The sequence below is a fragment of the Saccopteryx bilineata genome, chromosome 5 (assembly GCF_036850765.1).
Source record: "Saccopteryx bilineata isolate mSacBil1 chromosome 5, mSacBil1_pri_phased_curated, whole genome shotgun sequence".
Lineage (NCBI taxonomy): Eukaryota > Metazoa > Chordata > Mammalia > Chiroptera > Emballonuridae > Saccopteryx > Saccopteryx bilineata.
In genome coordinates, this window is record NC_089494.1 from 51,603,521 (window position 1) to 51,675,609 (window position 72,089).

Genomic DNA, 72,089 nt, shown 5'->3' on the forward strand with positions numbered 1-72,089 from the left:
CAGCTAAATTAGATCATTATTATAAAATATGTTACACTATTTTTATATGATTACAAGTGGGAAAAATGTTTTCATTGAAAATTATTGTTTAAGCTAATAAATTCTGTTAGAATACAGAAGCAAACTGCTTTATCAGAGAGGGCAGGAAGAGCTGATGTATAAGCAGATAAAGTTATTAGCTACAACTGGTGGGAATACATTCTTCTAAAAAGTTCCTAGACTTTATTTTATTATATGAAGCAAAGAAAAAATAAAGCTATAATTCTAAATATAAAATCACTCTTATCCCAAGGAAGATAAAGAGAAGAGGTACATATATATATATATATATATATATATATATATATATATATATATAGTAGAGCTACTCAGAGGGATTTCCAGGGGACATTGATTTTTTTAAATGGTTGATAACATTATATGAATTTCAGAAATATAGCATTATAATGCAATATTTGTATACACTATAGTCTAGTTTCTATCTATCAACATACATTGGACTACCTTTACCCATTTTGCACTTCCCATGTCCCTTCCTCTTTGGTAACCATTAATCTGATGTCTATATCTTTGAGTTGTTATTTTGCACATTTTTTTAAATTTTATTTTCCACATATAAGTGAAGTCATATCATTTTGGTCTTCTTTCATCTGACTTATTTAACAGCATAATACTCTCAAGTTCCAACCATGTTGTCACAAATGGCAATATTTCACCTCTTTTACGGCTGTGTAGCAATAAGTAGGGTAAAAAGATTCCTCAAAAAATTCAAGAATAGAACCAGCTATTCTACTTCTAGGCATTTATTTTAAGAATATAAAAACAATAATACAAAAAATATATATGGCCTTGGCCAATTGGCTCAGTGGTAGAGCGTCAGCCCAGTGTGTGGAAGTACCAGGTTCGATTACCAGTCAGAGTACACAGGAGAAGCACCCATCTTCTTCTCCACCCTCCACCCTCTCCTTCTTCCCTATTTCTCTCTTCCCCTCCTGAAGCCAAGCCAAGGCTTCGTTGGTACAAAGTTGGCCCAGGTGCTGAGGACAGCTCCATGGCCTTTGCCTCAGGCACTAGAATGGCTCAGGCTGGACGCCCCAGATGGGCAGAGCATCACCCCCTGGTGGGCATTCCAGGTGGATCCCAGTTGGGTGCATGCAGGAGTCTGTCTAACTGCCTCCCACTTCTAACTTCAGAAAAATTAAAAAAAAACACAAAAAATTATACACACACACACACACACACACACACACACTCCACACACTCTTATGATTATTGCAGCAAGATTACAAATGCTAAAATTTGGAAACAACCTAAATGTCCCTCAATGAATGAATGAATAAAGAAGATGTGGGGCCTGACCAGGCAGTAGCTAGATAGTAGGACTGGGACATGGAGGACACAGGTTCGAAACCCCAAGTTCACCCAGCTTGAGCGCAGGCTCATCCGGCTTGAGCACAGGCTCATCAGCTTGAGTGTGGGGTCGCTGGCTTGAGTGTGAGATCACAGACATGACTCCATGGTCGTTGGCTGGAGCCCAAAGGTCACTGGCTTGAGCAAGGGGGCACTAGCTCTGCTGGAGCCTCTGATCAAAGCACATATAAGAAAGCAATCAATGAACAAATAAGGAGCCACAATAAAAAACTGATTCTTCTCATCTCTCTCCCTTCCTGTCTGTCTGTCCTTATCTGTCCCTCTCTATGTCTCTGTAACAAAACAAAACAAAACAAAACAAAATATGGGACATTGATTTTTTTTGACAAATTTTGATAATAGTTCCTTTGTTCAAGGACTACTACAAAAGGCTAGTATGGATTTATAAAAAAATACAGGTATTAAGAAATCTAGATACTAAAGTTTTCTTTGCAAATGAAACAACAAAAAGTGACAAAGGGGAAAATTAATGGCTCTTATGTGAATATCAAAAAGAACAAGAACATTCTGGACTGCTTTTGGAAAACTGGTAAAGATAAGAAACAACTGTTCACTCTAGTTAGAGAGAAAATACAAATAGAACTGGGGATCTTAGAGTTTAGTGAATTTGCTGTCACCAAAAGTGTTCAAAGATGGTATCAAGTAAAATGTTAATTGTTAAGGGATTCTGAATTTCATTTTAATGCTGAGAATCTGTGACTCCAGAATATTGTTGACTTGGTTAATTAGCATGTTACAATCTGCAAAAAAAGAGCATAATTTTGTTACTGGTGGAAAGAGGATTATTTCCTGAAGTCATTAGAAATACATTTCAGGACCCACACATAGGAAGACTTGTGGCATAGTGGTAAGATTTATTAGAGTAAAAACAAAGAACTGCCCCAGGTGCCCACGTCTCATTCACGACAAGGTGGCTCTCAGTTTTGACTTGCTTCAGAAGATAGCTCTTTCCCTATGCCAGCCGCAAATTCTGCCAGCTCACCGTCCACCTCTGGTCCTGCACAGTATTGACCTTTCAAGTGTGAACCCAGAGATCAAATCATATAAACGTTCCTCTGACTTCTGGTGTTACATCTCTTCAGATCAACAGGAAAGACATGTCCTTTTGAAGGCATTTTTTTTTAACCACTATGTGAATTTAGATCTACCCTGGTATCCCCTAGCAAATTTGGATTCCCAGTGGAGCAGAGGTTAGCAAAAGGTTTTGGACCAGATAGTAAATATCTGAGGCATTGTGGAGCCATAAGGGTCTCTTGTGACTAAATGCAGTGATTTTTCTTTGTAAAATTTTTAGGCCTCTGTGCCGTAGGCCTAAACCTATTTCAATTAGGCCCAGAAGAGCTGGGACCAGGGATGGAGAACATCTCTGTGTCTCATTTCCCCATCTGCACATCTGCCACCAGGGCTCAGTGGTGCACTGGTGAGATCAACTGACACGCACAGGCCAGCTGCAGCTATGAAGAAAGAACCCACCCAACGCAGGAATCCTAGGCCTTTGTTATACTTTAATTATATTACCTCTGGCTTGGGAGAGAGTAGGCTTTCTTTCAAACTAAGGAATCTTCTTCCCAATCCTTTGCCAGTGTTTGCTGGGTGCTCCCCCTAACCAATCATTTCCTTAGATATTCCCAGTTTTGTGCCCCATTTTCTTCTCAGATTTTCCCAAGTTAGACTCCTCCCCTTTATGTTAACATTTTAGCTTCTACTGTGCATGCCTCAAACCTCTGCTTTGTCATCTGGCTTCTACTGCACATGTGCTCACCTTCCCCTGTGCCATCTTAGCTTCTACTGCCCAGGTGCTCAGCAAGAGCATTTCTCCTACTGTTTTATATCCCTCAGCCATCCACACATAATCTTGGCTAATGGGAAATCAGTCCTTCCTGCCTGTTTGGGGATTAGCATCCACTAGGAGAGGATGCAGCTGTCCCCTGGGAAGTGTGTGAAGTTGCCCCTTCCTATTCAATTAGTCTTAATGCTTGATTGCATTTGTTCCCTTTGTTTATAACTAAGTACCTACTGTAACAGTTTCAACAAGTAAGCACACATAAATCAAATTGCTCCTAATTAGGAAATTATCAAAATTAAATATATTCACTAAAGTAATTTGGGATCCTTAAAGTCTTGCTTACTAAACAATGGCAAGGAAAATATAACAATCACTAAGGGTCACATATATTATAGTAATAACAGAAACTAGAAAACAAAATATGCCGGAAAATACAAGATAGAGAATCTGAAGGCCTATAGTTCTTCACAACAAATGAGCTATATATTCATTCACATTCTTTTCAGGGTTAGAAGATGTTATTCCAGAAATACTGTCCGTTGTAAGTAAAAGAATATTCATGGCACTCACTGTGTATTGAAAGAGTGGGCATGATAATATAACTAAGGTATAGACACGGTGATAGACTTTTCCCATTAACAGGAATAGGGACAGACATTTAAAACTATTATAGAAATAGGCTGGATCTATAATATGTTTTTGCAATAATTTTTTTTAGTAGTACATGATAGTTTTATCAAATCAATAAACCTAGAGTGCCTGATTCTGTTTCTTAAATCACACCAGTCTGTTTTTACTGAATTCAAGGACTCGAGAACCTAAAAATAGTAGTGCCATATCAGATTTACTTTAACCTGTATTCAACAGCAGAACGCTATTTAGATTTTTGAGAAACATAACTACTGCCAGCTGTTATTTACACTTTTTCCTATTCACACTTTCCCTACACAGAGTAGCTGATCTATTTAAATTAGAATCCTCTGCAAACTTTCTATTTCTGTTCTATTGGTAATTCTGCCAAACATCATCAGCAAAGCCACACCTGGGTAATTATTGTAAACATATCAAATCTTTGTAGTCATAATTGCATTTCATGTGTTTATCCTTTTCAAAAGCACATCATTTGCTGGCCTGCTATCATTCTACTCTTCCTTTTTAATTCCATTCTCCCTATTTTTTAACTTAGCAGTGTTGGTCAAATAAGTTTATAAAATATGATTTTTATTTTTGCTCGCTTATAGTTTGCAATGGGGGCTGGGTAGCGCCAGGTATATTTGGTCTGTGAAATTGCAAATTACCTTCCTGCTTGGGAAGGGCTATTGTTTGCTGATGTTTGCTACAGGAGAGATTTTTGTGCCAGAAAGTTTTGAAAAGAGAGAGAAGAAAGAGAAAGAGAAAGAAGCCATGTTTGCAGAGGGAAAGCAGAGAGAATGCAGAGTGCTGAATTAGAAGCCAATTTGTGCAGAGAGAGGAGAGCAAATGGGGAACCAGGGCTGAGAGGCTTCGCAAGTTTTGTTGAGACTGGTGGGGCCTTTGATTCTAGGAGAAACCAGAGAAGATTCTCCTGGTTGTGCAACCAGAGAATGTGTTGGTGGCTTTGGGAACCCAGAGTGAGAGGGAAGTGTTTTCCCTGCCTCTTTGCTCGTTGGCCTGTGTGAGATTTTAAAAAAGGAATGGACCACCAGTTTTTGGCTCTGTTTCTTAACCATCTGCCTGAATCCAATGAGAACTTGCATATGAATGGCCACAACAGCCGTTACAACTGGCCATACAAGCAGCAAGTTAGAAAATCTACAGCTTACTTTTAGCTATACTTATTTATTTTTAGCTTAACTATAATTCTGATGAGGGCAGAAATTAGGTCTTGTGTATCACTGAATGCCAGAAATTATCATAGTGCTTGGCGTACAGTAGGTAATCAATGTATATATGGTGACTGAAAAACAAATAAATGACTAATCAAATGAATAAATGAAATGCTAAATAAGCATATAAAGTAAAAATAATGGAAGTAGATAGTCTATACTACTTTTTAACATTTCTCATTTGTTATACAATATGAATATTCCTTTGTTGCTGTATAAAACTGTGGCTCTATCTTAAAAGACATTTCCAGCTTATTGTATCTTTTCATTCCCAAGAAACAAAACCTTCAGTGTCATAACTTTCTAATTTTTTTGTGTCCAAAATGTCACCATAATATTTATATAGGTCAATTTCTAGTCAACCCAGTAATTATACTACAGTTCCCCCTTTAATATATGTTGACATTGCATCACCCAAAAAATTACAAAGACAGGAAATATAACAATAAAATTACTTTATCTTGCCGCATCATAGTCAGTACCATTTTTAAAATCATTTATTGAATGCTTATTTGTGTAAAAATTAGTGTACGAGATAACATTTCATTTAGTTCATAAAATAACAGTTCTTAGAATTCTTTTAAATGTTTTTTTTGTGTGTGTGACAGAGACAGAGAGAAAGACAGAGAGAGGGGCAGATAGGGAGAGACAGACAGGAAGGGAGAGATATGAGAAGCATTGTTGCAGCTCCTTAGTTGTTCATTGATTGATTACTTTCTCAAATGTGCCTTGACTGGGGGGCTACAGCAGAGCAAGGGAACCCTTGCTCAAGCCAGTGACCTTTATGCTCGAGCCAGTGACCTTTGGTCTATGGGGTCATGTCTATAATCCCATGCTCAAACCAGCAACCCTGTGCTCAAGCTGGTGAGCCCACACTCAAGCCAGCGCCCTCAAGGTTTTGAACCTGGGTCTTCTGCATCCCAGTCTGATGCTCTAGCCACTGCACCACAGCCTGGTCAGGCAAATTCCTTTAAACTTTTAATAATTATTGAGAATCATGAAGAACTTTTGTTTATGGGAATTATATCTTGCCATAATAGAAATTAAAACTGGTAAATGCTTAAAATATGTAATTCATATAAAACAATAGTAAACAAGTTACAGGTTAACATAATTTAATGATAAAGACTTTAAAAAATAGTAACGACATTGGTCAACATGTTTATAAATATCAATTTCTGGCCAAAAAGAAGACAGCTGGATTCTCACATTTGCTTCTACATTCAGTTTGTTGTGATGTCGTATGTCACAGAGCCTCTGAAGAATTCCACAGTATATTTGTGACAGAATGGGAGCAACAGGGGCAAATATTGTCTTAGTATTATTTTGAAAATTGTTTTGACCTCATAGACCCTGTGAAAGTATCTATGAGATCTGCCAAGGTCCCCAAACCATACTTTGAGAATTCTAGCCTAGAATAATCTTTTGAGTAAATATTAGCACATTTAACCTGTGAGGAAACTAAACCTCAGTGATATTAAATGACTTGCCAAAGATGACAGAGGAAGTAAGTGATGGTTGCAGAATTAAACTTCAATTTCTTGATTCCAGAGCCAGAGTTTTATCCTGGTTAAGACATGTAGCCTCCCAATACTTTTAACCACAACTCATGTTACTATTTATGGTAGTGCTTTTATTAACGAGGGGAGTAGAATTTCAACAGTTAAATTTCAAACAGCTCTAGATAACACTTTGGTAGCAATTAAACTGCATCTGTTGAAGAAAACTGAAAACTCTCATGTTCTATTGAAGGTGCCCCAAGAAAAGCAGTCTGACAGCTGGTTTGTGAAAAGCTCTATAGGTGTTATGAGAGAAAAGGGATAGGGCTCAAGACACAGAGGATAAACAGAAACACGGCCAATGCATGAACGGGAAAAAATCATCCCTTCTCTGGGGGAAATTGACAAATTTTTTTCCACCTGAATCTTGGATTTCTGAGGGTCCCGATAAGACTACTTTGAAGTCAAAGATTGATTCCAGAGGGGCAGAAAAGACTTGTTCTATATTTAGTCATTGATAAAAAATAGAGAGGTCCCTGGGAGATGAGAAACTTGGCAGTATGTAAAATTGAAGGATCTCAGTGTCACCCGGCAAGCACTAAATTAATGATATTTTATGTTAATTAATGTATTAATATAAATCTTTGGTAAGAGTACCTGTCTCTGAGCAGTATTTAATTAGTCTCCCAAGTGCTGTAAAGGACAGTGTATGCAAACTCAGCAATATTCCTTGAAACTAATTACCCAGGAAATTTTTTCTAAGAATGTAGTTACATAGAAATTATAGTCATGTGTGCTAATTTTTTTTAATTTTTGAAGCTGAAGTATTTAAATGAAAGATTTTCTTTTTGAAAAGGCCATGTCTTCCTAGAAGTAATACTGTCTATAGTATCATTTTACATTGATGTGTGTCAGTAATATTAAACTCTGAGAAATCATCATATCTTAGACATTGTAGTTCATCCTCTACCTGAATTGGTTTATTCAGTTCTCAGAACACATCTATGAAGATGGGACTTGAGTTATTCTTAATTTATAGATGATGAAAAAGAAGCTTAGAACAGTTAAGTAATTTGCTTTATATCCCTTATTTAATAAACGATAAGCCTAACATTTGAACCCATAAAAGTTTGTTTTTAACTACTATGCTTTACTCAACTTGATGTCATTGAAACAGAAGAATAAGCTATGATTTGATGAAATCAAGGTTACCTATTTGGCTCCTGTTTAGATATTAGGATCTGTGTTGCTCAAAGACTCCCTTCTTGAGCCATCAAACTGTCTTGGTGGAAATGGCTTTCTGACTTTTTATTTTTAGGTTGTTATATATTACTTTTCCAAGGGTATTGGAATTTTTGGAAAATCTAAAGTCTAAAGGTTTGCTTAGAACTCGAGGTGAGCAAGTGTATGTGTTTTTTACACTTTTAAAGGCAAAAGTAGAACAAGAACCAATAGAAAAAATACAGAATACTTTTGATGTCTGGCATCAAAACACTTTTTTTGAATCTAAGTAGTAGATTCAGTAAGTAGGCTAGTTTCACCTTTTCCTCTTACATTTTTTTTCAAGAGAAACCTAGTTAACCTAATCTACATGTTTGACCACTGGCAGGTCACATTTCTGGCTTACTTGTAAAATATTTGGTTAAACTAAATATAATAAGAGTAATAGACATGATATTGATAATAAAGCTAACAATTCAATAATGTATAAATAAGTGCCAGTTAAGTAGTATCTTTCTTTATTCATATATTTAATTCTTATATTAATTTTATGAAAAAAATACCATTATAATACACCAGTTACAAATTAAAAAACTAAGGAATACAAATGTTAAGAAACTTGTTCAACACCAAACAGTCAGTCAGTGGCTGAGCCAGTGTTGGAATTCACATGCTGACTCTGGAATCCATGACTTTAATGAGTATTCAAAATTGATTTCAATCAACAATCTGCTCTAGTTTAAAAAATAAAAATAAAAATAAAAATTGAGCTACATCTTTGCGAGAATGTTTGTCCATTCTTAAACAGTCTCTAATTTTTCCATTTAAGAAAATGAATAAAGAGTAATTGGCTTAACTATTGAAATTTCAACATGCTAAAATAATGATATACATATTAAAAATTTTACTGAAATAAATAATATTTTGAATTCAGAAAAGAACAAATGATTACATGGAGAAACCACGATAATCACAGTCATAGATAAGAAAGAGGAAACATTAAAAGGCAATGTCTAGCCAACTAACATTTTTGTTGCAAATTTTCATTAAAATGAAAATACCAGCTTTGGTTTGAAAATATGAATCAATGCTAATCTCAAATCTCTGATTCTTAGACACATAGGGGATTGATCCTAGAATAATGGAATTCACTCCCACTGATCTCAGAGTGAAATGCTTTCAAAAATGGATACTATTTTAAAACTTATAAAGTATTCATATTTCACAAAAATGCCAGTAACTAAACAACTGTAAATCAAAATTGGGGATGGAGGATTAGTAACCATGCAGGAAAAATAAATGTTATCTACTAAGAGCTCAGAAACAGAAATAAAAAAGGCGCTTGATTTAATTTGTCTTTACCATAGTCTCCCTATTACAATTACATAAAAATTTCTTGAAATAGTACAGTAAAAATAGGCTCCTTCCTCTCCACTTGCATATCAATAAAACATACATTCACAAGATTTAGCTCTAAATGATCCATGACCAGTTTCACTTTACCTGTTTGGTTTGTTTACTTGTTCAGGTGTTTTTAATTGTTTAGGTGTTGAGTAATGCTCCTATATCTCACAGTTTTCTTTCTGAAACATTTATGAAGTCTCATTACATTACAGTTAAAGGTCCACAGGTTGCTTCAAACAAGAGCATGACCTTAAATTGTAATAAGGAATTTCATTCTGCTTTATAGATATATATTACTATAAACATAAAAATAGATCTAATAGAATTCATAATCTCTATGAACCTACTGTTTTTCATTTCTCTTTCCTAGGACTTTGATATTAGTTAAAGAACACATTTCTTTAGTAGCCATTCACATTTGGTTTTGTTTTTAAAGTGAGAGGAGGGGGAGATAGTGAGACTCTTGCATGGGCCCCAACTGGGATCCACCCAGCAACCCCCATTAGGGGCTGATGCTCAAATCAGCTGAGCTATCCTCAGCGCTGAAGACCAACTCTCTAACCAGTCGAGCCACTGGCTGTCAGAGAGGAAGAGAGAGAGAAGAGGGATAAGGAGGGGGAGAAAAGTAGATGGTTACTTCTCTTGTGTGCCCTGACACAGAATCGAACCTGGGATGTCCATGGGGCCAATGCTCTATCCACTGAGCCTACTGGCCAGGGCAGTTCTCTTTTGTGCCTTGACACATAATTAAACCCAGGACATCCATGGGGCCAATGCTTTATCCACTACGCCAACTGGCCAGGGCCATATTCATGTTTTTATCATAACCAATATTTCTAATAGACCAGGGGTTGGGAACCTATGGCTTGTGAGCCAGATGTGGCTCTTTTGATGGCTGCATCTGGCTCACAGACAAATCTTTAATAAAAAAATAATAACATTAAAAATATAAAACATTGTCATGTATTACAATCCATTCATTTCCTACCGCTCATGTTCATTGTTGCGGGTAGGTAGAGCAAATCACAGCTCTCCTTTGGGACAGCACCAAATTTTTATTGGATAATGTGCAATGTACAAGGGTCGTTGTATGGCTCTCACGGAATTACATTTTAAAATATGTGGCGTTCATGGCTCTCTCAGCCAAAAAGGTTCCCAACCCCTATAACAGATCATTATATACAATACTCCCTTTTACCTCTAATATATGAAAATCTGGCCTGGCCAGGTGGTGGTGCACTGGATACAGCATAGGACTGGGACATGGAGGACCAGGTTCGAAACCCCGTCATCACTGGCTTGAGTGCGGGCTCACCAGCTTGAGCATGGGGTCTCTGGCTTGAGCGTGGGATCATAGACATGGCTCCATGGTTGCTGGCTTGAGCCCAAAGGTCGCTGGCTTGAACCCAAGGTTGCTGGCTTGAGCCAGGGAACACTTCCTTTGCTGTAGCCTTCCAGTCAGGGTACATATGAGAAAGCAGTCAATGAACAACTATGGTGCCACAACAAAGAGTTGATACTTCTCATCTCTCTCCCTTTCAACCTGTCTGTCCCTATCTGTCCCTCTCTCTGTCTCTTTCTCTGCCTCCATCACAAAAAAAAGAAAAAGAAAATCTGAACATTATTTATAAAATGACTATATTACAAAAACATCATTTGCTTTGGTGAAAGTCTCACTAGATAACAGGTCTCTATTGTAATTGAAATTCAATTCAATACTTTGCAAAGTTATTTAATTATTATTTCAGAAATATATTTACTTGTTAAAATAAGACACTTTTGGTTTACTTGTGATTTTAAAAATACTTTTAGTACTATACTTTCTTATAACAATGATAGATTTTTTTCAGAAAAGAAAAGAAAATGGAGAAAAATATTACTAAATCTCACCTGCATAGAAATAATCATTCTAATTATTAATTATTAATTCATATTAAAAATTCTGAGTTTTATTTCAGGATCCTCAACCTAACTATAGCTATTATATTTTAAAGCAATGTTTGATTTTGTCTTGTATTTTTTATTTAGTAAAAATTCCTTTAATATGAGCAATTTTTATGACACAAATTTTAAGGCATTTTGATTAGTGAGTTCTACTTTGGTATTTGATTGCTTATATAATCAAACAACTTTCTTTGACTTGTCATTTGCTTTTCTGATGTTCTTGTTTAATAAAAAAACATCAAATGCTTTTTTTATTGCTTCATATTCATTTTGAAATATCTTCAAATTTTTGTGAGCAGTATATATACAGACACATATATTGTTTTGACCAATTTTTACACTTATGAGTAATAACAACAGTACCTTTGTATTCTTATATATTTTTAAGAGATTTATAATAATTAAAATTATGTAAATTGTGAATATGTGCATACATATTTTCATCTCCTATGCATTTCATATGTTTGTATGCAATGTACATTTCATATATTTTAAATGTATACATATATATATATATGATCTCCAGCGTTTTTTGACTCTTGAGTGGTTAGGTTGCATTCAGATTATTGCCATAAAAACATTATTAAAATAAATATCTTTATAAAAATGTTGTAAATAAGTATTTTGTACTTACAAAAATATCTGAAATTTATTATACTATAAAATTGCTGAGGATACAATCCAACACAAATTACTAATGATATATGCTTTTTACATTTTTTTATAATTTAAAATTGTCTTCCAAGAGGACACACTCTATGAGGGTAATTCCTTGAAGCCTGGGTTTCGTGAGCCACAAATAGGTATGAGGTTATTTTTCTGGGAGAGCTTGTATAATCTTTATTCCTTAATAACAGGTTTATTACCTCTAACTGCATGATGCATATATGTAAATGTGACATTTCTGTCTTGCCACTGGTTACAAATTTGATTTGTTCAGTTATATCTTACTGGGAAAGAGTAAATAACTACATTTCAAGAAAAATAAAGTGACTCAGCAAAGGTGCTTTGTATAATATTTGCCTTAGTCTAGCTTCTTCCAAAAACAGTAGAGCTGGAGACAGAAACTTGCACAACTTCCTCATCAAGTTGTATACAGCTGCCCCTCCATAACATTTTACCTAGTTTTATTAACACTGAAATATCAATGTTTTTCTGAATTATTTTCTGATTTATCTTTTATAACTTTCTTCGATTTATAGCTTAAATGTTCTATATATGTACACTTAGATATCCACAGATAATTAAGCGATATTAAAATATGTTAATCTTATATACAAGATATTGCCTATACTATAGGGAATTAATCATATTAAATTTCTAACATGTTGTTTCATAAATAGACAAAAACCTGTTAACTATTTTGCTGCTATTGGGCCTAGTACACTGGCAGACCTAGAATGCTACTGTCCTCAGACCTCTGGGCCTGAACCCTAGGATTCAGGACTCTTACTCCCATTGAGAGGTACTGGCTTCCCTCTGCTGGGCCCTGCAGAGGTCAGCAATGCTTTCAGAAAACACAGCCCAAGGTCTGATCTGCTCCTGTATTAACTCCAGATTCTATGTAGGATCCAGTCTGAGCTTTTATGCTCGGTGCTTTCCTTTCCCTTCTACCTCATGCATGGATTCCAGATCCCTGAAACATGATGCTCCATGGTTGTCCCTATGGCTCAGTCCTGGTAGTAGATTTCTCGTTGCTGGCCACTGATGGCCACTGCTGAATTTCCTTCAGAGAAGTAAGCAAGATCAGTGCTGACATAAATGATAATAATGTTTGGATGATTCTTATTCACAAGGGACATGAGACAAATTTATTGCTCTGGGAGACATACAGTCCACTGTCAAACCTTGGGTTCAAGCAACGCACATGGAATTAATTCAGTTTTGCTACTATGATACCACCTCTTACCTATGACACACAAAAGCAACAGGGGTGACAGAAGATGACACCATTCTCCCTCATTTTATGGGCACTCAGATTGGCCATTCCATCCCATCCACAGGCTTCTTGCCACATGTACCCACTTTCTGCCAGGACATAAAGACATTTGAGATTGTTCTGCAATGCCATGGACTCTTCCATTTGATTTCTATTCTTGCCTTGATTTGAATGGTAATGTTCTGTTTTCTGAGGTTGGTTTTAAGCCAAACTTGAAGAGGGATAATCATTCTTTGCATGGATAATACGTACTACTCTTCTTGTCCTACCTCTGGCGCGGTGCCTACCTCACTCTCTGGTAATAGTCTGCAGAACAGAGTAGTAGCCAGTGCAGTCAACATTAAAAAGACCACATTCTCATAATGCACTGACTACATCCTGAAGGGTTCAAGAAAAGTCATTATTGGATGATATCTTTACTACATTTATACCATAAAATTCTGAGTGATGAATTTAACATAACCAGAAAATAAATACATTCACATTTTACTCCATATTCTGGCCAACTGTTGCATTTGTGGTGATTATTAATAAAGCACAATGATAATCATAGAGTTTTTAGAAATAGCATTAATGGGGGGGCACAGTGGATAACGGATGATGTAGCACCATGAGTAATGATGTAACCAGATTTAAATAAATGGTATTGGAGAACTGCAGAGGCAAGATCTATGTTATTTTAATACAAGCAGTCTCTTAAAAGCCATGGCCTTGTAAGTAATAAGAATACTGCTAATTTTTCATGTGTGGGAGATAAGAAATTAGCTATAAATGCACAATTAATAATAAAGATCATAAACAGATAATTTCTAGACCTGAAGAGGCAGAATGGTGGTAGAATAATATGAAGAAACTTTACATTCATTGATCTGATTATCAGCAAATATTTAAGTACCTTTTCTCTATTAATCTGTCTTTGTTGAGAAATTACAATATACTATAACTCACAGGGACCTGTGAATTTTGTGATTCTTTTTTTGTGTGTGACAGAGACAGAGAGAGAGAGACAGTGAAAAATAGGGACAGACAGAGACAGACAGGAAGGGAGAGAAATGAGAAGCATCAATTCTTCGTTGCAGCACCTTAGTTGTTCATTGATTCCTTTCTCATCTGTGCCTTGACCAGGGGGCTACATCAGAGTGAGTGATCCCTCGCTAAAGCCAGTAATCTTGAGTTCAAGCTGGTGAGCTGTGCTCAAACCAGATAAGCCCGCACTCAAGCCGGTGATCTTGGGGTTTCAAACCTGGGTCCTCTGTATCCCATTCTGGTGCTTTATCTACTGCACCACTGCCTGGTCAGGCTGTAATTCATTTTTAAAATTGTTTATATACTTAGGAGCCTCACAAAAATATATATGCTCAGGGTCCAGTCACCCTAAAGGTGACCTTGCCATATGAACAAACTACACAATCACTTCTATGTTTCTTAAAATAAATTTGTGTGTGATTTCTCTAAAATTTAGCATCTCTAAACAACATACTTATTATTTCACATAATTTTGGAAGATTAGAAATATGGGAATGGCTCAATTGAATGGTTCTGGCTCAGGGTATCTAAAGAAAATGTAGCCAACTTGTCACTATGGGGGCCCTTCCAGAGGGCTGCTCACATATATCAGCTATCTTTCCCCAGAGTAAATGGTCCTAAAAAAGTGAACATGATCAAGGCAGAGTCACAGCTTCTGCATATCCTAATCTCAGAAGTGACATCTCATTATTTTTGACATATTATATATTTTAGAAGTGAGTCATTAAGTTCATTTTATACTCAAGGGAAAGAGAATAAAGACCTTCGAGAAAAAGTATCACAGCATGTGTGTACTTATTTTCCGCAGCATTATTAAAGTATATTTAACACCTAGATTGAATGTATATATTTAAAGTGAATAAGTAATTATTTGATACAAATTATGAAAGAATTACAACAATCAATTTTTTTTTACACATCCAAAGGAAAAAATTTAATAAACTGACAGAAAAATAAATTTTAAATTTTAAACATACATCTATTAGAGAGAAAATACCACTTAGATGGCCTGGTCAGCAAATTCATCCAAACATAACTTAATGTCACAGCAAACTCTTTCACAGAATATAAGAGCAGAAACACTTCTCAGCTCATTTTGTAGGGCCAGCATCATCTAACAGTGACATTAGACAAAAGGAAAATTACATGACCATATGTTTTACAAGCATAATGCTCAAATCCTAAACAGTATATTAGCTAAGACCTCTTCATAAAAATACTATAAAGCATTTTTATAAAAAATAAAGCAATCTTAAATAAATGAATAAACCATATGAACCAACTGGAAAATTTTCTACTATGAAAATGTGAATTCTCCCACAAATAGGTAATTAGAATCAACAAAATATCAATCAAAACGCCAGAGGATTATTTTTGTGAAAACTGGCAAATTAATTCTAACATTTATATGAAAAATGCAAATAATATCAAATAGCCAAGACAACCTTGAAGAACAAAGTCGGAAGAGTTCCACTACTAAATTCCAAGACTTCCTGGAAAGCTATCATAACTAAGTCAATATGGTCTTGGCACAAGGATAGCTAAATTAAGTGATGTAACTGAATAGAGAATTTGGAAATAGACTCACAACAAATATAACTACTTGATTTATGACAAAGATGAGCCAGAAGTGCAATGGAAGAAATGAGGGGTTTTTTGATAAGTTGGGTCAAATGGATATCCATATGGAAAAGCCATAGCATACACCTGAAACCTCCAAAATTTTATTAACCAATCTCACCACAATTAATTCAATAATTTTTTTAAATGAAAAACCATATATAATTTCTGCCTCACATGATTTTTAAAATTTTTTTTATTAATTCTAATGGGGTGACATTGGTCAATCAGGGACATATGTTTAGAGAAAACATCTCCAGGTTATTTTGACATTTGATTAAGTTGCACACCTATCACCCAAAGTCAAATTGTCTTCTGTCACCTTCTATCTGGTTTTCTTTGTGCCCTTTCCCCCCCGCCCCGTAACCACCACACTGTTGTCCATGTTCCTGAGTCTCATTTTTATGTCCCACTTTTGTATGGAATCATACAGTTCTTATTTTTTTTCTGATTTACTTATTTCACTCAGTATAATGTTATCAAGGTCCATCTATGTTGTTGTAAATGATCCGATGTCATAATTTCTTATGGCTGAGTAGTATTCCATAGTATATATGTACCACATTTCTTTATTCAATCATCTATTGAAGGGCTTTTTGGTTGTTTCCATGTCTTGGCCACTGTGAACAATGCTACAATGGCCATATAGTCCCCCCAAACTCAAAAAACACTGGTATGTAAAGACACATGCAGCCCCGTGTACAACAATCAACTTAACACATCCATCACCTCACATAGGATGTGTGTGTGTTAAGAGCACTTCAATAATGTAGTAATGCAATATAAATAGTTAATGTCATAATGACTTATGTATCTCTTATAAATTATTAGGTAATGATTATTTAATAGTGTATAAACTTAAAAATAAATAGAAAACAAGAATATAAGTAGTTAGGCCATCCAGTGTTTTTTAACATTCTCTATAATTCTGAGTTAAAATTTATTCAGAAATTGTGTAAGCAAATTTTATATATTAGTAATCTCAATGAAATATTCTACAGTTTTATATTAGTTAAGAATGTTGAAATTTATGTTAAACTTATCTTTATAGAGAAGCATATCATTATTGACATGATTTTGCTTATAAAATGATGTTGTATTTATTCCATATATTATAAGTAGAATAAATATTTTATAGGGTTTTCTATTCTAAAAGATAATACAAATTTAGTTGAACATATTTTTTAATAATTATGTTATTTTAAACATTTTGGAAAAGATTACAATGCAAAAGAATCATATTCAGTATAAGAACTTAGGAGGTGTTAATAATTTTAATTTTTATGAAAAATCACAAATTTTGTGCAAATTATATTACAGAATATATTTTTACTGTGATAAAAATCAACATGAAATGTAAATTAGCTAACCTGAATAAATTGCTCAAGTATTCACTATGATTAAAAATATTACAAAAAAACTTTTTAAACCTTAAATTTTGTTTAACATTACCAAAGTTTTGTTTTGGTTTTATCAACTAGATATCAATTTTTAAGTTCTTCGCTTCATATGCTGTTTTAGTCTGTTTTTATCTGAAACTTGTTCATTTCTCTAAGCTAACTTTTTTAATTAAAAAATACTTTTACCTGACCTGTGGTGGCGCAGTGAATAATGCATTGACCTGGAATGCTGAGGTTGCTGGTTCAAAACCCCAGGCTTGCCTGGTCAAGGCACATATGAGAGTTAATGCTTCCTGCTCCTCCCCCTGTTCTCTTTCTTTCCTCTCTTTCTCTCTCTCTTTCTCTTTCTCTCTCCAATAAAATAAAATCTAAAAAATACTTTTAAATCATTTGAACATTTTTCTATTTTGAAATTATTGAGTTTTGATTTATATTATTAGTTTTGATTTTTGTGAGTACTTCCTATTTTCTGTAAGTCAATCAAAACAGGAGCTCCAGGCCCTGGCCGGTTGGCTCAGCGGTAGAGCCTCGGCCTGTCGTGTGGGGGACCCGGGTTCGATTCCCGGCCAGGGCACATAGGAGAAGCGCTCATTTGCTTCTCCACCACCACCCCTCCTTCCTCTCTGTCTCTCTCTTCCCCTCCCGCAGCCAAGGCTGGCCCGGGCGCTGGGGATGGCTCCTTGGCCTCTGCCCCAGGCGCTAGAGTAGCTCTGGTCGTGGCAGAGCAACGCCCCGGAGGGGCAGAGCACTGCCCCCTGGTGGGCGTGCCAGGTGGATCCCAGTCGGGCGGATCCCAGTCGGGCGCATGCGGGAGTCTGTCTGACTGTCTCTCCCCGTTTCCAGCTTCAGAAAAATACAAAAACAAACAAACAAAACAAAAAAAAACAGGAGCTCCAAAGGGCTTTATAAACTAATTGATTAATTTATCCAGAGTTAAGCAAAGGGTATCAATACACATGTTTAAAACTCATTTTATAAACATAATAGAAGTCTTTTATCGGATTCTTAGGGAATTTTGGAGATGGAAGCTTTCAGCAGGATTTAAATCCTTTAGCACTGGGTAGCGATTATAGTTCTTCAAAGGCTGTAACACTAGAAAACCTCAGGATGAAGATTTTAAATGCAGTGAAAGTTGCTTCATTGTTTTCTCTAGTTCTTATTCAAAATAGGCTTTCATTGATTCAGACACAGGCTTAACTTTAATGTTTAATGTGTATTAAACATTTATTAATAATTAATATTAAGAAATAAATGTTGATTATACATTTTTTATTAATACATCTTGTTGTTCACATCTTCATTTGTCTCATTTATCTGTTTTTATAGACTTTATTCATTCTTTCAATAGAAAAAAGAAAAATATTTTACCCTTGGCCTAAAATTTCTGGGAAAGTCAGCAATGATCCTTCACATTTAATCTACATTTCAATTATAGCACACAGTCAGCTACATTCATGCAATTGTTTTTAAATCTAACCACAGTTCTCTCAAAACTCAGAGTTCTGCTTTCTAAACCATGTACATATGACTATGTTGTACAAAATACTTAAATAAGAACAATAAAAGAGGTACAGAAAACTAGATTGTTATAAAAAAGAATTTTGAAATATTAATGAAAATATTAAATAATTCCTGACAAAAAAACAATAAAACTGTTATTTAAGATATTTCCAGTGACAGCTTGTCACCCCCTGGTTGTTTGGCACTTTTTCTCTTTACGTTATATGTTTGTTTACTGAAGTAACAAACATGAGAGAATTGAAACGTAGTATTTTATCAAAGGTATAATGAGTTTTATGAAACAAATAAATAAATATTAAATAAATATTACAAGCAGACAGAGGATCCTCGGGTTACAACAAATTCTGTTCCTACTACAGTGATGTAGCCCAAATTTTGGTGTAAGTTGAAACACACTCTAGTCTAAGCCAATTACCTATCCTAACACAGTTGTATAATCATAATCTAGAACATAAAACACAATTAAGCCACAGAAAAAGGAAAAGTACATAAATATACTGTACTGTACACTGTACTGAGTATTCTTCCATGAAACACAACCAAACTAGTTCACCCATGTAGTCCTTAAGTGCGACACTAACGGAGTAAGCCGAAACACGTATCAATTTTTAAAAGTTTTATGGGAGTCTCAAAACATCTTATGTCGAGACTGTCATAACCTGATGACCCCCTGTACTTCCATCAAATATTTTTCACTTATAGATAGAATGAACATTACTACAGGTGCTTAGAATATGCCCAGATGAACATTAAAAAAAAGAATAAGGAATGTAAATTTGTGGTTTCCATAGCTGGCGGCTGCCCACATGTTCAGAGAGAACCCTGATTACAAGTGCTATTTTAACTACCAGTTCACTGAACTCAACCAAAAATTAGACATCTGTTCTGCTAAACCAATGCGAACTGGCAGAATCCCACCACTGGACACAAGTAGTTTTCCAACATTCTAACCAATATAGGTCAATGGTCCTACTAAATCTATGGCCTATAATATCTTATAACCTAGTAGCAAAGATATGAGTATTCCAAAAGAGAAATGATAGAAACAAGAGACTAACGCAAATGACAATATAAAAATATATAAACCGACCCTTTCTGTCATTTGTTACCTGATAAAGACCAGTTAACCAGGTCCTATAATCAAAACTAGGCTTCCAGTGTTTTATCACTAACAGAAGTCAGAAACTGGCAATCGTGTACAAAAGCAAACCAGACCTCACCAAGAACCAGACATACTCCAGAAACAATTTGAAACAGTAAACAGGGTCACCAAAAGGAAAACTTCCATCTTTAAATGGTGTGATTTATCCATGAACTTAGAAAAAGCTGACTTAGATGTGATCCAGTCATGAGCTACACCTCCTGGCAATATTTGTCTGATCAGCACCAGTGGTTAACTCCGAGTCTTTTGGTGGGACTTTGGAAAGAAAACCCATAGGTAATAGCATTAACAAAATGAAAATTATATTTATACCTGCAAATAGTTTGTAAGAGAATGCAAACTTCAGAACTGAGTCTTTGATAAAAGGGTATAACAGATACTTAAAAAACGAAGCCAATAATTTTTTTTTTAGTCATTCAATTCCCAGCGGAGGAAAGCAAAGGGTTTTTTTTCTCCACATGATCATATCCATCTCTTATCTGTAAGGATAGTTGCATATCTGTAGATGTCAGTGTTGCAAAAGTCATAAAGTTGTTTCAGAAAGTTGTCATGTTACAGAAAAGGGCTTAAATCTGCATTTATATAGTTAGTGTTAGAGAGGACTTCACATGTTTTTAGTTTATTTTAGTATTCAATATCTTTTTCTTTCTTTAAAAAATTTTTTTTCTTACTATGGAACAGAATGTGCTTAGTTATAATGGTATCAAGGCAAGGTTCAGTTTTACTGTCTTAAAACAAATACATACATTTAGTAATAAGCCATATTAGGTATTTGAGAAGAAAAGATTACAAGTTAGCCCTTCAAATATAATATTTTTACTCAAGTACAGAATTCTGGATTTGAAGCCTTAAATATAACCTACTCATGCAGTCTATCTTTCCTGCTTTCTCCAATAAATTTAATAATCAGAGTGGAGGTTATTAGACAGCACTAGCCAAGAAAGCCTTTGATTAAACTGTGGTATCACATCCATATTTTAATTTATTTTATCTGTTAAAAAAATGAGAAAGAATATTATGGTAAGGAACAAATACTTGAGTTTTATAAAGTAGATATTTCTTACAGAATAAGAGTAGAAATCACAGCTAAAAAATATCTTTTTTAACTTTAAGATTTTTTAAAAAGACATCTTTAATATCTATGCAGTCAATTTTTATTAGACTTTCACTTTTTGTCTTTCAAGCATCAATAATTTCTCAAAACTATTCTATAAATCAACATTATAGTAAAGTCATACAACTTCAAATATAATGAAAGTTTAATTTTTATCATAAATTATTTTATAGCATGAAAATTAATTTAATACTGACTGGTATAAGTCAAAAACATCTGTAAAATTTAATCCTAAATAAGACAAGATTTATTTTATGTTTTTAGAATATTTTATGTAATATAATTATTAAGGATTTGCTGAGTCTCTTCTAGAAAGTAGAGTTATATATGGCAAATAGGAGAACAATGAATAATTCTTATTTTGACACAATCACTAATTAATCTAGTCCTTTTGTATCTTATCTATTATGAAAATGTTTTCTTTCAAATATTAAACCCAAAAGTACTTTTGATAATAATAAAAGTCTTGTGTACTTTCAGTGCTTTATTTCATAAGGATTCAACTTATTTTATTTTAAAATATATTTAAATGCTTTACAATTATTTTCTTCAATTATTTTAAAATGTTGTTTAATTAGGGTTATATTTTTTGTTTTTTTTAATATGTTAAAAACATGGGACAAGGTTAAGAAAAATACAATAACTATTGGACTTTGTTTTTATAAGCCAAAAGGGATAAAAAGAAAAAACCTAATGTTATTAAATGCTATTAATAGGGGAAATGCTTTATTTAAACTATTGTAGCCAACTTAAAAAAAAAACACACTATAAGAAAAAGTTTGTCAAGTGAGCATGTGCAAACCTTTCATAATATACTATACAATAAACCAATATATATGTCCAGAAATAGAAAATAAAAAAATGTTCCCTAAATAGGACAGCCTTTCCATCACACCTGTATTGTCAGCTTCATACTGCCTCAAAAATAAATGTCACAAACCAAATAAAACTCCTTTTCAACCAAGATGCAATATTAGTTTTATAATCATTTTCTATCAGGCACATATATCTAATCCTGTCTTCTCTGAAAACAACCACTTTATCTGTGACTATCTGCACTAGACTGGAACATATGTTTTCCCACTGCAGCCAGATCTTGCTGTTTAACATTACTACTCATCCCGTTTCACCAAATGCCTCTATTCATTCCACTTCTCAGCACTATTAACTATTCATTTCCACACCAGGACTTATTGCTAGTGACTCAGAAGCTGTAGAATGGGAAAAGATTGATCCCATCAGAGGTTATCAAAAATCACTTCAAAATGATACTCTGTTTAACCGTACCATGTAAATGTAATGCAAATAGTATAAATTCATTAGTAGATTTTTAAACACAAAAGAGGGAAGAAAAATTGAGTAAAGCTAAGTAAAAAATGGTGTAAATGGTGTATAACAAACAAGGAACAAATAGGAAACCCATTATTAGAAATGAGATACAAATTCAGAGTAGAAAAAAGAATTAATGCTACTGAGATGATGGAACTAGTTGTTCAATCTGGGAGCAGCAGCTTACCTGGAGACTTGTTAGAGATACTAAATTTCCAGCCCCTCTACAGACATTCTAAATCCAAATCTGTATGTCACCAAATTCCCCTGCTTCTTTGTATACATAGTACAGTGTGAGAGATACTGAGCGAGGCTGGAAGTTTCTATGTCCTCCTCCCATTTAGGGTCATCTTGCTTTGAATAACTTTATAACTTATATGATAATTCTACTTATATGTTCAACCTTGTTTGTAAAAATGGATTAAAAGCAATAGCAGCATCACATTGCACTTGTTTTTATTTTGCAATAAAGTTATGTTTTGTTATCTAATGCATTTGTAACCAATACTTTATTAACCAAGTGAAAAAACAAATGTAAAAATTATCCATACCCATAAGTTCAATATTTTGTTGTAATATAGTATTATAAATGTATTTGCATTTAAATGTCTTTTGAAGTTAAGTCAAGATCTTCTTTTTTTTAATGTGAATCTGTTGACAAGTTTTTCATCATCATTCTTACTTAAAATACACCCAGAATCTATCTACTATATAATTTTGGGTTTAAGTAGAGAAAGAAATTAAAAGAGTTAAAGTGAATCAATCATGTTTGTAAAATTTTATAATTTTCTTGCAATTTAAAACATACTTTATAATTATTTAACTCACACCTGATTCTGTTACAAAGTTTTCAATGTAAAACAATATTCAGGAAAGATAGTTTTTCACACTCATAACATTTATTGATATATTCTTTAATCAAATTATGTAAATATAAAAACAATTGCAGTAAATAGATTAGGGAAAGCACACCCGACACTTGAAATAAAACATGGTTTACTGGTTGTAATGAATTATATAAGGGTACTTGAGAGTAGTCTGTGGTAAGCCATGAAATTTCAATGTGTTTAGCAAGTTGTATTCCCTGGGAAGCAAACTTGGAGATGGAGGTTGGAATGAAGAGACTGCTCTGGTATTAACACTTATGAAAGGAAAAGAGAAGGACGAAAGCAGGATTGAATAGATGGAGAGTCTGGGCAGTGATTTAGTCTCAAGGGTTGCCTCAGCCAAGCCATAGGGAGCTCTGGAGTAGAATGACATTTCAGAAATGTCTTGAGTTAGGGAGAAGGGAGTTAACCTTTATCCCCCACATCAACGCATCATTGGATGCAAGTTGATCCACAAGATGGTTTTCTTTAGTTAAGGTATTTCTTGAAAGAGCCTTGTGAGCTGGTAGCAAACACAGCTGTTGGGAGATAAGTCATTCATTTTTGTAAAAAGGATCTGGTAGCACATCACAGTTTTCACTGCAATAGGAATGGTCAATAATCTGTTAACTAAATCTCATAGTTGATTTTTCCATTAAATGGAGACATACACTCACAAAATTCAAGAAGTCTACTAAGTTGAGTTGGTTAAGAGCTATTTTACTGTTATTGTAAAGAAAAAGTAAAGTAAAATTCAAAGAGAAAGCCAAGCATAGTATATTTTAGCATTTAAAGTTAATTGAAAGCCATTTATAAGACATAGTTACTTAAAATTTGTTTTCCTAAGTTGTGAAAACCTATTGATTTTTTTTCAAGGAGCATTGTATTTTACTGAAGCAGAGTTCTATCACTTAATTATAACCTAAAACATTAATTTGGTCCTCATTTGTTTATGGGCTGAGATTAAAGTATTATTGTATTAAATCTAAAAATAGCACATTTAGTATAGAAATATGCATATATTAATCAGGAAAACTGCCAGTTTAGTAATTTTTAATTATTATGAATTTAAATTTTAAATAATTTTTAACTTTGTGATCTGAGTATGAACATGTCCAAAATGCTCTGAATATTTTCTGAAAATTGTTGCTTATAGTACATAAAGACAATGTTATGAGAAAAATAAAACAACTTTATATAAAAAATGTTTATTTTAATACTATGTACTATGCCAGGGTTTACCCTTCTTAAAATATTAATGGGATGCTCACATATAGTTTTATTATAAACGTTGCTTTTAACTACAGTGCAAACATATTAGGAAAGAGCACTTGTACATCTTTATAATATAATGGCTCTCCATAGATTCCTCAGAGCTTATATAAGAAAGAGGTAAACAAACATCTCGGGTGTGTGTGTGTTTCTCAAAGATAAACTCTAGTGACAGTTTTCCTCAAAATTACTGTTTTTTCTTATCATGGTAAATAATTTAGAGATTTTAACACCATCACACAAAATCAATGTGTCTCCCTTTTTCTTCTCAGCTTTTTAAACCAAAATTTAATCAATACCAAGAATATAAACACATCACTATGTAAGGTAAAGACAATTTAGAAAGGACCTTTTCCTACAGCTCCTAAACATTTTTAATCAGTGTGAAAAAATATAACCTGAATAAATTCTTCTCTCTGAAATTTAGAAGATCTGTAGCAGTTGAGGTAGGTGAAGGATAATTTGAAATTTAGCAGCCCTACGAATAGCACTCTGCTTTCTCGGGTCACAGTTTCTGTGTCCATATCAACAATTCTATCTACTGTGTGAGGGAGCTGGGGATTTCCAGTGGCTGGAAGTGTGCCTATCAATTAGGAAAGCATCAGTACATCTAAATATCCCTTGGTCCGAAACAAATGAATGATAAGAAATCACTGTGTATATTTCAATCTTAAATTAATGTAGTATACTTCCCATTTATAGCTAGATAATTTTTAATTAGAACTACACAAAACACAAAAATATGAACATAACAAAGAAACTAATTCCATGAAAGTGGTATGAAGTCTGGGTCTCATAAAAGATAAAGAGAACTAAAGTTATTTTATTTTCTTTTTAGAAGAATCTTTTTTAAATTAATTTATTGTGTTTGCATAGATTCTAGTGTCCCCAAGAATACCTCCTCTCTTCCCCTGTGTTCCCAGTACATCCCCCCCTACCATCACCTTCCCCGAAACACCCTCCCCGCTTCCCATCAGGGATTGCTTTTCTGCTCTCATCCCATCCTATCATCCCCTTTCCCTCTGTTCGCTTTCCTTCTGGATCCTTTGATCCCACCTCTGTCTCTATTCCGCTCCTCAGTTCATATTGTTCGTTGGATTCCTCAGGTAAGTGAGGTCATATAATATTTTTCTTTCTCTACCTGGCTTATTTCACTTAACATAATAATTTTCAGGTCCATACATGTTGTCGCAAAAAATTAATATTTTCTTAATTTTCATGGCCCCATTGTATATATGTACCACTGCTTTTTAATCCACTCATCCACTGATGGGAACTTGGGCTGTTTCCAGACTATTGTGAACAATGCTGCCATATACATAGGGGAGCATTTCTCTTTTTGACTCATTGATGTGGTGTTCTTGGGATATAGTCCCAAAAGTGTGATGGCTGGGTCAAAAGGCAGTTCGATTTTTAATTTTTTGAGGAATCTCCATACTGTTTTCCACAGTGGCTGCACCAGTCTGCATTCTTACCAGCAGTGTAGGAGGGTTCCCCTTTCTCCACATCCTCGCCAGCACCTTTTGTGTGTTGTTTTGTTAATGAGCACCATTCTGACTGGGTGTGAGGTGATATCTCATGGTGGTTTTAATTTGCATTTCTCTAATGATTAGTGATGTTGAGCATTTTTTCATATGCCTATTGGCCATCTGTATGTCCTCTTTGGAGAAGTGTCTATTCATTTCTTTTGCCCATTTTTTAATTGGACTGTTTATTTTCCCGGTGTTAAGTTTTACAAGTTCTTTATAAATTTTGGTTATTAACCCCTTATCAGACATAGTGTCGAATATGTTCTCCCATTGTGTGGTTTCCTTTTTATTTTGTTCATATTTTCGTTAGCTGTGCAAAAACTTTTTAGTTTGATGCAATGCCATTTGTGTATCCTGTCCTTTATTTCCCTTGCACATGGAGATACATCAGCAAATATATTGCTGCGAATGATGTCGGAGAGCTTATTGCCTATGTTTTCCTCTAGGATGCTTATGGTTTTATGACTTACATTTAAGTCTTTTATCCATTTTGAGTTTATTTTTGTGAATGGTGTAAGTTTGTGGTCTAGTTTCATTTTTTTGCAGGTAGCTGTCTAATTTTCCCAACACCATTTGTTAAAGAGACTCTTTACTTCATTGTATGCTATTACCACCCTTGTCAAATAATCAATTGTTCATAAAGGTGCAGGTTTATTTCTGGCTTCTCTGTTCTGTTGCATTGATCTATATTCCTGTTCTATTGCCACTACCAAGCTGTTTTGAGAACAATGGCCTCGTAGTATAACTTGATATCAGGAAGTGTGATACCACCCACTTTATTCTTTCTTTTCAAGATTGCTGAGGATATTCGTGTTCTTTTTGGTTCCATATGAATGTTTGGAATATTTATTCTATATCTTTGAAGTATGTCCTTGTTATTTTAATAGGAATTGCATTGAATTTATAAATTGCTTTGGTAATATGGACACTTTAATGATGTTTATTCTTTCTATTCATAAACACGGCATATGCTTCCACTTGTTTGTATCTTCCTTGATTTCTTTTGTCAATGTTTTATAATTTTTTGAGTACAAGTCTTTAACTTCCTTGGTTAAATTTACTCCTAGGTATTTTATTTTTTTGTTGCAATAGTGAAGGGGACTGTTTTCTTAATTTCTCTTTCAGACAGATCATTGTATATAAAAATGTCTATGATTTCTAAGTATTGATATTAATTTTATATCCTGCCATCTTGCTGAATTTATTTATCAAGTCCAATAGTTTTTTTGACTGAGACTTTAGGGTTTTCTATGTACAGTATTACATCATCAGCAAATAATGATAGTTTTAGTTGTTCTTTTTCAATTTGAATGCCTTTTATTTCTTTTTCTTGTCTGATTGCTATGGCTAGGACTTCCAGAACTATATTGAATAAGAGTGGTAAAAGGGCATCCCTGACTTGTTCCTTATCTTATGGGGATTGCTTTTAACTTTTGCCCATTGAGTATGATGTTGGCTGTTGGCCTGTCATAGATGGCCTTTATCATCATGAGGTGTGTTCCATGTATTCCCATTTTGCTGAGAGTTTTGATCATAAAAGGGTGCTGGATTTTATTGAATGTTTTTTCTGCATCTATTAATATTATCATGTGGTTTTTGTCCTTCCTTTTGTTTATGTGATGAATCACATTAATTGATTTACAAATATTGTACCAGCCTTGCCTCCCCAAAATAAATCCTACTTGATCACGAGTTAAAAATTTTTTCATGTATTGCTGAATCTGGTTTGCTAATAGTTTGTTGAGCATTTTAGCATCTAAGTTCATCAGGGATATTGGCTTATAGTTTTCTTTCTTTGTGTATTCTTTGCCTGGCTTTGGAATCAGAATTATGCTCACCTCATAAAAGGAGCTTGGAAGTTTTCCCTCCTCTTGAATTTTTTGAAATAGCTTGAGAAGGATAGGAGTTAGTTTTTCTTTGAATGTTTGGTAAAATTAGCCTGTGAAGCCATCTGGCCCAGGGATTTTATTTGTTGGGAGTTTTTGATAACTGTTTCTCTCTCATTTGTTGTAATTGGCCTATTTAGGTTTTCTGTTTCTTCCAGATTGATTTTTGAAAGATTATGTTTTTCAAGGAATTTGTCCATTTCATCTAGGTTGTCTAATTTTTTGGCATACAGTTCTCATAGTGTTTTTTTACAATCTATTGTATTTCTGCTATGTCAGTTGTTACTTCTCCACTCTCATTTCTAATTTTATTTATTTGAATCCTTTCTCTTTTTTCTTGGTGAGTCTGGCTAAGGGTTCATCAATCTTGTTTACTTTTTCAAGGAACCAGCTCTTGGTGTCATTGGTCCTCTGTATTGTTTAGTCTCTATGTCATTTATTTCTGCTCTGATCTTTATTATTTTCTTTCTTATACTTCCTGTGGGCTTTATTTGCTGTTCTTTTGCTAATTCTTTTAGTTTCAGAATTAAATTGTTTCTTTGAGCTTTTTCTAGCTTCTTAAGGTATGCCTGTAATGCTATGAACTTCCTGCTCAGGACTGCTTTTGCTGTGTTCCACAGATTTTGAATTGTTTTATGCTCATTTTTATTTGTTTCAAGGATATTTTTTATTTCTTTCTTGATCTCATTATTGACCAATTCATTGTTTAATAACATGCTGTTATTTTCCAAGTGTTTGAGTGTTTTTCAGTTTTCCTATTGTAGTTGATTTCTAGTTTCATGCCCTTGTGGTCAGAGAAGGTGCTTGATATGGTTTCAATCTTCTTAAATTTTTGAGACTCGTTTTATGCCCTAATATGTGATCTATCCTAAAAAATGTACCATGCACACTTGAGAAGAATCTATATTCTGCTGCTTTAGTGTGAAAGGTTCTTAAGATATCTATCAAATCCGGTTGATCTAGTGCAGGCATGACCAACAGTTTTTGTTCTTGGGCCAGATTAGAAAGAAAACTTTTTTCACAGTTTGGACAAAATATTAAAATTAAAAAATGTTAAATACAAAAATGATTTAAGTAAACAAAATTTTATTATGCAATTTGTTTATGAATTAATGTAAGTGTGTAAAAAAATTTTAATATCAATATTTTAATAAAAATATAATTACATCCTGTAAAAATATCCAAACTTATCATAATCAATCAAAACAATATTTAATTAATAGAATGAGCTTAAAGGGGTTATATCACAAATAAAACAATTATTTTGTTTTACAAACAGCCTAGACATGTTTTCAGTTATCAACTGCAGCTATTGTCTATGCTACAATGCCACTTGATTCAGCACACTTGATCACAAAAATAATGAATTGTTTGACCTTGGGTGCACACTGACAAACTTCACTTAAAAGAATGTTGGTTTCACAGTGCCGCTAAATGTCAAACAGTTCATATCGAGTACAGATGAGTACAAAAGTTGTAAATCTTTATAATGGAATTTTTTAAAAAATAAAGAAGTATCTCGAATCCATTTGACCAATTATAGGAAGTTAACCATAGATTAGTCACATGCAGAATTCTTTTTCATGTATCACTATCTTCTTTAAAATCTCGATTTCCAATAATCAAAGACATTTCTGCTTCTTAGTCACTGAGATTTTAAAGTAGTGAAGAATATTAAAAATTTAATTGTGGGCCACATAAACTCATTACGTGAGCCAGATCCGGCCCACAGGCCATTTGTTGACCATGTCTGATCAAGTGTGTCCCTTAATACTGCTGTTTCTTTGTTAATTTTCTTTCTTGAGGACCTATCCATTGATGTTACTGAGGTATTGCAATCCCCTACTATTATAGTATTGCTTTGATCTCTCCCTTTATGTCCATCTAAATCTGTTTTATATATTTAGGTACTCCTATATTAGGTGCATAGATATTTATCATGATTATCTCTTTCTGTTGGATTGCTCCCTTTATCATTATATAGTGTCCTTCTTTATCCCTTACTATAGTCTTTGTTTTAAAGTCTATTTTGTCAGATATAAGTATTGCTACCCCAGATTTTTTTTTTTAATTTTTTTATTTTTTATTTTTTATTTTTTGCATTTTTCTGAAGCTGGAAATAGGGAGAGACAGTCAGACAGACTCCCGCATGCACCCGACCGGGATCCACCCGGCACGCCCACCATGGGGCGGCGCTCTGCCCACCAGGGGGCGATGCTCTGCCCATCCTGGGTGTTGCCATGTTGTGACCCTCCTGGGCGTCGCCATGTTGCGACCAGAGCCACTCTAGCGCCTGGGGCAGAGGCCACAGAGCCATCCCCAGCGCCCGGGCCATCTTTGCTCCAATGGAGCCTTGGCTGCGGGAGGGGAAGAGACAGAGAGGAAGGCGCGGTGGAGGGGTGGAGAAGCAAATGGGCGCTTCTCCTATGTGCCCTGGCCAGGAATCGAACCCGGGTCCTCCGCACGCTAGGCCGACGCTCTACCGCTGAGCCAACCGGCCAGGGCCCAGATTTTTTTTTTTCATTTTCATTTACATGAAATATTTTTTTTCATCCTTTTAGTTTCAGTTTATGTGTATCTTTTGTCTTGAGGTGGGTGTCCTGTAGACAGCATATGTATGGGTCCTGTTTTCTTATCCATTCAGCTACCCTATGTCTTTTGATTGGAGCATTTAATCTATTTACATTTAAAGTTATTATTAATATGTAGTTGTTTATTGCCATTTTTAAAAAATCTATATTCCTCTTTATATATATATATATATATATATATATATATATATATATCCTGCTTTGTTCTATCTGTAGCAGGCCCTTTGACATTTCTTGCAGCATTGGTTTGGTTGTGATGAATTCCTTGAGTTTTTTTTGTCTGGGAAGCTTTTTATTTCTTCAATTTTAAATGATAGTCTTGCTGGACAAAGAAGTCTTGTCTGCATTACTTTGAATATTTCTTGCCAATCCCTTCTGGCCTCAGTGTTTCTGTTGAGAAGTCAGATGTCATTCTTTTGGGTGTTATTTTGTAGGTGATTTACTGTTTTTCTATTACAGCTTTTAATATTCTTTCTTTATCTCTAGCTCTGGTATTTTGATTATATGTCTTGGTGTGGGTCTCTTTGGGTTCTTTTTTAATGGGCTTCTCTCTGCTTCTTGAACCTGTATGACTCTTTCCTGCATCAATTTAGGGAAATTTTCATCTATAATTTTTTCAAAGAGTTTCTGTAGTCCCTGTTCTTTCTCTTCTTCAGGAACCCCTATTATGCGGATATTGGTTTCTCTTCATGTTGTCACAGAGCTCTCTTAGGGTTTCCTTGGACTTTTTGATTCTCTTTTCTTTTTGCTTTTCTGTTTTTGTGTTTTCACTTTTCTTGTCCTCTAAGTCACTGATTCAATCTTCTGCTTCATCCAGCCTGCTTTTAATTCTATTTAGTGTAGTCTTCATTTCTGATATTGTGTTTGTCATTTCTATCTGGTTCTTCTTTATGATTTTCGTGTCCTTTTTGATGCTTACAATTTCTTTATTGAGGTGTTCATTCTAGCTTTGAGATTCTTAAGCATTCTAACAATCACTATTTTATACTTTGCATCTGGTAATTTGATTACTTCTGATTCATCCAGTACTTTTTCTGAGGACTTATCTTGTTGAAGTATATGACTTATGCTTATCTGCCTACTCATTATTCTCCATGTGACTTATAGGCTTCTTCCAGTTGTGATCTCCTTAACTAGTAGAGCCATTTTGAAGTCTTGATTTGTTTGTTTTCTTCTCAGTTTTCTTAACTCGGTGGTAATCTTGTTTACTGGTCTCAGCAGGGGGCTTATTTGAAACTGTATCCAGGAATGTGGTGAGTGTAACCTGAGACTCTGAAGGCTTGATCTGCCAGCTTCTTTCATGGTGGGGGGCAGGATGCTTTCTCTGCTTCAGTAGGGGGAGGTGTATCTCAGATCTCCATGGAGACCTGAGTTACTGCCCCTCCTCCCCACTTCCTGTTTTCAGCTGTGTCTTATTGTGCAGATTTGAGCTGGAGAGCTTTCTGGTGGTGGGTCACAGCACTTTAGGCTTGTGCTGTGTGGAGGGATCAACCCCTACTCCAGCTATGATCATCTCCGCACTGGATAAGTCAGCTTCTCTGGTCATCCCATGTATTCCTCTGCCCCTGACCATCTGTCTCTCTCTCCCCACTTTCCTTTTAGAAGACAAGCCTTCCCTCTCAGCACACCTCGTTCCCAGGTCCTCAGGCAAGTGGCTGTGAGTGATATTTTCTGCTTACTCCTTGTAGTGAGAGCCCTTCTGGGTCTCAGACCCACCCTCCCTTTATTCGTGGAAGCCAGGGAGCTCTCACCATGTCCTGCACTCCCTACCAGGCTTGGTGTGTCTTCTTCTTTACTCCTTGGTTTTTGAGACCTGTTCTTGTAGTCCAAAGTTGGTTTTTCATGCTGATTGTTCCTAAATTAATTTGTAATCCATTTTGGTCATGTGAGCTGGGAGTCTGTGCATCTGTCTACTCTGCTGCCATCTTGGTATCCAAGGACTAAAATTATTAAATTATTGAGTTAAGGCCTTTAAATAGAAAGCTGAGCTCTAACAGGTGATATTTTATGAAAATAAGTATATAACCAAATAGAGAACCTTAAATTAAATTTATGTATTTTAAAAAACTAAACACTAAGATGCATCTCTGGTTTTCTTATTATGTAACTTCCATTATATGCTAAGCATGATTCCCAATTAATGTTCTTAAATGTCTTTTGTATCAATTTTCTCCTCCTGCACCACTGACATAGCATCAGAATTTAGAGCTAATCTAGGCCTATAAATGACTCTCTTCTCCAAAATCACCAATATAAATATATTAACACCACACACACTACAAAAACAATATTATAATTCCACTTACCTCTGCATATACATCTCATATTACATTGTTTCTTTGCTAAAACCTATCCCTAGTTTTGTAAGTAGGCTTTTTAAAAAGCAGCTTTTTAAATGACTCAGTGTGAGTGTTCCATCTGGTTCTTGCTGGGATCCTGACAGAAACATTCACCATTTAGTACTAAGCACATAGGACACTGCTTGCCTACAGTAAGCACTCATTAATTGAATGTCTGCTACATTTAATAATAAATAATAAATAAATGTCTACTCAAATGAGTTTCAATCTTCTGTGACAGAGATTCATGGTTTATAGTTTATATATCTTTTCTGCATTATTTATCTACACAGTACTTAACATTAAAACATAGTGGTTTGATTGATCGATAATATTTTCAAATAGTTTCAGAGAAAAATAATGTAAACAGAGTAAAATAATTGTGTATGAAAAATTTTCTGAACTTTCAAATGTTTTAATAATGTTTCTGCAAGATAAATTCACTAACACAATGCAATGTATTTCAATTTTTGAACTGTTAGGATTCCACTAAGATAAAGAATCAAATATTTTTAATAGATGCTACACTTTATTCCTTTAAATGAAAAGAAATTATCAGAAATTTTATTAAAGAATTTAAATTACTTATGTTAATCTTATCTTTTTAAATTTTTCTAAGTCCCAACTATGAATAAGATATCAAAGATACACTATGTATTTTTTTTAGTTTAATCCCTTCTGTTAGGAGGTTTGAGCAAGGACACAAACTATAAGCACATTTTTTTTGAGAGTTTGTAACTATTATTTGTCCTTGTATGTCCTTTTATAGGTAATGAGAGAACCAGTATATCCTTTAACGTAGCTTGCTGCTTTTTATTTCTCTATATCCTTGATAGGAAATAAACTGATACCTAAGGATTGTTTGAATAACTTTATCAACATATGGAGGATGTTTATGCCCATTCATTGAGTTTATAGTTTTATTTCTCTAACTTTAACATGCCAGGACTCCAGGAGAAATCATGAAAAATGAAATAGATGGGCAGTCTTCAGTTGCCTTTGAACTTTTCCTTCATTTCTATGTTGCCAATAGCCCAGCTGGTACAGGTGAGAGGGGCTCACACTTTCACCAAGGCCCTTCCTTCCTCCACAGAGCACAGGTTATGAATGGCAAGAGAGACTCATGCATTCAGGTGATGCGAGAGAAATGATGTGACCTTTTCCTTAAGAAGACACATTTCTTGCAAGTCCCAATGTCAGGAAGGCTGTGACTTTTCCTAGGCTGGTTTTTAATGATTGTCCTATAGCTTAGAAAATAATTTTTTTTCTTTGCTGCTTACATGCTTAGAGTCAAGTTTGCTACCCATCCTTAGAAAAGTACAGGATAGCATGCCACCTATTTTGTCAGTTAATCCTATGTACATTTTCACCCAACTTGTACTCTTCTTTCCTAAAATGGTATCACTCATTTTCTTAATGTGTTAAATTGTTCTTTCTTTAGATATCTTTAACCATTTGTCCCAACCCAATAATCAGTCTATAACCGTCAGGGGCAAACTTAATCACACACTAACAAAAATCTGAGATATCCCATCAAACAAATGAAAAAGATAAAGTTTTATAGGGAAAAGTGGACTTTTAGAAAAATTTAAATGAAGCAGAATCTTAGTACAGATAAAGCAAGGCTGTGTGTAAAGTTGTATGATCTGAAAAATGGCTTCCAAATTCTGTTTTGTTTTGTTTGGTTTCAAACCACAAAGGCAAGAAAAATGTAGAGTGTTGTATTAGAAACCCCATATCTGAAGCTCTGTGACATGGTAGGATACTGACTTTCTTTTTTCTGTGTCAAGCTGACCAATAATGTATTCAATCAATTCTTGATGTGATTTCAAACAAACTTTTCTGATTCTTTATTATTTTATAAAACAAAATTTCTCAATAAAAGTGAGAGAACACCAGTCTTCACGCAAATAAGGGGGTTGTTATGACATATTTCAACTGCAATTTACCCTTGGAACTACTGTTGTTTCCCATTAAATCTACTGTTAACTTTACCGACATCTGTTATTTCAGTGTGGATAGACTTTCCCTTTTTTAATCCAAGTTAATTTTTACTCTCTCATATGTTTAAATATAACAATATATAAATTAAGAATAGATATTCAATTAATGAAATGCTGAATTTTACACAAAGTCAAAACACAAAGCTAATGCAGTTGAAATTTCAGAACAGAATTATCTGGTTTTGGTTTCTGTAATTATACCACATGCATTTAAAAATAAATAGTGGTTATTTTTCCAACAAAGTTTTAATTAGCTTAACCCATACTTACTGATGTTATGTTTTTGCCTCTCTCATTTTTGTATTAGCCTGTAACATTAACTTGTGAAGGTTTTACCCTCTGTGGTGTTCATTTTTATGGCAAAGAAAATGAGTATCAGCTCATCAGAGTTAAACTAATCCTGAAAACTTCAGCTTTCTACACCTCTGTCTAGTGTTTATTCACTATGCAATTCAGACTATATATCCACAGAAAAATCTTAAGACTGTCTGGAGATAACACTTAAAAAACTATCTTTGTACAATTATTAGAGGAACTTCAACCAAATTTACCTATCAGGACAGAGGAAAGAAGAGGAGAAGCATTTAAGCTCTGCTATAAGCAGAAAGGCAGTGGAAATTCTAGCTTTAGTAGTAGCAGTGAATGTAATTAAAATTGTCTTTAATACTCACTGGTAGTCTCAGTAATAGACTATATGGCCCTGCATCTTCTGTAATAGAGACAACATAATGTATCCCTGGCCACTAAGAGGAGGCCTAAAATCTAGAAATGGAATTGCTTGTGTCCTGAGCACTGATTATTAACACACTACCAGGTCATTCTTCAGTGATTTTCAGGTCATAAAAGATAATAAGAGCTCCACAGTCTTCTGAGGGGTTTTAAGGTGAAAGTAATGAAAAATAGTAACTTCCTCTCAAATGCAAATACACACACACACACACACACATACACACACACACACAGTGGTACCTTGAGATACAAACAGACCAACATACAATTTTTTTAAGATATGAGCTGCGACTCGATCCGTATTTTTGTTCAAGATCTGAGCGAAATTCCGAGATACGCGTCATGATTCGGGAAGCTGCTGCTAGTTGGTGCGTTGGTGCACAGGTCCAGTATCAGCAGTTTGATATACGAGTTGACTGACTTACAAGCTCGGTTACAGAATGAATTAAATTTGTATCTCAAGGCACCACTGTGTGCGTGTGTGTGTGTGTGTGTGTGTGTGTGTGTAATATATATTTTTTATGAGGCAATGCTGGCAACCTCTCTCTCTTTCTGTCATCTTAAGTTCAATAAATTCCGATCACTAGTTGCCTTAGAATGATGAGCCTTAAACGAGGTCAAGAGAAAGGCAGGGTGGCATGGCTGTTACCCTGAGGCTCTGGATGCAGACTACGTGGATTCAAAGTCTGGTCCAACAATACCACATGTGTGGCTTTGGGTAAGGGTCTTTATATTTCTAATTTAAAACATCAAACATTGCAACTCTTTTATTTATGAAGTAGGAATGATGATAGTATTTGCTGTAAGGAATTAAATAAAACTGTGTGTGCCAAAAGTTTATACAGTGCCATAACATAGTAGGCACTCAATAATACTATTAGTGTATTTTATTTGAAAACATAAGGAATAGAAGTTTTCTAAAGCAATTATGAAATGCCTTTTTGAATATAACAGTCATTTTGAAGATACTAAACATATTTCAAATTCTTGAGAAAGCTTTGCATCTAGGGGTAATGTCTGAGTAAAACACTTCTATTTATCCTGAGAAAAGACACTAAATAAACATTTAATTTAAATATTAAAAAAAATATTTTTTTTTCAGAGACAGACAGAGAGAGAGAAGAATAGATAGGGACAGACAGACAGGTACAGAGAGAGATGAGAAGCATCAATCATCAGTTTTTTGTTGTGACACATTAGTTGTTCATTGATTGCTTTCTCATATGTGCCTTGACCATGGGGTTACAGCAGACTGAGTAACCCCTTGCTCAAGCCAGCGACCTTGGGTCCAAGCTGGTGAGCTTTGCTCAAACTAGATGAGCCCACGCTCAAGCTGTTGATTTTGGGGTCTTGAACCTGGGTCCTCCGCATCCCAGTCCAACGCTCTATCCACTGTGCCACTGCCTGGTCAGGCATAAAATATATTTAATAGTTTATTTAAATAAAAATGACACTGTAGTTGAACTAAATGCAGTTTTCCTTTTTTCAAAAATGTACTGAAACTATACCATCCAGCAATTGTGGTCCTTTGTATTTACCCAAAAAAATTCAAAACTATATCCAACACAAAACTGTGAATCCAAATATTTATAGCAGCTTTATTTATAATTGCGAAAATTTGGAGGCAACCCAGATGTCCTTCAATATCTCAACAGTTAAAATAAATTGTAGTACATCTAAACAATGGAATATTATCCCATGCTAAAATGAATTGAACTATCAAAAGGCACGGAGGAAGCTTATGTTCATATTATTGTACTAAGTGAAAGAAGTCAACCTGAAAACTCTACATATTATATGATCCCAAGTATATTACAGTCTAGAAAAGACAAATACATGGAGGCAATAAAATAATCAGTGGTTTCCAGGGATAAGGGGAGATAAGAGATAAATAAGCAGAACACAGGATTTTTAGGTCAGTGAAAATACTCTGTATGATATTATGGTTATGGACATATGACATTGGACATTTGTTGAAACACATAAGAAGTACAACACCTAGAGTGAACCCTAAGGTAAACTGTGGACTTTAGGTGATTATAATTTGTTCATACAGATGTATCCATGCTAAAAAAAAAAGTGCCACTCTTGTGAGTAATGCTGTTAATGGGAGAGGCTTTGCATGTGTAGGGGCAGATGTATATGGAGAATCTCTGTACCTGCCTTTCAATTTTGTTGGAAACCTAAATCTGCTCTAAAAAAATTGTCCTTAAAAATAAAAAAATAAAATTGCAGTAGGAATGTGACCAGTATTTCACAGTAATTTATGGTGTGTGTGTGTGTGTGTGTGTGTGTGTGTGTGTGTGTGTGTGTGTATATATATATTAGACATGAAGTATACTCTTTATTCTAGGTCTCAAAGTGGGTTGCATGTATACTCCGATGGAGGCTGCACAGAGGAGTGCTGGCTGCCACACATGGCACAGGGATTATGTCCTACACCATTCACAATGACAATGTAAATGGCACCCCCAGACCTGTTCAGAGTACAACATGCAAAGTATGAATATGACCTTTAGTGAGGGTTCTTATCTGTCCTGTGTTGAACAATGAATATTATTTTTATAAATGGAAATGACTTATATAGTTTAACTCAACAAATATGCATTTAACATCTTTTAAATGCAAGTATATGTTATGTATCATTTATATTATATATAATTTAGATGTTGATATAAAGTTTAAAAGACAACATCTACAATTTACAAGTCAAAAGCTAAGTCTCAAAGATATTAAGTAAGATATGTATTTGTCCAGTTAGTAGTAATAGCTAATCCTTGTATAAATTTCTCATGTGTCATATTCTCTTCTAAGCACTTACCTTATATTAATTTAATACTTAAGCAATCCTATGATGGACCCCAGGCCCTAAACTGCAAAAGTAAGTATTTAAACCTGGAATTTGTGTCTACAGTCCATATCCTTAACCACTTTGCCATTTTCTAGGTACTTCTCATATAAAACTCCAGTCTTTTTCTCTGCAGCATGCTTGATTTATATGCTGAAATGTGAACAGGGAAACAATACCTCAGTCATTATCCAATAGATTTTCTTTTAAAACACTGAAATTAGGCCCTGGCCGGTTGGCTCAGTGGTAGAGCATCGGCCTGGCGTGCAGAAGTCCCAGGTTCAATTCCCGGCCAGGGCACACAGGAGAAGCGCCCATTTGCTTCTCCACCCCTCACCCTCTCCTTCCTCTCTGTCTCTCTCTTCCCCTCCCACAGCGAGGCTCCATTGGAGCAAAAGATGGCCTGGGCGCTGGGGATGGCTCCTTGACCTCTGCCCCAGGCGCTAGAGTGGCTCTGGTCGCAACAGAGCGATGCCCCGGAGGGGCAGAGCATCGCCCCCTGGTGGGCAGAGCGTCGCCCCCTGGTGGGCGTGCCGGGTGGATCCCGGTCGGAGGCATGCGGGAGTCTGTCTGACTGTCTCTTCCCGTTTCCAGCTTCAGAAAAAAAAAAAAAAAAAAAAAAAAAAAACCACTGAAATCATTTATGATGAGTTACATGGACATGAGAATTTTTGTTTTCAATCAGATAAAAGAAACAGCAAGCTTGTTTTTAAAATGAAAATGGTTCTTTTGGGAAGAGTTGTGTTACTAGTGGGTGAGGAACTGGAATAGGGGTTAGAGGGTCTAGACTCTTAACCAGTTTTCTCCTGATGGGGCAGGTTGTTTCTTTCCTTTGCCCGCGCCTCCTCAAAGGTAGTTGAGTTCTTGGTTCTGTCCCTATTTGACATTTCACAGTTTCAAAATTCTGCAAGATCAGCCACTTCTCAAAATGCTGACACCACAAAAGAACCTTTCAACGCATTTTTCTAGAATTTCCCCAAATGGGTCTTTTGTGAATGTCCACCAAGTCTGTAACACTTTTAGAAAAGCAAGTAGTCTAAGGCATGAGGTCACAGAGCATCTGATTCTTTAAACTGTTAAACAGGGAATTTTTACTCCATTCTATGAGACAGGAACAGTGTGAAAGGTCAAAGCGGAGCCAGCCGGCAGCAAAGGACTGAGCTGTAACTGTGTCCAGGTGGAAGAGAGCTGTGAATTAGTTCTCCTGAGCTCTGCGTTTTGTATTCTGCCGAATGACTTTCCTGAAGTAAGCAGTAGGTTACTATTACATTTAGAAGAGCTAGGGAAATTTACCAACATTTTATACGTTTACAATTATTTATCTTTAAATGTATATTTACAAACTGTGGAATCCAGAGTTTCATTTCATTATACAGTGCTCTAATTCAATTCCCAGATCTAAAGATTTAAATGTCTATTCCAGCCAGCTGCCAAGTCAAAAATGACACATACAGAGACAAGAGTTTAAAATGGGATTGCACAGAGTCACAGCCAAAGCTTAATGTCAGCTGCCAAGCAGGATACAGAATGCTGAATACTGCCATCTCAGCAGACTATAGCTTAACTGCCAAAGCCTGGGAAAGACTGATTTTTCCTTAAAGGCAGTTAAATGTTTTAAGGAATTCTACTGGGTTGAATTTGTAAAATATCTACAGTATCTCTCTTTTTTCTTTCTTTCTTTTTTAAATTAAGTGAGAAGCAAGAGGCAAAAGGCAGAGACAGATTCCCACATGTGCCCCAATCAGGATCCACCTGGCAAATCCCCTAAGAGTGATGCTCTGACCATCTGGGGCCGCTGCTCTGTTGTTCTGCAACTGAGCTGTTTCAGTGCCTGAGGTGAGGCCATGGAGACATCCTCAGTGTCCAGAGCCAGATTGCTCTAACCATTTGAGCCATGGCTGTAGGAGGGAAGGAAAGAGATAGAGAGAAAGAGAGAGAGAGAGAGAGAGAGAGAGAGAGAAGAGAGGGAGGGGTGGAGAAGCTGATAGTCGCCTCTCCTGTGTGTCCTGACTGGGAATCAAACCTGGGACTTCCACATACAGGGCCAATGCTTTACCTCTGAGCCAACTGGCCAGGGCTGACAGCATCTCTTAATTTGAAGTATAAAGCTTTATATGAGAACTTCATTTTATATATGTTCTGGAAGAGGAGCAAATATGTATATAACAAGCACTTCATGATTCAGTCTAAAACACTGTTGCAAGTAATTTTTAAGAAGTCTCTGAGTCTACACTCACCATTTTAAAATATAGAGTTACTATTTACCATGAAAAGGACCCCTAAATCAAGTAGATGGGTGAGTTGTTTTTATCAATTTTAAAGCACTAAAGTATAGTAGTTGAAAGGATATGCACTGTCTAGGTAGTGTTTCAAAAATAATTTTAGGAGTGTGTTTGGATTCCCAGTTACACTTGACCTTTTTGCCCATCACTAGTTAAAATTTACACAAAGTTTCAAACAAAGAACAATTATTTTAGCACTAGGAGACAGCAGGATATTAGCTGTTAGACCTTTTATAAACAGGAAGGGAAAAGGGGAAGAATAAATATGAGGAAATTTGTCTAATATTATCTGTTGAAATCCTGGGTTTAATATTTGTGTGACCTTAGAGATAATAGTTAGCTCTTATCTGAAATAGTTGTTAAATTATACCTGCTTCTCCAAACTATGATAGTTAAATTAAATGTGAAAGCGAAATACATGGTGTCTGGCACCCAGATGACAATCAACAGACAGTGTCTGAATCTTGAATCTTGACACATTTATTTGTACTTATCATAGATTCTTGTTATAGCATTAGTGGATAGGAGGTTTCTGTTTCACAAGGGATCATAATTAACTTTCAATGTTTTAAATAAAAGGACTGTAAACATACATATCCATCAAAATAATGAAATTCATCTTAAACAAAGAGGCAAAATCCTGTACCTCTGGGACATTAGAAGGTAGTCAGAATCTCACTGTTTGTATTTCCCTGGAATAACACTGTAAACTCTTGCCCCACCCCTTTCTCATTCTTCCTGTTGATACACTTGACTAGTCCATTTATTTCTCTATGTCTCATTAGTCTATTTCTCAATTATGAACTAACCATATTTTTCAGTCTATAAGCATTTAGAGATTTTCTGTCTTCACTATCCTCCTGCCTGCTGGATTGTAATGAAATAATCCTGAGCCCAAACTTTCATGTTAGGTGATCTATCTATCATAAGACCTAAAGTGACAAGAAGACAGGTAGCTACATACTTAAAACCATGTACTGCCCCAACCCTAGAAATAAGCTTTAATCGCAATGAAGCTGACATATTAATAGCCATCTGGCTGTCTCTCATCTGGTTCTGAATTCAATAGGAAAGATAAATGCTATTATTGATCCCCTAAAAGCTCAGCGATGAGGGTAAATCTCAAACTACAAGTGCAGCTATAAGCCTAATGGAAAACATTCGTCCAGCATGCAGACAGATAAACGATGTCATCCACCGGTATATGGAGAGGTGAGGAAGGGAGTGAAGAGAAATCCACATAATACTTTCTGTATCTCTCTCCCTTTCCATATAACATAGAAAATATTGGTACATATTTATCTGCCTATCCTATTATGCCATTTTATCTTAAAGGTCTAGAACAGAGTCCTTAGGTCAGAATTTTGGCAAGTATATAAGGGCCACATACAGAAGGATTTCAGCTCAAGATGGAAAAGCTAGACTCAGAATGTCTGATAAATTATTCACAATGAATAAATAGTCCTTTACCATGGAAGAGCAGAGACTGAGATCATTTCACAGGAATGAGATAAAGGAATCAACCACCAGTTGGGTGGCTGGCTTTTAAGTTTTCATCCAACCATGGTATATTATGGTGGTAATATTTTAATGATCATGTCTTTCTCTTTTTAGTCTAATGACTACCTTAACCTCTCCATTACTCTTTAAATTAAGTGAGCCATTCAATTCTAATATTTCAGGAAAGGTAGAGATTTGCTCATTAACTCTGGCATAAAACTCAAATACTAGCAAATACAATGTACAAAACAGAATTGAATTTCCTTAAGAAAGCTGAGAATGAGAGTGATAATACCTATTTCATTATGGTTTTGTAAAAATGAAAAACAGACCTCATCAGAGACAAGATTTCTTAAAGCAGCATTCAAAGTAATTGGTTAACTATATTTTTCTATGGTTCAGAAATTTTCATTTATTAATATATACATTCCAAAAGAAGGCACAAATGTGTATAGCTGCAGATTTCTGCCTCCCTGAAGGTAACTGTTTAAAATTGGAACAAACCTGATCATTTCATCTGACAGTGGTAATAACCCTACGGAAAGATGGAGATACTGGTACATTGCCTCTAGACTACCACATATATTGTGTGTCACCTCTTTAAAAATTCATTGAGTAAAATCATTGTTGCATATGACTGATGATTTATCAGAATCTTTCCAAGTATTTGAATTAAAGTTAACAAGGTACTGTAGCTACTTACTTTAAGACTCAAATTTGAATTTACAACTGTATATTCTTTCTGCTTTCTCTCTCCCTATCTGTCTCTCTGGCAGGAGACTTTCCTGATTTTCTTCCACAGAGAAAATGTGCACACAGAAACTGAAGATTCTACTCCATGACTGTGTCAAAATATTTATAATTTTTTTACATTAGAAAAACTTAGGTAAGTTCAAGTATCTCGTATTTTTCTTGTTGTTTGAATATAGATTTGATTGATTACCATAAATATTAAAACTCACTTCTATGGTTTGATTTGGCATACTCCATGGAACTAAGAATGATAAAAATCTAAATTCTTAGAAACCCAGAAAGCCCCAGCTTCCATATATTTTCTATATATTCTGCTTGAAAACGGAATAGTTCCTTCTGTAGTTTATTTCATTCTTCTTGTATTTTATCATTGCTCTAAAGTGAACAGAGGAAGGCTGCTTTTGTCTCAAACCTCTTGTTTTTTTTCTTATCTGCCCATCTTATTCCTAATGAAAATGAGAAACTTAAATAAAGCATAATATTTGTTTTTTGTTGGTTTAAACATCAGGTAGTCTAAATCCAGGGCTAATATTTCTACATGAACTACATTATTAAGATGCTTAAATTAGGCATATAATTCTATAATTAGATGTAGGAGAGAAGGGATAGTTTTATCAAAAGTATTTAAAATAATTAGAGATAAAACAACCAGGCATAAGGTATGGTGATTGATTTAATCAAAGCAACACTAAAAGACACTATTGCAACTGGAGAAATGTGAATATAGACTGGGTACTCTAATAAAAGTTATTGATGGAGTAACAGTGGGGATCATTATTGCAAAAGGGTAAGCTACAAAAGAGCTGGTGTAATATGATCTTGAAAATTAAAAAGCACATACATATCTATATAGCTACACAAAAACATAGGTAAATAGCAGAAAGAATATAGTTTCAGATGTAAACCATAGTCATCTATGGGTTGATGGATTGTGGCAATATGATATTTCTATTTTATTTTATTATTTTATCTGTATTTGCTTAGTTTCCATAATATACTAAAATAGATTTTGTAATCTTAAAAATAAATGAATGAATGAATAAATAAATTTAAAAAAATGAAACACAGAACTATAATTTTAAAAGACACATAGCTCAGGATCAAATTATTATGCTAATTCCATTGTATATAGATTCTTCCACCAAAGTACCAAGGGAACAAAACCCCAGATGGGCAGAGCATCTTCCCCTGGTTGGGCATGCTGGGTGGATCCCAGTTGGGCACATGTGGGATTTTGTCTGACTGCCTCCCCACGTCTAACTTTGGAAAAATATAAAGAGAGAGAGAGAGAGAGATTTATTAAGGAGTTTCTGCCACCAGAGAAAGTGGCAGAAAGGCAAGGGAAGGAAAGGAAAAGAAGGATTAGGAAAAAGAAGAAGATTATTGGGATTCATTCTCAGTATAGATGAAATGACCCCTCAGAGCTGCCCTGAGTTGAGTGGGGACAGCATGTTGTTTTAACCCTACACTGATTATTCATTGGGTATGGGCCATCCCAGGAAGTGGCAATGATATTGAGCAAGGCAGCTCTCTCCAGCTAAGGCAACTATCCTGAGGGACTAATAGCTAAAGGCTGTCTAACAGCAAAATTCCCAGGAGATGGAATAGTATATAGTTCTTGTATTCCTAAGGTAGGGTATGCACAGTATTTAGTAGCATTCATGCAAGTGGACACTCAAAACACTGTCATTACATAAGTGGTGTCTTGTACCCTAATTTTGATCCTGAAGGTGAGAATATGCAATGGTACAACCTCAAAGCCATATCCAGAGAGCCAAAGGACAGGAAAATGAACAAGAGAGCATGTTAGCCTTAATGCCCATTCCATGACACACGAGAGAGTAAGAGTCCAGCTTGTATCCTCCTTTCGAGGAGACATGGAATCAATTTACCAGTCCTGCTCCTAGATGGAAGACAGAAATAAGAGACTGTGCCCAAATGCACATTAAACTTCATCCTTTTTGAAAGCTCCATTGCTGAATTAATTGAGGTCAATCTGTCTCTTACTGTCCTTGATCACAATTCACTCATGGATGTATAAGAAAGCTCTGTACTGGGGTGTAAAGGAGGACAGCTTCATTACTTTTTTATGTCCATGGTTAATTTCTACAAATCTTTGTGACTGCTTGGGTGATGGGAGGAGGAAAAGAGAAATCTCAAAGATTATGTCAATAGTTTTAATTTAATGGTTGTGAATCAAAAAGAACATGACAGATTCTTGAACCAATGATATTGGAATAATTGGCTATCCTTTCCGAAACTGTATTAAAGTATAATAAATTGCTATCTCATATTATACAAACAAGTGAATACCATGTACAGTAAATAACTAAACATTAAAAATGAATATAGGATTTTAAATTTTTGAGTAATTACATGACACATGTGTACACCCTTGCCTGGCACACATATACTGCAAATGTCAAGAAATGACAGGAAAGAAAGTAAAGCTAAATAAATGCATATATAGGTTGGAAATAAGAAGAAAGTTGCCCAGCTAAAAAACAAACAAACAGAGCTTGCCAGATAAAATACAGGATGCTTTGCTAAATTTTAATTTCAGATAATTAACAAATATCCTCTTAGAGAAAGTACGCTCCATGGAATATTTAGGACATAGTTAAACTAAAAATATACATTTTTAGCTTTTAAGATTTAATACAGTTAGTAATTGAGTCATTTGAGTATATTTGCTAAATCTGGTAATCAAAATGTAGAATTCTTCAAAGAAAAAAGAAAATGTGATTGGATAAAAGAAGAAAAGATTTACAAAACTTGATATGGTTAAAAGTAATATATGGAAACATTAAGAATACTGTTTTTAACTCTAGAATTCTCTGATATGACTCTTCATTGAGGCATCACTCAATCTCTCTCTTTCTTCCCATAAGTCCTGTCACTCACTTGGGGCAAAAAACATTCAGTTTCTCACCCCATGTTGGCTTCTGTTTCAGGTATTAAGAACTATTGGGTAACGCAGGGGAAAACAGGCTTTTCCATTGCTTTCTTACATCTAGATTTACTGACAACCATCTCCATGAAACCTTGTCCTTGTCTTATACAACAATGGTCTCCTTTGAAAATTTTTTTTTCACAAGGCAATACAATTAACGTTACTCCTTAACATAGTTCCCATGACAACTAATTCTGAAACCAATAGCAAGGAGCTTAGATGCATAACATATGAGCAAAGGTTATGTTGTCATCTGCATTTTCTTATTTCCACAGTGTTTGCTCATGATTAATAATAATAGCTACTTAGAAGTATTCTTTGGTCTGAGCAAGATGAATATTTTTGGTAAATGTGGCCTGAGGCTAATGCATTTGAAAGTTGATCAAGAAGTTCTTTTAACTTTGCTTATTAACAACCTTAAAATTCTCCTGGAGTCTACCATTCTTTCAATCTGAGTTCTTTCAAGGACTTCTTTAATGACTGCATAGCATAATCCAGGTAATAACTATATATTTTTTTAAGTTATTCAAGAAAATAGGGTCCGGCTGAGGGTTAAAAAGTTCATTTAATTCTAAGAACATTATTCTTAATTCTAAGAATATTACCTTACCTCTCCACTTTATTATTTCCTTTTTGTTTTGCTTAGAAGTGACTGTAAATGATTAATAAAACTCTATATTGCTTTTCTCTGTTGTAATTATTGTGCCTATGCCTATTTGAGATGTCTGTTCACAGTGGCTTATTTTTACATCCTTGGTATTGCTTCCTAGAATCTAGTCATTGAATTTTAAACTTCATAAAGTTTTCTCAAGTTTTTAAATCAAATATCAGAACACATTTTTGACTAAAGTATTTTAAATAAATTATAAAATTCAAAATATCAACGTCTAAAAGCAATATTTATTTATTGCATAGTTACACTTATCTTCCAATACTTTTCTAGGTTTGGGTGCCTTATGGGTGAATCTAAACTTTTCAGATTTTAATACAGTGCCTTTTTTTTTTTTATATTTTGCATTTTTGTATTTTTCTGAAGCTGGAAACGGGGAGAGACAGACAGATTCCCGCATGCGCCCGACCGGGATCCACCCGGCACGCCCACCAGGGGCGACGCTCTGCCCACCAGGGGGCGATGCTCTGCCCCTCCGGGGCGTCGCTGTGCCGCGACCAGAGCCACTCTAGCGCCTGGGGCAGAGGCCAAGGAGCCATCCACAGCACCCGGGCCATCTTTGCTCCAATGGAGCCTTGGCTGCAGGAGGGGAAGAGAGAGACAGAGAGGAAGGGGGGGCGGGGGTGGAGAAGCAAATGGGCGCTTCTCCTATGTGCCCTGGCCGGGAATCAAACCCGGGTCCCCCGCACGCCAGGTCGACGCTCTACCGCTGAGCCAACCGGCCAGGGCCCACCATTTTATATATAAACAAATTATTTATATTTTTACAATAATATTACTTAGGAGAATAATTTTTGGCCCTGGCCGGTTGGCTCAGTGGTAGAGCGTCGGCCTGGCGTGCGGAAGTTCCGGGTTCGATTCACGGCCAGGGCACACAGGAGAGGCGCCCATCTGCTTCTCCACCCCCCTCCTTCCTCTCTGTCTCTCTCTTCCCCTCCCGCAGCCAAGGCTCCATTGGAGCCTAAAGATGGCCCGGGCGCTGGGGATGGCTCCTTGGCCTCTGCCCCAGGCGCTAGAGTGCCTCTGGTCGCGACAGAGCGACACCCTGGATGGGCAGAGCATCGCCCCCTGGAGGGCGTGCCAGGTGGATCCTGGTTGGGCGCATGCGGGAGTCTGTCTGACTGCCTCCCCATTTCCAGCTTCAGAAAAATACAAAAAACAAAAACAAAAACAAAAAAAAACCCCATGAGAATAATTTAAGATATATAAAATTTTAAGTGTTTCTTCTTTCTATACTTTCAAAAACCTTATTACTAAAGCCACATGTATTCACAATTATTGTTCAAACAAAAAAACATGAGCACATAATTATAATACAATCATAAAATTTGCAGAAATGAAAGAAATTATGAAAGTAATGTGTTTTTTTTCTATTCTCTTTCATATGAGGAAACAGAATCAGAAAGTTTGTTGACCAATTTCATGTTATATCTCTAGTTAGTTTGAGAATCTAGCCTCCTTACTCTCATATAAGGTTCTGTCCATTGTCCTCATGAACAGTTTACGTTCCCTTCTTGTATTTCCCCTAACAATACCATCAGATAATATATTTTTAACTAGAGAATTAAGTTTCCTCCTAGTTTTATTATAATTCCCTACAGACGAGTAACCTGAACTCTAAAAATTCAAAGCACATCAATTTATTAAATAGCAGTGATCCTGAAGAAAACACGCTTATTTTTCAAAAAGGTAAACAGCATAAAGACAAGAGTGGTGGCAGTAGAATGGTGCACAGCTGACTGCAAGCAATTCAAAAGTAATTTTAGGCATCAAAAACAATTACTTAAAAGTGATTTTTCATGAATCATTAAGCATGAAGATTAAAAAAATAAAGATATGGATAATTAAACACAAGTCAAAATAGTCTCCATTATGTGTATCCTGATGGACACTAAGGATTTCCTGTTTTCTAAGTCTATTGTTTCTATGTACACTAGATGTCTAGTTTACATAAGATGCTCTATAAAATCTAGATAGGATTCATTTGAATCCATATTGCATACCTGTATATATTCAATGCTACCCCTAAGCTTATATTATTCTCCCAAGCTTATATTATTGCTGAGTTAAACACAGTCGAACATCAAGACCAGTAGCATGTATATACTGAGGCAAGGTTTTAATAATAAGTACCCCCTGACAGTATGAAAACCTTTCCATTAGCTATATTATACTTCATAGGATAAAACAGAGACTTGTCAAAGCAATTTTTCTGTCTCAAACATCAAATTTGAGAGCTAGGAATTGAGAGACTAGCCAATTTGTACAGCAGGACATATTGAATTGTGTCTGTGTAATTGTGGAATATGCCTTATTTACAGCATAAAAATTCTAATTACAAACATGGAGAGTTTGTAGATTTTCCTTTTTCTTGTGATTTATTTCATTTTACAAAACATTCACATATTCCATACAAGTTAGAGATACTAGGGTTTTAATAAATGTTGCTAAATGATGAAACAGATTCTTGGGCCAATATAGGAAGAAGCCTCCTGATTCTCACTACATTTTCAGGTGCAGCACTTCAAGTCAACATCAGTAGTGAAACCCCAAAGCTGTCCTCCTAATGATTTGCAGAAAATACAGTTTCTAACTAAAATCACTGAAGAGGTTTTGATTTTTTTATAGAGACAGAGAGAGAGAGTCAGAGAGAGGGATAGATAGGGACAGACAGACAGGAATGGAGAGAGATGAGAAGCATCAATCATTAGGTTTTTGTTGCGATACCTTGGTTGTTCATTGATTGCTTTCTCATATGTGCCTTGACCATGGGACTACAGCAGACCGAGTAACCCCTTGCCTGAACCAGAGACCTTGGGTCCAAGCTGGTGAGCTTTGCTAAAACCAGATGAGCCTGCACTCAAGCTGGCAACCTCGGAGTCTCAAACCTGGGTCCTCCACATCCCAGTCCGATGCTCCATCCACTGCGCCACTGCCCAGTCAAGAAGAGTTTTATGTTTTTAGTACATGGACCTCTCCCCTAGAAATAGTAATGAATGATAAATAGATTGGTAAATTAGGGTATGAGCTTTCTTAAGAAAAATGCTGTTTCATGCCTTAAAAAATAAATTTCAAAGATAAAAATTAGGTAGATTCAGAAAAATAAATATTAAAAAGCAAAATTGTTTTAACATACTAGATTTTAACCACACAAAAATAAATGAACATTTTGTGTTTAATGGTCAATGTGATTATATTAAAGTAGTATATGGAACCACCATATTTAGTTACCGACACTAATTTATCTGTTTTCATCCCTGTTGTGATATCACAATAGAAACAGGTAGTTTGGCATCATCTTGAAACACTATCATCAGAACTAATGAAGTCAGTAATAGCATCTTTACCTAATTAGGTTATTTCAAGTGAAATCTAGAATGTGTCAAAACAGACAGGGTTTTAACCATTGGAGCACAAATGGGCTTCTGCTCACCAAGGTAAGACAGGTCTTTGGAATGGTTTTCAACTCTAATCCGTTCTTTGGTGCCTAATGAAAGGTCTACTTCTTGTGAATTTAACACTCCTTACCAAGCATTATGAATTCTTCTTCTCTGACATAGTGTTAAAAAATCAAAAATAGTTTAATTAACACATATTCAGGCTTATAGTGCATTTATCTCTCATCAAATAAGAAATAAACTTTTTCTTTTTCTTTTTTTTATTTTTTACTTTCAACTTAGCAAATCATAGGTTTGATTGGGGTAAAATAGTATTATAGTTTTATATCATTTCTACTTATGGAATCCAGAGACAATTATAAATTTATTAGTGATCTTACTAAATCTGATTATGTTATTTTTTTCAGGATGGTCAATACAAAGTAATAGCCATCATTAATTTTTCTGAGTGTAAAATTAATATACATATTTCCATTCTAGCAAACTCCAAAAATGTATAAAATATATAGAAAAAACAAAAAAATATAGATAAAAATTCCAAAGCCCACTGAAAGATAGCTACTGGAAATACTGTCAGCACACTTTTTTTTAACTTTGTAAAATAAAACTTGCATTTCCAATGGGACCAGCTTATAAACCAACTATCATATTTCATCACTTCTGACATTTCTGCTTTTTACCTATGTAAAATTTATAAGGAATGCCATATTTCTCTAATTTTATACTTAGATAAATTTATGCCTTCAAATAAAATTTCATGTGTCCATTTTTATCTAAGTATTTCAAAGCTATTGATGATATTTAGATTGCTGTGTGATTTAATTCACAGTCAAGAAATGCAGCACTAATACAGCTCCTAGAATGTGAATACTAAAGAGTGGAAATGATCCTCTGCAGAGATGGATTAAGGTCGGTTGAGGCCCCGGGTGCAGAATAAAATATTGGGCCCCTTAAAAAAAAAAAGAGACAGGGAAAATAAAAATATATGTTAACCAAAATTTTAAAAAAATATTATATACTATTAATGTTAAAATTGCACGTATGAAACCAAACTTGGTGTCATTAGAAAAAAGTGTAAAGTCGGGGTTTTACAGGGCCCTTCAGAAGTTGGGGTCCAGGACATGTTCCCGGTGCGCCCACTGTTAAATTCGCCTCTGATCCTCTGGATCTTTTTATGCACCACCTCATTCATCTACTTGTAAAAGAGGGCTACTGATGGATAGGCAACATGAAATGGCTAATTAGCCCATATCTGCAATCAAGTCCTTTAGCTGCTGACAGCTTTCTGCACAGCATTAGAGCTAGAGCCCCTGATAAAAGGATTCAGGTGTTTTCAACTTTATTACTAGCTACCTAACAGAGTTGTGCAAGTTTTGTGTTTTATGCAATTAATTGGATACAAGGTAGCACTCTACTCACTCAGTGGTACAAATCATGTTATATGCACTATAGCTAGGAAGTACAATACTGTTTGATTTATTGTCTGTAATAGCAAATGCAACTCATTTTCCAAAAAATGTTATAATAGTACAATGTATGTTGTTTAATAGCTGGATGCTATATCAATACAAATGAGCTGCACTTATTTGGCTGAATATAGAATCACACTTCCTAGACTACACCATGGTATCTGGTCATCAATCAATCCAAAAAATGTAATTTTAGAGTCATATTAAATGCATTTTTATATTCATTATAAGGCTTCAATTGCATATATTGTCTATTATACCACAGGAGTATCTTTTTCTATCATGCATTGCCCAGTAGATTTCATATAAGGAATTTATTTTAAGTCTCAGTTCCATAAATGCCTGTTTTCCCATGAAATATATCTTGCTAACTTGATGAACTTCTACCTCAACATGATATGCACTTTTACTTGGTTTTAAATAGATTAGAGCTAAATAAGTGGGCCCCTGTAATAACTGCTTAAGACTATGATGCACATTTCTTCCTGTGCTCTATGAATCCTAGCTTTTGTTATCTTCCTACCCTTATCTTTCCTTTGCTTAATTCCTCAACTGTTTGTTTTAACCATTTTCATTGTACCCATTAGTTTAAGCAGCTTCAACTCCTTTGTGAAACAAATATATATATATATATAAAAATTAATAATGTTGACTTTATCAAGCTTGATGTTTTTAAAGAAAACTTTGTTCCTATTTTGCCTATGTTTATCTAAATCCTTTGAGGATATGTGTGCATGTGTCTATTTTAATACTTATTGAGTTTGTACAGGAATAAAGACACACTTAAAACTGATTTAATAGCATTTCCTTAACTGTAATTTCTATTGAATAAGCAGCAACAACAACAACAACAAAATCCTTTAAAAATCCTTTTACTTTCCCTTTAGCTCAAAGCTCAAGGATTTTTTCAAGCAAATATAAGAAATAAGATAAAAAGATTTCTAAAGGGGATACAAATTAATAAACCATAAGAAACTTCACTAATCTAGTAGAGAAAATTAGTTCTTGAGAAATCTCTTGGTAATCCACTTTTAAAACTCTCCAGTTTATTCAACGACAATGTAAGTTTGTGTTGGTCTCAGAGTAAATCACCTCTCTATGCCATGGTTCCAGTGTTTAACCTATAATTAAACATTTGAAATGCTTGAAAATATATTTGAGGTATCAACAAATTGCATAATAATTTTATCTCTCTCCCTCAGATAAATAATGTGAGCTTATCTGCATGAGCCATAGAATTACATGATGTATTATGCATTGTGAGTGGGTAAGCATTAGCTTCACTGTTTTGTTTAGAAGACAAAGTTGAGATTACATAAATCAATACACTTTGTAATTTTGTAATTTCCTTACTCACTTCCATATGCTTGACAATAGAGTTACTTCTGCAAAAGTAAAGCTAAGGACAGGCTTTGCCCTGTACATACTATAAGCATTCATAAAAACATCAAGGTAATATCCCATTTTTTTTGAAGAGCATGAAATTTAAAGTGAAACTAATATAGATAATAAGGTGGAGCTTATAGCATTTTAAAGAGACAGGAATCTTTAAAAAAGTGATTTAATTTGAACCCCTTATTTTATAAAAGATACTGTTAGTCACATAAATAAGTAATTTCTCCAAAGCCACAAAGCATTATAATCAGATTAGAATCAAAACCTCTGAGGGCCTAAATCTGCAAATAAATCATCATTTCCTCTTTGAGAAAAGTTCCTTTATCATATGTATAACTTTTAATCACAGAAAATATTTGTATATAATCACATTTATATATTTTCTCAAAAAATTATTCTAAATACTCTGCATCCTGTAGCCACAAACAAAATAAATTTATAATTTTTCAAGACTTTGGTTGGTATTTGAATAATTTTTTATATCTAATTAGTGACCCTCACAAACTTTTCATTTTTTTTTTTTTAAGTTAAAGACTAGATTTATTTTTTAATTTTTATTTATTTATTACAGAGACAGAGAGTGAGTCAGAGAGAGGGATAGACAGGGACAGACAGACAGGAACGGAGAGAGATGAGAAGCATCAATTATTAGTTTTTCATTGCACGTTGCAACACCTTAGTTGTTCATTGATTGCTTTCTCATATGTGCCTTGACCGCGGGCCTTCAGTAGACTGAGTAACCCCTTGCTGGAGCCAGCGTCCTTCGGTTCAAGCTGGTGGGCTTTTCCTCAAACCAGATGAGCCCGCACTCAAGCTGGGATCTCGAACCCGGGTCCTCTACATCCCAGTTCGATACTCTATCCACTGCGCCACTGCCTGGTCAGGCTCAAACTTTTCATTTTTAAAAGAAATTTTAGTAACTTCAATTACATTATAGGAGGAAATCGGGTGAAAAAATTACAGAAAAAATAAACCACTCAAATAATCAACTTTGTAGGGCATCCCTTTCTATTCCCAGCTGTATGTATCTTCATTTTTTATTATAGGTCTATGTTTTACAAAGTTTTTCTGAATATCAACATAAACTACATAAAATATACATTATGAAATAACTAATTAGGAAGTTATTTGGTAGCAAATGAAAAAAATTAGTTTATCAAAGCAATGCATTTTTTGATTCATGTAACTTGAAAATTTAGGGGGATTTTCAAGCATGACATTAAAACGAATAAAATGTCACAAGGACTCTTGCTATTGCCATTACATTCTCTGTATTGCAATGCCTCAGTTAAATTCTCAACTCTCCTCTGCGTATACATTTCAGCTACAACGTTATCTTAACAGCAACTCCAGTGGGTCAGGTCAGGAATGCTTTATTTCTAATAGTTCCAACAAATGTCCTACAATACAGCCTCAGGACTCTGACTGGATCACTCATTCAACCTTCAATCATTGAAATATGACGCTTTAATTGCTCAAGCCTGGATCACCTGGATACTTAAAAGTGTTGGGTTTGAATCATCCTCACTCAAAATACATAAAATTTAAATAGGGAAAGCAAGAATGGTTTGTCCAGAAGTGAAAATATATGCTGGGAAGGCCAAAACTTACAGATGCCCTCTGTAGAGCACGAGTATAGCTGGGAGAGACGTTTGGGGCCTCCTTCCTTTCTTCATCTTCCTATGTATCCCCCATAAGTAGCTGTTATGGATTATTTCCTAGTGTATTGATGGGAGCACATTCAAATAGTGGGTGGAATCATAGCATAGTATTAAATTTCACATTGACAAGGCCCTCTCTCTAACTCCTTCTGTCTGTTGGAAAGAAGTGGTAAATAGCAGATATATTTTTAAAATACAGAAAGACCTGGGTTGATCAGGCTTCTTCTCAATGTCTCTCTATTCCATTTGTTTTATACAGTGGTAACAGCCCAGCAAAGGTTTTGATATTGTAGTGGAGGTGGAGTTCAGAAAAAGAAGATAGTAGTCTTTATTACAGAGTTAGTACGGAAGCTTTTTAGGCCTAACCAGCTTAAGAAAAGAGTGTTCCATATGATCCAGCCCTACCTTGGATTACTGCTATTAGCTCTCCACACTCTCTGTATAGTAAAATTATGCCTTCACACCATTTGCCGTGGGAATTCAAAGTGCCTCCCTTTTAGGGTTGAGTATATTCCCTTGTCACTCCAAGTATGAGGATGGCTATATGATTTGTTTTGACCAGTGCATACAAATGAGTAAAATGTGTGAGGATTTAAACTAGCTTGCATGATTAGTGATGTTGAGCATCTATCTCTTCATAGGTCTATTGGCCCTCTATATGTCCTCTTTGAAAAAGTGACTATTCAGGTCTTTTGACCATTTTTAATCGGATTGTTTTTTTTTGTTTGTTTCTTTGTTTGTTTGGTGTTGAGTTTTATAAGAATTTTTATAAATATTGGATATTAACCCCTTATCAGAACCATCATTAGTGAATATGCTCTCTTTTTCAGTGGGTTGTCTTTTCATTTTGTTGATGGTTTCCTTTTCTGTGCAAAAACTTTTTAGTTTGATGTAGTCTCACTTATTTATTTTTTCTTTCATTTCCCTTGCCTAAGGAAAAATGTCAGAAATCATCAGAGACATGCAAATTAAAACCACAATGAGATATCACCCAACATCTATCAGAATGGCTATTATCAAGAAATCAACAAGTGTTGGCAAGGATGTAGAGAAAAGGGAACCCTGCTGATTGTTGGTGGGAATGCAGATTGGTGCAACCACTGTGAAAAGCAACATGGAGATTCCTCAAAAATCTTAAAATGGAACTGCCTAATGACCCAACCGATTTTGTTAGCAGTGCAAAATGGCATCAGATACTAGCAACAAGTTAGGCAAGACGACCTCAATTCAGCAACCTCAGTACTTGATTTTGGCTTGAAAAAATTCAGAGCCAGGGGACTCAAATTATAATTAAAGTTTATTTAGAAAGTTACAGAGGTAGTAGAAGGGCCCTTGGAGCTTAGGAGAAAGAGGGTGAGAAATACATACCTTTAAGGATGAAAGAGGGAGATGGGTGGGCATATTCCTGAAAAGAGAAAGTACACTGTGGATGCTGTACCAAGGGCTGTTATTTGGAGGCCTTAGGAAAGAATCTCAATAGAACATTCATCAGCCTTCGATGTGTGCCTTCTTATAATCTCTGCTGCATGGTCAGTGACAGTGTCAGTCATTAGTTGATACAGCTAGTTCTGATGTCGGCATTGCGTCATTCTGTCTGATTGTGCTACTTCTCTGGGCCTGGAGCTGAACACAACTAAAGCTTAGATGTCATCTTCTAGGGATTAATGCTTAAGGCATTGATTGTTTAAGTTTATAGTTTTGTCCGTTGCTAGGGACCTGGGGCTCTTGGCTCTGGTAACCCTTTGCAGCTGGCCTATTACATTTTCAAAGAAACCTGAAACACTAATTCAAAAGAATATATGCACCCCTACATTCATTGCAGCATTATTTGCAATAGGAATTATTTGAAATGGAATTTGGAAGCAGCCAAATTCCACTGTGTATATTTACACAGTGGCATCTTACTCAGCTGTAAAATAGGAGATCTTACCCTTTGCAACAGCATGGATCGACCTAGAGAGCATTATACTAAGTAAAATAAGCAAGTCAGAGAAAGACAAGTTCCATATGATTTCATTTATACGTGGAATCTAATGAACAAAATAAATGTGAAATCTAATGATCAAAATAATCTAACAAACAAATCAGAAAAAGACTCATAGGCACAGCTGTCAGTGAGAAGGGTTTTGGGGGTCTGGGTAAAAAAGGTGAAGGAATTAGATAAAAAAGGAAAAAAAAACAACTCATAGACACAGATAATAGTAAGATGATTACCAGAGGGAAAGAGTTTGCAGGGAGGTAGAAAAAGGTAAAAGTGGGATAAATGGCAATGGAGGAAAACTTGACAAGATGGTGGACACACAATACAGTATACAGATGATGTATGATAGAATTGTACCCCTGAAACCTATATAATTTTATTAACCAATGTCACCTTAATAAATTCAATAAATTAAAAAAATAGTTACCATTCATATACAGAAAATAAACAAACAAACAAACTAGCTTGTGTGGTTTGGTTTGTGTTGTTGTGTTTCTGCCATCCGTCATCAGATCTTGCCTGGGTCTCAGAATGAGATGTGTTGGGCAAATATGAAGCTGACTTGCATGCTGAAACCAAATCCAAGACCTATGAATGAGTCTGCGTCTCTCCTTGTAAATCACTAGGATTGCTGGGCTGTTTGTTAGGCAGATTTATTATGCAAACTTAGATATATTACCTGAGTTATCTGCATTAGGATTTATGACCAAAGACAAATATAAGAATAATGTTATTTTAAAACATTAAAACCATGACTCATATGATCCTTTCAGAGTACTGTTATGGTATTAAAGAAAAAGATACATTTTTTTTAATAATTTTATTTTTTAATGGGGTGACATCAATAAATCAGGATACATATATTCAAAGATAACAAGTCCAGGTTATCTTGTCGTTCAATTATGTTGCATACCCACCACCCAAAGTCAGATTGTCCTCTGTCACCTTCTATCTTGTCTTCTTTGTGCCCCTCCCCACCCCCTATCCCTCTCCCATTCCCCCCTCCCCCCCGTAACCACCACACTCTTATCAATGTCTCTTAGTTTCACTTTTATGTCCCACCTACGTATGGAATAATACAGTTCCTGTTTTTTCTGATTTACTTATTTCGCTTCGTATAATGTTATCAAGATCCCACCATTTTGCTGTAAATGTTCCGATGTCATCATTTCTTATGGCTGAGTAGTATTCCATAGTGTATATATGCCACATCTTCTTTATCCAGTCATCTATTGATGGGCTATTTGGTTGTTTCCATGTCCTGGCCACTGTGAACAATGCTGCAATAAACATGGGGCTGCATGTGTCTTCACGTATCAATGTTTCTGAGGTTTTGGGGATATATACCCAGTAGAGGGATTGCTGGGTCATAAGGTAGTTCTATTTTCAGTTTTTTGAGGAACCACCATACTTTCTTCCATAATGGTTGTACTACTTTACATTCCCACCAACAGTGGATGAGGGTTCCTTTTTCTCCACAGCCTCTCCAACATTTGCTATTACCTGACTTGCTAATAACAGCTAATCGAACAGGTGTGAGGTGGTATCTCATTGCCGTTTTGATTTGCATTTCTCTAATAGCTAAGGAAGATGAGCAAGAAAAAGATACATTTTTTAAAAAAAATCTGAGAGCCAAAGAAAGATCAAATTAACTCAAGATCTTAATTTGCATATCTTCAGCAGTTTGAGGTTGAAATATTAATCAATGCAAGATTTTTAATAATGCCCTTCCTGTCTTCTGTCTTCCTCCCCGCATCATACAGCTGGTCTCACAAGTATCACCTGGAATATTCTTCCCTGAAAACCCTCATACCACACTCTAATCCCCTGCCGTTAATCCTTAGTCTATACTCCCTTTCCATTTTGATTTAATTGACAGAGCAGCAAAAAAGTATTTTAGCAAACAACGATTTCCCTAGAGAACTCGGTGGGAGAGGATAAGGCAAAATTAGTACTTTTTGTTGGCAGGGGGAGACAACTGCTGAACTTTCTCATATGATTCCCTTGGGGACTGCAATATGGGAAGGAATGATTGGTCATAACCAGTATTGAGGCATATTTGCTGCACCTCCCCACCCCATCCTGTTCATGTTTGTCACCAAATATCAATTAGTAAGAAAATTTTCAACTTATTCTTTTATTTTAACTGAATTTTTTCTTATAAAAAGAAATAAAGTCATTTTATTTTAAGGAACTAAACAATGCAAAGTTATACAAAGAAAATGGTGATAATTTAAACTTCCCTCCTTCAATTTCACTATCTCTGAAGTAATCAGTTTTCAAACTTAAGTGTATGCTCCTTAAAATAATTATCTATACAATTATATCAAGATTTTCTACTTTTTCTATAAAATAAAAGCTATATATAGTATCATCTAAGATTTGTTTTCCCCTCCATATAATACATGCATAACATTTCTTCAGGTAAAAATGTTTAAACCCAACTTATTTTTAATCAAAAAGAACTGCACAATACTTCATATTATATTTTATCAAAAATTATTCAATCAATTTTTCTAAATTAATATTTAGATTATTTTAGTTGTTTCTGTTTGTTTTATCATTGGCAAATTAAAGCCAATGAGTGAGGATATGTAATCTTATAGGAAAGAAAGAACAAATTATTTAAGTCAATTATACAATTTGCCATAGATGGTCTTTTGCAAAGTATGCATGTATGTCTATGAGCACTCTGTTTTTATCTTTGGTCTTTTTTATTTTTTACTGCTTCTGAACTTCCCTACTTCCCCGACAAACTGCTGTGACAAAATGAATGCATACTGTCCATAGGACAGCAATATTGAGCAAAAAAGGCAACCACTTTGTGGTATGAATTCAAGGAATTTAGAAAAACTCCATAATCATCTCAAATACCTCTTAAATTGCTTGCTCATACCTGAAATTTTTTTGTCTTAAAGTAATTGCAAGTATCAGTGACAGGGATGACACACTAAGTCTCATTAAATTCTTTACATATTGCTTTTAATACTCATATCAAATACTGCATGACACTTTTTATGTATAAAGAGCAAATAAAAATCTCAAAAAATATGTATAAAACTACCTAGGATTTTACAAAATGCATAAGAAAGATTAAGTAAATCAAAGACAAACTTCTAAATTATAACTTTAGGAAAGGAAAAAATCTAACAGATGACACTGCGTTGGGGTTATTTATACTGCAACATGTGGTGTCAGTCAATTGAAATATTTAAATCAGGTTTCCTCCAGCCTAATATTTGATGATGGAATTTCTAAAGCAAAATAGAGTATACTTTCATCTTTTAAGAAGCACTCAAATTTCATGGTTGAGAGAACCAAATATTATGAGATTTTCTTTTCCCCAGTTGCAGGACACTGGGGATCATCACTTAACTTTCCAATAGTACAGAAGTACTGAAGTGTAGCAAAGAGCAGATCTGAGTTCCTATTAGACCCTATGTAAATTTCAGAACAAGCATTTTCTATCAGGTTATTATGAAACAAATCCCAGTAATAAATGTAAAATTGTTCTTTCTATCATAAAAGTTCTTTGCAAATATAAGAGGTTATCATTATAAGAAAATTTCTTTTTTTTAGTCGAGAGAGACAGAGAGAGAGGGCCAGATAGGGACAGACAGACAGAAAGGGAGAGAAATGAGAAGCAACAATTCTTCATTGTGGTAGCTTAGTTATTCATTGATTGCTTTCTCATATGTGTCTCATATGCTACCAGGGGACTGTAGCCAAAGTCAGTGACCCCTAGCTCAAGCCTGTGACCTTGGGCTCAAGCCGGCAACCATGAGGTCATATCTATGATCCTACACTCAAGCCAGCGACCTCACACTTGAGCAGGTGAGCCCACGCTCAAGCTAGATGAGCCCGTGCTCAAGCCAGCAAACTCAGTGTTTCAATCCTGGGTCTTCAACATCCCAGGTCAATGATCTATCCACTGTGCCACCACCTGTGGCAAGAAAATTTCTATTTTCCTAATAAAATAAAACATGTTTAAATGTGACAAGTTTATGATTCAACACAAAAGAATTGCTTAGAAAGCTAACATTTTAGGCTCTTTTAAACAAACATATTAGTTTTCTGAATTTTTATATCCTCTACAACCTGTTTCCCTAGGGCTTGGAAGTATCATTGCAGAAAGACCAAAGTGAAACCAGCTAAATACTTTCATATCCAGTCAGAAACCTTTATAATTACTTTTATAATTGAATGCTCGTCTTTTTGAATTAAACTTTGTTTTTTTCAGAGCTATTTTCTTAATCTTCAATCACTGTCTTTTAAATAAACAGGACATTACTCTCCAACTGACACTGGAAAATACACCTGTTTGAGGGAATGCCGATCATTTGACATGCTCCAGGATTTTAAATAACCTGATTGAGAGATTACTCACTAAAAGTTACAAAAAAATGAATAAAAGAAAGCATGATACATAAGAAAAGTAATAAGATAGTCTCTAATGTTTCTCATAAAATTATCAAACACCAAGCAAAGTGAAGATAATATAATCATAAACTTATAAAGGTTATTCATTAAAACAAAATATACTTGGCATTAAAATAGGGCTTGTAAAAGAAAAATTAAATAATTGATTAACTTGAAAAGACTCATTATGTAATCATCATTAAATAAAGTAAAGCAGATTTAATATAATTAAAAAAAAATAGTACCATAACCATTTATTGAATGAGTTGAAATCAATAGGATTTAAGTATAACAACAACTTGATCTATTTTTATCATTGTCCTTTAAACTGAGCTCCACCAAATTATTTTTTATGGTGGTAAAATCCAGTCTGATCCAATATGAAGGCTTCAATTCTTCATCTGCATAGGCCTGTTCTTGCTCTCTCAGCTTGGGCCTGTCTTTGGCTGGGAATTCTTTAGTCTGACAGGGGCCATGATTGGATTTTCCCTGTTTCCTCACATTGTTCTTCTTCTCTTTGATTCATTTTGCTGACTTCCATTTTAGATTGAGGGAAATAAGGAAAATAGGAAAGTTATTTAATATCATGTACAAATAAAAGAAATCAAATAAGTCACCTATACAGGCATACCTCAGAGATCTTGCAAGTATGGTTTCAGACCACTGTAAACAAGTAAATATCACAATAGAGCAAGTCACACAAATTTTGTTTCTCATTCCATATAAAAGTCATATTTGCACTATTCTGTAGTCTATAAAGTGTGCAATAGAATTATGTTTTTTTAAAAAAACAATGTGTATACCTTAAGTAAAAATGCTTCATTGTTTAAAAAAAAATGCTAACCGTAGTGTGAACCTGCAGTGAGTCATAACCTTTTTTGCTAGTGAAGGGCCTTGCCTTGATGTTGATGGCTGCTGACTGGTCAGGGTGATGATTACTGAAGGTTGAAGTGGCTATGGCAATTTCTTAAATTAAGGTAACAATGAAGTTTATGCATTAATCTGCTATTCCATTCACATACACACAATTTTTTCTATAGCATGTGATGCTGTTTCAAAGCATTTTACCCACAATAAAAGTTCTTTTAAAATTAGAGTCAGCCCTCTCAAACCCTGCTACTGTTTCTTCAACTTACATTTAAGCACTGTTCTAAATATTGTTTTGTCATTTCAGCAATCTTCACAACATCTTCACCAGAAGTAGATTCCATCTCATAAAACCACTTTCTTCCCTCATCCAAAGAAGCAACTCCCCATCCATTAAAGTTTTATCATGAGATTGTACCAATTCAATCACATCTTCAGGATCCACTTCTACTGCTCTTGCTGTTTCTGCTACACCTGCAGTTCTTTCCTCCACTGAAGTCTTGAACCCCTAAAGTCATCCATGAGGGTTGAAACCAACTTTTTCAAAACTCCTTTGAATGTTGATATTTTGACATCTTTCCTAATTACAAATGTTCTTAATGGCATCTAGAATAGTGGATCCTTTCCTGAAGGTTTTCAATTTACTTTTCCAGGATCCATCAGAGGAATTACTATCTATAGCGAGTATAGTATTACAAAGTAGATTTCTTCAATAATAAGACTTCAAATTTGAAATTACTCCTTGATCAATGGGCTGCTAATGGATATGGTGTTATCATGCACATGAAAAAAACAAATAAACAAAAAACCAAGATTAATCTCATTGCATATTTCTACCACAGTTCCTCAGTGACCAAGTGCATTGTCAGTTAGCAATAATATTATGAAAGAAATCTTTTTTTCTGAGCAATAGTTCTCAACATTGGGCTTATCTTCAGGAAACCATGTTGTAAACTGATGTGTTGTCATCCAGGCTTTGCTCCATTTCTAACACACAGGCAGAGGAAATTTAGCACAAATTTTAAGGGCCCTAGAATTTTCAGACTGGTAAATGAGCACTAGCTCCAACCTCAAGTCACCTGCTTCATTAGCCCCAAATAAGATAGTCAGCCTGTCCTTTGCACCTTTGAAGCTAGGCATTGACATTTCCTCTTAAGCTTCTCAAAGTGCTAGGTGGCATCTTCTTCCAATACAAAGCTATCTCATCTACTATATATGACTGTTCGAAAATGTGTTATTTAATGTAGCCACCTCCATCAATTATCTCAGCTCGATCTTCTAGATACATTGCTGCAGCTTCTACATCAGCACTGGCTGCTTCAAGCCATCTTTTATGAAGATGGCTTCTTTCCTTAAACTTCCTGAACCAACCTCTGCCAGCTTCAAACTTTTCCTCACCTGTCTCAGCCTTCATAGAATTAAAGAGAGTTAGGACCTTGCTCTGAACTAGGCTTTGATGTAAGGGCTGTTGTGGCTGGTTTGATCTTTTATCTAGACCAGTGGTCCCCAACCCCCGGGCTGTGGACCAGTACCAGTCCATGGGCCATTTGGTACCCGTCCACAGAGAAAGAATAAATAACTTACATTATTTCTGTTTTATTTATATTTAAGTCTGAACGATGTTTTATTTTTAAAAAATGACCAGATTCCCTCTGTTACATCCGTCTAAGACTCACTCTTGATGCTTGTCTCATAAGTTCGACAATTATATTTAAAAATACCACAGTTTTTATGCCAGTTGCATAATTTTATTTTGTGCATTTATCCGTCCCACCCTAAAGGCTGGTCTGTGAAAATATTTTCTGAGATTAAACCGGTCCATGGCCCAAAAAAGGTTGGGGACCACTGATCTAGACCACTACAATTTCCTCCATATCAGCAACAAGGCTGTTTCACTCTCCTATCATTTGTATGTTCACTGGAATAGCACTTTCAATTTTCTTCAAGAACTTCTCTTTTGCATTCACAACCTGGCTAACTTTTGCAAGAGGCTAGGTTTTTGGCCTGCCTCAGCTTTTAACGTGCCATCCTCATTAAGCTTTTGATTATTTTTTACTTTTGTGGTAAAGTGAACTTCTCCTTTCACTTGAACACTTAGAGGCCATTATAAGGTTATTAATTAACCTAATTTCAATATCCTTGTGTTCCAAGGAACTGGGAGGCCCGAGGAAAGGAAAAAAGATGAGAAACTGCCAGTCAGTGGAGCAGTCAGAACACACACAACATTTATTTAGTTTGCTGTTTTATACAGGCATGATTTGTGGTGATTCAAAATAATTACAATAGTAACATCAAAGATCACTGACCATAGATCACCATAACAACCATAGTAAAAATAAAGTTTGAAATATTGTGAGAGTTACCAAACTGTGACACACAGAAACAAAGTGAGCAAATGCTGTGGAAAAATGACACCAATGGGCACTCAGTGCAGGGTTGCCACAAAACTTCAATTTGTAACAAATGCAGTATCTTCAAAGTACAATAAAATGTGTATGCCTATAGATGATCACCTGAATAATTCCATTTTCCTCTTTTTATCAAATAAAAATAAATTCCAGAAAAGGAGGTGAAAAAAATAGATGCAAATTTCATTTCTCTGGCATTTTTTTAAAGCTCTTGTCATGACAGCAACCTTCAGACCACAGAATACTATGTGTGTGCTGTAAATTCCGACCTGACCCTGGAAACTGATATTTATAAAGATAAACAGATTCAAGATTTACAGCTCAGCTGACATGAAAGTGAAAAAAGTTGTGAATAACGAACTTTATTTTCTGGCCCAATGCTTGTCATCATAGTGTTTAGTAGGTCTCAGGCACCATTCTGGTTCGCTATTTTGTGAACAAAACAGACCAAGATTCCTGACCTCTCAAAGCTTTAGTTTTGTTGAGTATGGTAACAGATAATAATTAAATGTAAATAGTTAGCTATTACAGAGTATGTTCAAAGTTGTAAAATATAATTTAAAAAAAAAACAACAGCACATAAATCAGGCCAAAAGAGATACAAAATATACAGGTGGTGAAGGAAGGATTGGCTAACAGGATGCAATTGTAAGTAAGGTAATCAAAGTAGGCTTTGTTGAGAAAGTGGTATTTGAGAAAAGACTGGAAGCAGGTGAGGGAGTTAGCCAGAAAGAAGAGGGAACACGCTATGCAAAATTCCTAAAGTAGGGGATTATTCAAGGAAGAGCAGAGTTTAAATGAGGTAAATTGTATGATCTGATTTACAGTTTTTAAAAGCTCACTCTGGCTATTGTGTTGAAAGCATAGACTAAATTATACTGTGGTAGCACACAGCACTAAAATTTCAGAGGCTTAGAAAGCAAGGAAGAATAAAAAAGTGGTTTTTTTTTTTCTTCTTACATTACATAGTTACTGTGGGTCAGCCATGTTGCTCCTCTTTGGGACCCAGCCTGATGAATAGTTGCTATCTGGGCAAAGCAGTCTCAAGGTAAAGAAAAAAGGAGATAGGTTGAATCAGAAGCTGTCTCTTAAAGCTTCTAATCAAATGTGTCCTGGGTAACTTCTAATTACACTTCATTGACCACAGTGAGACACAGGGTCAAGCAAGTCTAACATCAGAAAGACCAATGATCTATAATTCTTCCACAGGAAAAGCAGAAACCCCAAGAAAGGCATGCAAATACTTTGAAAAATAATACAGTTCTCCAAAGTAGGGGAGTGAAAGGAAGGGACAACATTTAGAAAGTTATTTGCAGTGTTCTGTGTGAGAGATGATAATGACTCCTTCACTGTCACTTAAACCTCAAACAGGAATCCTGAGATGTCCAACGGTACTGAAAAGAAAACTGGGAGTGTGGCCAAGAATATAGGCTCATATAAGAATAAAAGAAACATGGCACAGAGGCTTACAATAAAAAAAAGATAATATCGAAAAAGAAACGGAAGGCACTCAAGTGAAAGAAAAACTAGTAAAAACAAAATACAAAAAGCATAGAAATGTTATACATACTTATTTATTATAGCTAAATATTTTAAAATATATAATTTAGTTAATGAATACTTACAGCTAAAATTCTCCAGGGGACAAAAAACAATAGACTCCAAACACTTAAATTCGATCTAACTATTGCTTTTTGTAGACTACTCTGAACTTGTAATTCAGAAGGAACAATTTTGTTAAGAGCATGCCAATTTTTCCTCTTTTATTCAATTTTCTCTGTTATCTTAACTTGACAGCAGGATCACTCTGTTAAATCAAGTATTTCATGATCCCTGATTCCACTAGATGTTGTTGAGCATGTGCAGAAAGATGATAAAATTTCATTTATAATTCCTATTTCTACTCTTTCTACCTCTTTACTTTGTATACTTTACTGAACAATATTAAACCCCAAAGCTTAATGTAATCATGTGCCTCTTTTAATCCACCACAGCCTTATGTTTATCCCTAATATGTGCCAGGGAATATGCTAAAGGACATGGATACTAACATAAAATCACTGTGTGAGTTTCTTATAGTCCAGGAATAAAGATAAATAAAATTTACTGAGGTAAGTGTTATTTTGGAGTAATATGTGGTGTGCAAAAAAGTAACAGAAAGGAGAGTCAGACTGCAAAAAAAATAAAAAATAACAGAAAGGAGAGTCAGACTGCAAACGAGGAGGCTTCATAAAGAAGAGATGCTTTAGGTGAGTCTAGAAAAAGAACAGGGACTTTTCATAAAAACAACAACAACACAAAGACAGTGAAAGGAAGTCTAAGCAGAAGGAAAAACATTCTAAAAGACATGATAAAATAAAATATTCAAATAACAGAAATAAATGGATAAAAAATAATATGTAAAAAGACAGTGGAAGATGTGACAGAGTAGATATAAAGTATAAGGATCCCTGTGCCATGCCAAGAAGTTCTAATATTAACTAGTACCAGGGACCATTGAAGTGATTCAAGAAGGAAAGTAACATGATTTCATGTTCATGGCAGGTCTTGGTAGCTTTAAATAAATGCCATTACATTCTCACTTATCACTATTTGTGAAACACAGAAAAGCATCTCTGCAGTGAACAACAGTCAGTTATACAAATTTGAGATGTTATTCAAATATCAAATCAGATCTACAGGCCCATCAATATACTGGTACTTTGCCAATCAATTAGTTTCTGGTTCTGTTAGAATTATCATCAGAAAGTATGGCCTATAAGAGCTCTTCTGTAAGGCTGTCTTCTATAAGGCTGATCACATAAACCTTATGCTAGACAACAGAGTATGAAAAAGAAGAATAAGTCATCTGCAAAAATGAGTGTTATTTACAAAAGGAGTCGCTGGGACTAGTAACTTAGACTGGGCAACAGATTTGAAGGATCTTAGGGCAGTGATGGTTCTAGGTATAGCAGAAAGGGCATTCTGAAATATATCTCCATACCATGAAAACAAAATAAACACAACAGTGACAGGTGTAACTTGAAAGAGATGTCCTAAATTAAACTAAAATTTAAGGGCCAAATAAATCCTTCTTTGGGATCCTCATCTCCATCCTTCAACCCAACACTTCCTCAAACTACAAACAGATCATCACTACTAGCATTGCAATATCTACTTTTAGCTGGAATGAATCAGCAGGAATCAAGAAAATAACAAACACAACCATGTACATACAGCCAACTGTGTACATTACATCTATGATATAATTCCTCAAATTTGGTTGGGCAAAAGGGTGAGGGAACTAAGGATGGAAATACACTTTTCTGGGGGCAGGGGGTGCACGATGGAGTGTGCAGATGTTATATTGAGTTGTACACTTGAAACATATATCATTTAGCAAACCAATGTCATCCCAATAATTTCAACTTAAAAAAGAAGAATATGAAATTTAAATTGTAATGAACATTACCAGGATGTATGTTAAAAAGTTACAGTAGTTTACATTCTGTCCAGCAAAATACTACTTTTTCTTATGTCCCTGAGCATTTATGTTTTCAAATATATTAACAGTTTTCTAATCTTATAGATAAAATAATGGTATCTCATATTTATTTTAATTTAAATTTATCTGAATACTACTGTGTTTCATCATTGTTTTTAAACATTTATTGTTCAAATGCTTTTTTTTCTTCTGTGAAGTATTTATTTTCATTACTCTCTCACATATATTTAAATATGTGCCTCTTTATCAATAACCTTTTGTCATGTGGCTGTCCTTTATCTGTTAACTTTGTCAAGCCCTTGTTATTTTAATAAGTAGTCAAATAAATATTTTTTATATCTTCTGAGAAGACATTCTCAAGAAAATATTCCCACTTCTAAAGTGCCAAATTTTCTTTAACTACTTTATAATTTAGGTTTTACATTAATTATTATTATTATTATTATTATTATTTTTAGTGAGAGAAAGGAAGGCAGAGAGATTTCCGCATGAGTCCCTACCAGGATCCAGCCAACAAACCCTCTAGGGGGCGATGCTCTGCCCATCTGGGGCTGTTGCTCTGTGCTCAGCAACTGATCCATTTTTTTAGGGCCTGAGTTAGAGGCCACTGAGCATCCTCAGCACCCAAGATCAACTTGCTCAAGCCAGTCAAGCCATGGCTATGAGAGTGGAAGAGAGAGAGAAAGAAAGAGAGAGAGAAGGGGGAGGGGAAAGGGTGGAGAAACAGATGTTTGCTTTTCCTGTGTGCCTTGACCGGAATCGAACCCAGGTCACCCACACGCTGGGCAAACACTCTACCACTGAGCCAACCAGCCAGGGCTTACATTAAAATTCTTAATACACCAGTAATCCATTTTTGCCCATGATATGAGTAGGGGGTGAATTTAAGTCACTTTACGATTGAGAAGTCAAAGATTTAGAGGTTATATAAAGAAGGCATATTAAAAAAAAGAAAAAAGGATTAATGGCAGAGAAAAAGCTCTTTAAAGCATCATCATTTTTATCTCACTGTGCTAGGCAGTTTAACTTTATCTGAAATTTAGACAACAGTCTTTCCTGGCCTAAAACTTGACTATGAGAGAGTTTGTAGGGTTTATGTACAGAAAATACATGCACATCCTACCCAGATTTTATGGGTATTAAATGTCTTATTCCACTAGGCAGATTTTGAAAAGTGTGTGAGAATATGAAAAAGGTGTGCAGAGATCTGGAGTACCATGGGTGGTCACCTCTTCTCTCTCAGCCATTTGAAAAGTATATTCATAAAACTAAGTGTCATAAAAGCGAGAGCTCTCCTGAGCTTTAGTTGATTAAACACGAGGAAGTATTCGTCAACTTAAACAACAGCAAAAAGTAATATGAACACCTTTACTAGAGGTAAAAAACTGTTTTAATAAACATAAAGTAAATATAAAGCTAATGTAAACTAGGTTCACTGAGGTACACAGCTATGCTTAATAATTAATAAGGAATTTATAAGGGCAAAAAGACAGAAAAATTAATTTCTTACTATACCCAGTGGTAGCCACATAAAATATAGAAATGTTCATTCAGATAATGATCGTAGGGCTTAGGGAAAAATTTCTTTCTCAGTATACAAACTTACAATGGAACACTTCAATATTTGGTTAATCGATCATTAAATTCAAAGGATAAAAACCAATCAAGATTGAACACTGCTCACAAAAATTAGAAGATCAGGGAATGTGCAGATACTCTAGTACTTTCAATCTTTTCTATAGTGTATTTTCACCAATGAAATAAAAGTTGGTTTTGCATCTCATTTGCATAATTGGACAACTTTCTTTGACTTGTCGTTTGCTTTTCTGATGTTCTTGTTTAATAAAAAAAATCAAATGGGCCCTGGCCGGTTGGCTCAGTGGTAGAGTGTTGGCCTAGTGTGCAGAGGTCCCGGGTTCGATTGCCGGCCAGGGCACACAGGAGAGGCGCCCATCTGCTTCTCCACCCCTCCCCCTCTCCTTCCTCTCTGCCTCTCTCTTCCCCTCCCGCAGCTAAGGCTCCATTGGAGCAAAGATGGCCCGGGTGCTGGGGATGGCTCCTTGGCCTCTGCCCCAAGTGCTGGAGTAGCTCTGGTCACGACGGAGCGACGCCCCGGAGGGGCAGGGCGTCACCCCCTGGTGGGCATGCCGGGTGGATCCCGGTCGGGCACCTGCAGAAGTCTGTCTGTCCCCGTTTCCAGCTTCAGAAAAATACAAAAAAAACAAAAAACAAAAAAAACAAATGCTTTTTTTTATTGCTTCATATTCATTTTGAAATATCCCCTAATTTTTGTAAGCAGTATATTTGTTTTCTATTCCTACTTAACATATTACCAGAAACTTAATGGACTAAAACAATATACATTTATTTTCTCATAGTTTCTGTGAGTCAATAGACAAGAAATGGTTTAAATGAGTCTTGTGTTTAAGATTTACAGGGATGCAATTCACATACTTGCAGGGTCTAGGTCCACATCAGAGGGTCAACTGGGGATGAATCTGCCTCTAAACTTCAGGTTATTGGCAGAATTCATTGCCTTGCAGTTGTACAGAAAGTTGCTTTTACAAAGCTAGAAACAGAGAAACTCCAGCAATAAAGACACCACAATCTCATGTAATGACCTTTACATAACCAATGCATGGTATTGTTTAGAATCACAGGTTCCACTCATACTCAAGGGAAGTGATAAACAAAAGCATATACACCGGGGATTATAGGAGCCACCTTAAAGTGTGATTATCACAAAAGAAATCTCATAGTATTTGAAATTCTCTTGGGCATGATTTGCAATCTTATTTTTTTTTAAGTCTGTATCTTTGTAAATTTGAGAATAACTTGATGTAATGATTTTAAAATATTTAACCTCATTACTAAAAACATTAAAGTAAACTCATAATTTATATAACATAGTAGTTAATTAATTACAATTAACTACATGACATTATGGAGAAAAGCAAGAAACTGGAAACCACATTTAAATTTTGGCTTAATCACATACTATTATACAAATGTTTACTTGAGATATGTTCATGAACTTCTAGGGACTCAAATTCATTTACTGAAAAATGGAGGTAATTTTTATAAGGTTCTTATGTCAATAAGAGAAAATATTTGGTAAGTACATTGAATAGGTCTGGCACATAAGAGCTGTTCAGCAAAACACAAAAGTCACTAATATAATCATAGTATTTAAAGCTCACAGTGTATATAAGACATTGAGAGTTTTTTTTCAGAGTTTAAATAATAGCTTCTATTTCTAAGGAAAATATAATTTGTAAAGAGAAATGAGGCAGGCAAACTGACACAGCATGGACCAAAATGAACAAATGTACACACACACACAAATATATAATAAATAATATATTCATATTTATTAGAACACTTTATGAACACTAAATGTGAAGTTGTTTCTTTTGTTTTTGAGTCTCATTTCCTCCAGGTGATACCAAATGTCCTTAAGTGTGTCTCCCTGAGTTCTCTCAACATACAGTACTTGCAGTGATGTTAAAAATGCACATTCCCAGACAGCAATATCTGAAGCTAATACAGACTCTCCACTTCAAATAAGACCTTTTTATTGAGGATTAAATTTTCACGTAAAATAAACTTTTAAGAGCCACTGGCTTATTATTAATAAAAATAGAAATAAAAGTTGATAGTTGTCAAAAAGAATAGATACTTGTCTTTCTTCAAGATTTGGGGAGTTAGACTATAACTATTACGGATTCTGAATCTGATCCCATTTCTGACCACAGGTCCCAGGGTGTATGGTCCTCAAACCACAAAGCAAGTTTTTGGCATCAGATCAGTGTCCTAAAATTCAGTTCAATTCTGTCTTTATCTACCTGAAGACTGTATGAGATTCTACAGGTTAATGGCTCAGTCCCACTAAGCAACCCTCACATCCCTTCTTCAAATGACAATTGCATATCCAGGTTATCACCTGTGTGTCTATAGACCAGAGGTTCCAAAGGTCATCCTCAGACTTGGATGTGATTAATTTGCTAGAGTGGCTCACAGAACTGAGACACATTTTACTTGCTAGATTACTGGCTTAATATAAAAGAATATAGCTCAGGTATAGCCCGATGTAAAGGATTCTTAGGGCAAGGTGTGAGGAAAGGACCTGGAGCTTCCATGCATTCTCCAAGGCATCACTCTCCCAGAATCTACACATGTTCACAAATCCAGAAGCTCCTGTACTCTGTGCCTTCACAGTTTTGTGGAGACTTCATGATTGTTTAATCTATGGCCATTATTGATTGACCTCAATCTCTAGCTTCTGTCTCTCTTCTATGGAGGTCTGGGTGTAGGAATGAAAGTTCCAACCCTCTAATCATAGAATTGGTTCTACCAGCAACCAGTTCCTGTGCTTAGATGGGATCAATAACCACCTCATTAACCTAACAAAAGACAGCTTTATTAATCTCATCACTGGAAATCCCAATGGTGTTAGGAGATCTATGCCAGAAACCAGGATGAAGACCAAACATGTATTTATTATAAATCACGTACCTTAAATACA

At 35.2% G+C, this 72,089-nt stretch overlaps 1 non-coding gene across 1 annotated transcript; it reads left to right on the forward strand.

The window, feature by feature from the left end:
• Positions 1-17,633: 17,633 nt before the first annotated feature.
• On the forward strand, positions 17,634-17,709 carry TRNAD-GUC (transfer RNA aspartic acid (anticodon GUC)). The gene has a single exon. It is a non-coding gene; the product is annotated as a tRNA-Asp (tRNA).
• Positions 17,710-72,089: the final 54,380 nt, after the last annotated feature.